The 72089-nt window shown below is 39.8% G+C and overlaps 2 protein-coding genes across 6 annotated transcripts; both read left to right on the top strand.

Moving 5' to 3' along the window:
* The first annotated feature begins 30951 nt into the window (after nucleotides 1-30951).
* LOC131245837 (uncharacterized) lies at nucleotides 30952-59579 on the top strand. Of its 5 annotated transcripts, none has more exons than XM_058245557.1 (17): nucleotides 30966-31201; nucleotides 34077-34191; nucleotides 35055-35143; nucleotides 35805-35964; nucleotides 36073-36211; nucleotides 45970-46063; nucleotides 47384-47536; nucleotides 49114-49214; nucleotides 50815-50928; nucleotides 52074-52300; nucleotides 55706-55764; nucleotides 55852-56034; nucleotides 56146-56269; nucleotides 56724-56782; nucleotides 58270-58415; nucleotides 58539-58706; nucleotides 59192-59579. In XM_058245557.1, the coding sequence occupies exons 1-17, from the start codon at nucleotides 31135-31137 to the stop codon at nucleotides 59498-59500; spliced, it is 2307 nt and encodes a 768-aa protein (XP_058101540.1). In that variant the 5' UTR covers nucleotides 30966-31134; the 3' UTR covers nucleotides 59501-59579. The 5 variants fall into 5 exon arrangements, with proteins under 5 accessions (XP_058101544.1, XP_058101540.1, XP_058101541.1 ...); XM_058245558.1 differs by having other exon boundaries at nucleotides 30967-31201; nucleotides 35044-35143; XM_058245561.1 differs by lacking the exon at nucleotides 59192-59579 and having other exon boundaries at nucleotides 30952-31201; nucleotides 58509-58638.
* A 2386-nt stretch (nucleotides 59580-61965) lies between these two features.
* Nucleotides 61966-65080, top strand: LOC131245836 (pentatricopeptide repeat-containing protein At3g51320). Its single transcript, XM_058245556.1, has 2 exons — nucleotides 61966-63288; nucleotides 63914-65080. The coding sequence occupies exons 1-2, from the start codon at nucleotides 62196-62198 to the stop codon at nucleotides 64543-64545; spliced, it is 1725 nt and encodes a 574-aa protein (XP_058101539.1). The 5' UTR covers nucleotides 61966-62195; the 3' UTR covers nucleotides 64546-65080.
* The last annotated feature ends 7009 nt before the right edge of the window (nucleotides 65081-72089 follow it).

Raw genomic sequence — 72089 nt, 5'->3', positions numbered from 1 at the left:
TCTAATAACTACACTCGGGTCTATGATCCATAGTAAGTTCTTTTTTTTAAAGTCATAGCTAAAATACAAGTATTAAGTTAATTTCTTCCTTAGTGTTCATTTTCTTAAAATACTTGCAAAAATAAGTAAGATTCTAATATTGTTACATTAGTCCATTAAATCGGTCAATCAAGTCCTTAATTTCTTAGATTTGAGCCGTAAATAGTCAATTTATCATGTTTCTAATCATTTATCAAAGGTATTAATATTTGTTAAGTTTGACTTAGGATCAAGATATACCTTAAAGACAATTGGATATTTAGATCCATCCAATCCGACCATTTATTTCCTTATTAACATGATTTTAGTCTAATGGTCTTGATTGATCTTTGATCAGATGATCCGATCCAACATTAGATCAAGTAGATTTTTAATTTTCTTAAATTTAATCCCTTATTTAGGTTATTAAACATTTGATCAACGGTTGAATTGGACTCGATCATCGATTTAACGGTTCATATCATTATTATAATCTTTTCCCTAATTTTAATAATCTGAATCTAGATTTATAAGGTTTTCAATCCATATTTACACTTAATGAATAAGATTTCTAAATGTACGATTAATTTTATGTGGGGCCCACTTTCACACTAATGTCTATAATGAATTTTTCACTTACAGGATTATAACACTATAAGATATGGGAAACGCAAATGATTTAATATGATAGACATGATCTTGTGGTGGGGCCCACTTAGATTTAATCTAAAACATCTAAGAGATATAGTATTAGTGCACTTACTTAATAAACAGTTTGGATCAGGAGATAAGCTATTAGAACTTCTCTTTTAATCTTTTTCTCTCTCCCTCTCTCTATGTGAGTGTTTACAAGAAGTGGTTTGGCATGCCTTATATAGAGGAGCCAAAGCCTTCTTAAATTAATGAACATACACATGCAACATGCGATAAACATATGTTAAGTGCATGTAACTCTCATATTAAGGGTGAGAGGTTTTATGGTATATGAGGGTGCAAATAATATATGCATACGTGTCATGGAGATGTGGGTCCCACAAGTACAGTCTTCTTAATCTAAGCACATGATTAAATTGTTTATATCTTATGGTATCTTGTAAAAATGATTTGTTGATCAAAATGACCATGGTTAATTGTAGAAAAATTACAAGTGTTCGTAGAGGCGGCAGTGCCCTAAAGATTGTACACATGCATTCATGTGAAATATAATATATAAATCGAGCGTATACATGTCACGGTCATGTAGGTCATACCAAAAGTTTCTATGTCCAATCATTATATCAAAAATAATTTTAATGTAAAAAATAATAAGTGTATAGTACTATGGGTCATGCTCAAATGTATGGTTATACTACATATGGATAATTTTTATGATTTTATATATATTAAAATAATTTAAAATTATAGTACTGAAGATCTATTAGAGCTATGAAATAAGAAGTTAGTATACTCTGCTAGAGTCTATAAAATATACTAAAATTAACAGTTCAAGAATTCTTAGTCTTAGATCTCAGCTTTTTATCCTTGTTTAAATCAAGATTTTTATATGGCATTGTTAATATTATGTTTAGGAATATATTAAATGGTTATCTATAGAAATCAAGTGGTCAAATGAACAATTCTTAAGATCTTGATAATACATCTATTATATGATAATTTTAACAGTTGATTTGAAAATTAATCAATTACTATTCAATTTGAGTGGCTTGGATCGATGATTCATGGTTTAGATTAGTGATCCAACAAACAGATTATCACATACCTTGGTTTAAATGGTTTAAATGACTCACTTGATGATCGGTTATGATTAAATCATCAAAAAGAAAAAAAAAATGTCCTCCCAAAAAAAAATAAAAAATAAAATTGCTAGTATATTATAAGGTGTGTGCCCTTACATTAATAATATAATGTGCAAAAATGAAGGAAGAATAACTGAATATCTACTCGGTTGGGAGTATGTCTTCCACGTATGCCAAATACATGGTACTACGGCAATCTAAGGGCACCGAAAATGGCCGTAAATGCCAAGCGGATTTCTTGTGAAAGCCTTTCGTAGGAAGTTCTTGTGCTAGTATGCAAGGTGGGGTCCACCATAATGTTTATGAGAAATCCAACTTGTCCATCCATTTTTCAAACTCACCGTAGGACATGCGACCAAAAATGAAGAGTATCCAAAACTCAACTGGCCATAGAAGATGAAACAACGGGGAAAGGAATCCCTACCGTTGAAACCTTCTTATGCTCCACCTTGATGTTTATATATATGCTATCCAAAACGTTTATAAGGTCATTTTCACTGGGATAAGGTAAAAACACCAAAAACGTAGACCAATACAAAATTTTTGTGTCCATATGAATATTTCAACGGTGGTCACTAAATTCCTACTGTTTCCTCTCGTGTGGCCTATTTGAGTTCTGGCTCCACCGTATTTTTGGCCGCATGTCCTAAAATAAGCTCGAAAAATGTATTGATGGGTTGAATTTCTCACAAACATCGCAGTGGGCCCCACCTAGAATCCTTGCCCAGGAACTTCCTGCGAAAGCCCTTTCCAGGAAATCCGCGTCCGTAACACCAGTTTAGGGATGGACCCCGACCATCCATCACCTGCCTTGCGTCCTGTGCAGATTGCTCTACCGTATTACAGTTTTTCCCGCTCCACCCTATAATATTCAAACCTCATGAAACGAAAACGCACGCGGGTAAAGAACTGCCAGCGTACATATTTTGATTTGCTCGGAAAAAAAAAAAAAAAAAACAAGGCGGTGATGTGAGGGTCCCACTGCCAATGTCAAGATATGAACCAATCAAAGTGGACCATTGATATCTCTTTCTTACATTCGCCAAGTGGCCAACCGAGAACATTAGAAATCGGTGATTGATACCGCTTACCCGCACCACCTCAACTTTTCAAACCTGAAACACGCGTGCCAACCGCCACAAAAGTCATGGTGGCCCACTGATCAGACACGCCACAGATGTACCTTGGATGTGGAACCCTGTCACGTTTTCTTAACCCATCCATTGTTTTATTAGAGCCATGGTTTTAAGACTGGTACGAGTCTGATAGGACTCTTTCCAAGGCCTTATAGACAGTTTTAGCCCATGAGGCACATGTGTGAGAAATCCAGTCCGTTCACCAAGTAGGACCCATCCCAAAAATCAGGCTACTCTCACTCATCAGGTGCACGACACTTGTATCGAAAAGTGGGTGATGTAAAAAAATAATAATAAATAAAAATCAACGGCCCACAGTCCATGTACAAGTGCGGCCCCACCTGATGAGCTCAAAATATAAAATTTAAAAGTACTGTTACAAAATAAATTAATGATTATTTAAAAGGGAAATAATACTATGAGGTCGACCTCATGTAACTGCCCATGAGAACGAGCTGTGTGGGCCCCACCATGATGTGTATCAACGCGGTGCATTTCATGGGTCCTATTTATTTCATGGGATATCCGAAACGTCAGCCGTATAGGGAAGTCAGGTGGGCCATACCATCTAAAAACATGTGAAGACATACCTAAAACATATAAAAGTACTTGGTGGGGTCCACCTGAGTTTTGGATGTGTCTGAAAATTTGTCTTACTCCTCATCCAATGGAATACACACAATGGATGGTCTGGATTTGTAAAAAACATCTCGGTGGTCCTAATAAATTATTATGAATGCTTTAATGGGAGGGCAACCCCTCTCAACTGTTGTATGTGGTGTGGCCCACCCAAGTAATGGATTTACTTTATTTTTAATCCCGTGGACCACCATGGAATGATAAATCTGACTGATGGGATAGATTTTCGATACACATAATGGTGAGGCACACAAAGCTCGACCTCATAGGAAGTTCCCATGGTGGTAGACCTCATGATACCATTTTCCTATTTAAAATTCAAATAAATTCTGTGCTATCATAGGCTTATGGCCAGAGCTTCACGATAAAATCACCGAAAATTTTAAACTGCCGAGATTTTAAAATTTTCGTGATATTTATGTAATATTATCATTTTTATAATATATCATCGTGAGATTTTGAGAATCTCGCCGATATTTGTTATAACAATCTAGACTCGAGTCTAGCCCATTTGCCACGTAGGTGCAGCGTGCCAGACCTCAAAAGAAGGCCGTTGGAAGGTCATTCAATTGATGGATGGAGATGGATGTGGGCGCGCGTCATTCAAGAGACTTGATTAGATTGATGGTGGGCCTGCTTTCTCGTTTCCATCACCTTTCTTCTTTTCTTGACTGTCCATCTAAGATTCAAGGTACCAAGACGATGTTGCATGTCATGAGCTTTAATTAGCCTATTTCGTTTTCTAATTATAATGAAAAATGGCTATAAATGGATAATGTTTATTTATTGGTAGGATTGCATGATAATATCATTCACATTTGGCTCTAATGATGATTTTATTGAAAAATAATATATAAAAATAATTTTATAAAGTGAAAAACATAATTATTATAATTTATTACTATATTAGACTTTCGATTTATGCACCATAATTTCTTTTTTTTAAACAAACACTGAAAATTATAAGGATGGTTGTCTTGAACTTGCACTTGAAATCTGTTTGGTTTTTCAATTACAATGATAATTTTATTATATTGTTTGTTTCACTTATAAATTATTTTTAAAATATTAATTATATAATGTGAAAATATAATTATTACAATTTACTTTACCTACTTCATTTACTAGTGTATTTGATTAATATTGTATAACTCATAATTTTTGTTTAAACAAACACCTAAAACTCATAAGGATAGCTCATTTACCTTGCAATTCGTTAAAAACATTCACGCTGTAGTGGGAGAGCCAATTAAGGGTGGCCTAACCTCACCAAGGCAGTGTGGCCCTTACCGTGGGGCCTACCTTGATGTATATATGCCATATTCATATCATCCATCCACTTATCTAAATTATTTTAAGGCATAAGGCCAGAAATAAAATTGATCCAAATTTGGGGTGGACCATACCATAGGAAATTCAAATGATTAATAATTGAAAATTTCTTGTGAGCCACAAAAGTTTTGGATTAAACCGATGTTTGTTTTTTCATTCATCCAGGCTTGTTTGACCTTATCAACAGGTTGGATGGCAAATAAGGCAAATAAACATCACGGAGACATTATGAGAAGCCTTTAGGAGGTTTTTTAAGGTGAGGTCTTCATTCACCATTATTTTATATAGTATGGTCCACCAGAGATTTGAGTCCTCTTCATTTTTTGGATCATGCCCTAAAATGATATGGTAAAACCGGTGAACGATATAAATGTAAAATACATATATTAAGGTGGGCCCCACGGTAAGGATCACATCTATAATACACTGCCATGTTGTGGTGGTACAGTACACATGGATGCTTGCAATCAATCCATATTATCCAAACCATGGACCCAGAAAGATCTATTGGGATCCTAATTTCTGATTAACCAACATTTATTTATTCAATTTGGACCAATTTGGACTTCCCCAGCTTTTTAATCTGATTATCCATTGGACAGCCATGACTTCGATCATCGGATTCATGCTATCATTTTTATTTCGAATCCCAACGTGGGCCCTACTAAGGTTTCCATGGTGGCTGTTCAATCTCTACAATTTTGCAAGGTGTGGCAAACTCGATCAGTTTTTGACATACCTCAATTTTTGGAATATGCCCTAACATAAGCTGGCAAAACTAATAGACAAAGAGGATGCCACATGAACATCATGGTCTGTTCGATGGAGCTTTTGCCTGTGGGGACTTCTTGTAGGTATGGTTACACATAATCCGCGTTTGTTTTTCTTCCTTGCCATATCATAGCATAATGCACAACCTCGCTCAAGCCTTGCACAGCCATAAAACAATAGGCCCAAGACCAAGCCTAATAAACTGGTTGACCCCAACCCCACTCGCCCGCCCTCACCCAAAAATTGATAAATCCTTATGTATCAACTTGGATATTCCTCATCTATTTATTGATTAGGTGGGTTACATGTGCATTCAAAAATAGAGATTTTAGAAGAATGTAACCAATGGTCTCCATCCAAGATAGATAGGTTGCCTAAGTGAGATTGGAAGAGTATATTTGTTGGATATAAATGTCAACATATAAAGTTGGGACTAGCTAGGTTGGGCCAGATAGGGCTAAAATGACTCGAGCCGGGCCCAAATTTCAATGAGCCATGCATGTGAGGCTAGGGGTGCAAATGGATCGAGTTAGAATTTTAGACTCTAACCCAACCCGTTAATCACACTGGTCGAGTTCGGATCCCATGTTAAGTATAGAAATTACAATTGAGTTTTCACACAAAAAATATTCCTTACCATTCAAATAATGATAGCTATCAATTTTAAAGATACAAATAAATAAATAACATGACCAGCATCTAAATTCAACAGGTAAAATCAGATGGTTATGGTAGTTTAGTTAGTGTGATCTTTATTATATTCTTTATATTGCATAGTCCATATTATTATATGTAGTTGATGAGTAACCATCTTTTAGAAAAGGTTGGTTTACTATTGTTGGAAATTATCATTAGATGTATTTCTGTATAATGTGGAAACCAAAAATTGTAAAATAATCTGAAATCAAAGCATGTCGAAACGTTGTCCTTAAAGCGTTATTTGCCCCTACTCAAATGGATTGAGTATTCAAAGATTCAAACAATTTCAGGATGCTAGCATTCTGCATACAAACAGGCAGGCCCACCAAATGGAACTTAATTACACACTTTCGGCAGTATTATAGTATAAAGGAAAAATCCCAAGAGAAGAAGAAAAGAAGAGAAAAGGTAGTTTCGACTTCGCACAAGTCGATTCAAATCTTCACCACTAGTTCGGTTGAACCATCCTACAAAGACACCTGTCCTGCTTCTTCAAGCTAAGGTTTAAGCCTTGCTACGTTGGAAACACTAGAATATATGAGTGGAGAGGGGTTGGCTATCTCAGTGTATGGGTTTGTTGGAGTGAGTTGAGATGGTTTGAAACCCATCCAGGTCCTCCTTTTATAGGCTATGGTGGCTAGGGGTTATGGTCCGGAGACTTAAATTCCATTAAGTCATTTGGTTGTTGGAAAACTAGCCGCTTTATGGCCGTTTTTTTATGTTGTGCATGAGCCATTAAGTTGCTGCATGCTGTGAGACAACAGCTAGCCGTTTTCTAGTTGTTGGGTTAGCTATGCGTCCAGCTAGCTCAAGGTCGCGAAGGAGCGACACGATGCGGACGTGCGGTGCAAAGTGCGCCACTAGGCCTCTACGCCACACCCTCACATGCCCACGCCGCACCGAGCCCGACCGGCGCGCGAGCGCCACGCTGGTATTCAGCTCTATGTCTTCGGAACACGCAAGGTCCATAGGCCACGGACTAGGTAGGTAAATATTATAATACTCCACATCCTTCATATAAACCATAGTCTTTTCTCTTCTCTTTACTATGTGGGACTATTCCCAAAAAACTCACAAAAAAGTGTTTTTCAAAACAACTTTTATATACTATATATTATTTTATTATTAAAATATATTTTATTAAAATCAATATTTTTGCAACAACTGAATTGAGAGAAACAGAAGGGATGGAAAAGCAGCTTTTTCATAAGGTGGGTCAATTTTAGTATAATTCATGTTAGACCCATTTAGAAACTAGGTCTAAATCGGTCAGTTAATTTTGAGAAGATGAAGGCTTAACCAATTCAGCAATTGGGGTCAAACATTTGACGGACCCAAATCCACTAAGAGATTTAAAATTTGGACCCATGCCCATTAGTTTTTGATTAGGTCCAATGATACACTGAGTCGACCTGACCGATTTGCATACAGGCATGGCTTCAATGGATCCCCGGATCCACAAAGGTGGGTGAGACCCCTAACAGTGGGGCCCACCATGAGGCATGTGACTACATCCACGCTGTCCATCCATATTGAAAACTCATTTTAGGTTATGATCCAAAAAATGAAGCATATTCAAATCTCAGATGGGGCCATAGTACTGGAAACAGTAGTAATTGGCTATTAAAAACTTCTTGCGGGCCATAAAAGCTTTGGATCAAGATGATATTTATTTGGTCTCTTCATCTAGGTCTTTGTGACCTTATAAACAGGTTGGATGGCTAATAAACATTCCGGTGGACTCCATGAAGTTTTTAATGGTAGGGATTCAATCACGAATATTTCATATGCCATGGTCCACTTAAGATTTGGATTTCTTCATTTTTGGGTCCATGCCTTATAATGAGCTGTCAAAATGTTTGGATGGTGTGGATTTAAGGCACATTTATCACAATGAACCCCATAGTCAGGGCTCCCACCTACCTCGGTGGATTAAGGGATCCACTTAAGCTGCGCCTGTTGCATCCTAATGCAAGTCCCAAGACTAGCCCACAGGCTGAACTGGTAGGTCCAAGCTTGGCCCATAGCCAGGCATGAAGGTTTTTCACATAATATGCAATTGGAGTCAAATACATTTTCACACAAAAAAAAAAAAAATCACATAATATCTCGAACGATCTCTGTATAAATCATGTCCAATTTCTAAATTAATCCAAATATAAATAATGGTTTGGATCTTACTGCACAAACGGTCACGATGAGAACAATTCATCGGTCAATGCTAATCCCCCAAGGTAGGACGTCTCTCCCAATCTATCCCGGATAAAAAAGGTCAGAAAGCTATTGTCTTCACCTCTATTAGAGGTGAGGAAGGCGCACACCGTCCACACAAGTGAACCACAGACAAGCACAAATGTAGAAGGTAGAAGGAGATGAGAGATGAACTTCCTTTACTCTCTCTCTCTCTCTCTCTCTCTCTGTTTGAGTCTCTCTTAATCACACCTACCCTCCTCTCTAGGACACACACATGTACACACAGACATGTACACATGCACGCATACAGATGAATTAGAGTTTTATGGGCATATTCAAGTATGGTACTCCACCACTTTACATACTTTAGTGTACTTTATTATAAAGGAAGTATGTTAAGTACCTTATTCATGCATGCGCACATGATCTAGTCCCTTCATTGTCATGGTCATCCATCGTGAAGCTATATCACATGCTACTTAAATAGTGGAGTATCAGAATTAGTCTATCAAATCATCATTAAGTACAATTGAATACATTTTAACAATAAAACATCGGTGGTCAAAAATCTTTTAAAACACATTAAAAACCATTTAGTGTTGGGTCAAGTGATGAAACCACTTGATGATTTCCGGTATAATTAGATTTAAGCATATACATGTTCCTAACTAAAACTTAATAGATCCGTTGTTGACCCGTGTTAGAATCAATGAATCTTAATAAAAGTACCTAACTATGTCTACTTTTAGGGTCCCTAAATAAGCCTCGTAAGAAGAGCTAAAGCCAACTAATCAACATCATAACCCTTAAATGTCCTCAAGTTTAAGGATCGATCATCTTTTATACAAAGTCAAATCCTCGGTCACATCGATCATATAGTCGAGACTAATGAGCCCCTATACCATTAACTTGATTTGGATCATACTCATGTAAGTGTCCAAATGTCCAAGCCTATCTCTTATATCCATGGCACTTATACACTCCTATATGAGATAAGGAAAAAGTCACACTAACACCAAGTTGGTTTTAATGGTGGAGACAGTCCACCTTACCCTAGTCATACCCTTCACACATAATATTGTAACCTCATAATATGATGTCCACAGTGTCGTACGTACATATGACGGTCATAATGTATCAAGGTATTAATGTAGACTATAACTTTTCCCCGTCAATGACCATGCATCCAATCTCAAGTACTCAAAGACATCTAGAGGAACTAATCATCTACTCGATCCATTTTTTTAACCCACCGCCCACACCTCTCACATGCACACTTGAATTCATGACTTCAGTTTAAACTATTACTTAGCCTTGTATTAAAATCAAAATCATGTTCAATCTATATCCATATGTATTGAAGGTGATGTCATTAATTAATTAAGGCACCATGACATATCCACCAAGGGTAATTGGTCATCATGATTGTCCCTATCACATCCACATAACCAATGAATTTGAAGTACATATTGATTTTCCATGTACCAGTCCAATAGACCGGCTGTTGGGCTCCATTGCCATCGTTGTCACCTTTTATATCAAAGCTTTATGAAAGCCCACAATAATTTCTGTCTCACATACACTTCATTCATCCATTTCGCAGGATAAGCCTGAAAAGAATCAGATCCATAATTCAAGTGGGCCATACCAACCTGTGTATATTATCTGGCCCACTTTAGAGGGCACATGCCTCAAAATCAACAAATGTGGAGAAAAAAATCCTAACCTCTCAACACGTGTCAAGCAAAGAGTGGTTAAGAAAGAAATACGGTTCACATTCAATTAAAAATATCAAAATTTCTATGACTAGGATCTTCAAATCACAGGGATTTTTTGGTGGGCCATCTACCGTGAGGTCCATCACATCATTGGCTTGGATCACTAACATATGGGCCGCAGTTGCATAATGCCTCATGGAATAGGAGCATGCCTAATGCCAAGGGAACTAACAGGCTTCGAACCCTCCAGGGGGAACGCGGATTGTCGTAGCCCAGGGAACGGGAAGTTCTTGCAGTTGGAAGCTGTGTGGGGCCACATAGCTGCCCTTTACAAATCCACTCCGGCCATCAGTCTTGCAAGATAATAATGGGACAGGAATCTAAAATCAGGAAGATCCAAAGCTCATGTGGGCTATACATATAAAATAGTAGGAATTAAATGCCTACTATTGGAAACTTTGTGGAGATACAGGAGCTTTGTATCAGATGATATTTGTGCCTATAGTTTATCCGAGTGGAAATAACCCTATGAACGGTTTGGATAGCATATAAACATCACGGTCGGCTCCAGGAAGGTGGATATTTCCATTCCTACTGTTTCATCTGGTTATGTTCTTATAGTCTTGCAAAACTGATGGACATAGTGGATTTACCGGGGGCATCTCTGTGGGCCCCACACAACTTCTGGAATGCATGGTGTGCACCAGACTACCAGCCTTAGTGGTGTGTTGACGCCACCAAGCTATGTGGGTTCACTATAATGCATGTGTTATATGGACACTATATGGATACTATCTATCCATTTTATTTTATTTTTTGACAAAAATGAAGTATATCTAAAGCTCAAGTGGAGGACAGGACTTAAAGCATCATTGGGACAATGACACCCACTGTTGAAACCTTCACAAGGTTCCCCATGATATTTATTTTACATCCAACTTCATAGTGTAACCTTACACTGACTGAGATGAAGTGAAAAAAGCAAGTATCAGCTTGATCCAAAACTTCTATAACCTCTAAGAAGTTCTCAATGGTTGGTGATCAATCCCCAATGCTTTTTGTAGTGTGGTCGACTTGAGATTTGGATCTACTTCATTCTCGAACTCACGGTATAAAATGAACTCACAAAATAGATAAGATATAACACATATATGAGGTTGGGACCAACAAAGCTTGGTAACATAAAAAGACCACCAAGGTCGGTGGCATGTGTGGCATACCATGCGATTTGCTTCCTGCTCCAGTAAAAAGGAAGTGGATTACATCGTGCGCCTCACCATTGACATCACCAAGTTTTGTGAGCCCCACCATGATGAATGTACTATATCCACACCATTCATTCATTTTGTAAGAGCATTTTAAGACATGGTCCAAAAAATGAGGTAAATCTAAATTTCAAGTGGACCACACAACATAAAGCAATGGGAACAATGATGTCCATAGTTGAAACCTTCTTGGGGCCTATCATAATGTTTATTTACCATCCAAATTGTTAATAAGGTCACATAGACCTTTAGCTTAATCCAAAACTTGTGCGCTCCCAAGAAGTCTTCAATGATAGATGCTCAATCTCCCTTGCCTTCTATAGTATGGTCCACTCTAGATTTATTATTATTATTTTTTTTGTTTTATTTTTTGGCCCATACCCTAAAATGATCTCATAAAATGAATGGACGGTGTGGATATAACACATACATCATAATGGGGCCATAGAACTTAGTGATGTCAACAATCCATCAGTGGTGTGCACACCACGCAATCCACTTCCCATTAAAAAGAAAAAGAATTGTCAAAAACCAAAGTGCTAAGTTACCAAAAGAGCCAAAATGAAAAGAAAAAAACCAAAGCGCTAAGTTACCGAAAGAGCCATGATGAAAAGAAAAATTGCCAAGATGGGAGCGGATTATGATTAATATTATTATTTGTTGGCTTGTTAGTTCATACTTCACTGTTAGCCACCCCCACTGGGGAAATCCATACCAAGACCTCCTTGTTGAATCGAGGTATCTTTCGGTCAGCCTACCACTTTGTGCTATCATTGTAATGCATGAGCCAAAAAAATAACGCCGATCCAAATCTCAAGTGGACCATACCTCATGAAACTGTGCTGATTGAATGTTCTGCCATTAAAACTTCATAGGGCCCACTATAATGTTTACATAATGTTTGTTTGTCATCCAATCTGTTGATAAGGTCACATAAACTTGGATGAAGGCCAAATACAAATACTATCTTGATCCAAAAATTTTGTGGCCCATTAATAGACAATCACCACTATTTTCTATGGTGTGGTCCACCAAAGAGTTGGATCTGCTTCCTTTTTGAACCTATGCACTAAAATGATCAGGAAAAAGAGATGGACAGCGTGGATATAGAATACATGCATCAAGGTGGGCCCCATGGTGAGGGCCACACCGTCTTGGGTGAGACTGTAGCGTGTGAAGTCATCCCACGGTTGCCAGTGTCCTAGAGATATAAGACTGGCCCACTCATCAGGGAAACAATACGAGCGCATACGTTAGTTATCAATTTTCTGATAATTCATTTCTTCCTACACAAGTGTCCCAACGGCAAGCATGGTTGATAATGGGCACAAATTCAGGCCCGATTAATAAATGGGCCATTAACAGCCATGACAGTTGGGCCCGTTAATAAATGGTTCGATCAGGCCGACCTGGAAATGGGCCCATCATCACCCTTAGTTTGAAGAGCGTAAAGAAATACAGTACAAGATACTGAGATAGCAAGGGCTGTCAATGGTTCAGATCATCCTGTGGGCAGGAGATATGAAATAAGGCTGTTATTTTGAAAATAATGGTTGTTGAGTTTGGATCTTCCGCTTGCCACAAGTAGGGATTTACTACTTGTTGCAATGTGGTTGGGTCACATCATTTAATGTGTCATGGTTTTCCTGCAAAAGGCTTTCGTAGTAAGTTCCTGGAATGCTAGGTAGGGCCTATCATGATGTTTGTGAGAAATCCACCCCATCCATCCATTTTATGAGCTCATTTTAGGACATGTCACTAAAAATGAGTTGGATCCAAAACTCAAGTGGGCTGCATGAGTGGAAATAGTGGGGATTCAGTGACCACCATTGAAATATTTTTATAGCCACAAAAGCTTCATATGAGACTAAGTTTTTCATGTTTTGGGAATGACCTCTTAAATGGTTTGGATGGCATATAAACATCAAGGTGGAGCCCAGGAAGGTTTGAACAGTATCAAATTAGTTTTCTCTCTAGTGTGGCCTACTTGAGTTTTTGACCCGCCTCATTTTAGGTCACATACCCTAAAATGAGATCTCAAAATGGATGAACAGGGTGAATTTCTTCCAAACAACGCAATGGGCCCCACCTACATCTTAGCGCAGGAACTTCATGCGAAAGGCTTTTGGATAGAATATGATGTGGACCAATCATATTGCAATGAGCAGTTATCCTTGCTTGTGGCAAGTAAAGGATACCTATTCTTCCCCATAATATCCATTTTGCGGCGGAGATGTGGCTCTCGTCTAAGGACGATGCTGTTTAAAACATGGTGTTGGAAGTAGTGGTATCAATGAGCTTGGCATCCAAATCTGGGCCCTTAAACTAGGCCTCAGGACTGGGCTTGTGATTGAAATCTAGTATTAATTTTGGGCCGGGCTGGGCCAATGGTGAATTATCAGGCCCTAGAGGGACAGCCCTACAATTGGCCTGAGGGCCGAGCTGGAGATTGGAATCTAGGCCAGGTGTTTGGGCTGGTCCAGTTGGCCTGTTCCAATCATCAAGTGGGCCACTGATAAAAGAGTGGATGGTTTAAAGACACTCGCTAACCGGTGATGATCTGATGGTCCACCTGGCCTGGCCCAATAGGGTCAGGCCCAGGCATGAATCTAGTCCTGAAGCTCGAATAGGGAAGGGCCAAGGCCAATAATGAAATAGCCCAGCCGGGGTCACTGGTCGGACCAACCATTATGTGGATCACCATTATAATGGTTCAAGACCCTTGTTAATGGTTACCTAGTGACTTGTACATGTGGTTTCAATATGATCATTGGATCTGGGTCATGTTTCAATGATATCTTTTGGGCTTATTTCCTTATGGCCGGCCATCCCTGAATTGGCTTGCCCATTTGGGCCATGGCCATTTCAGCCCATCATGGCCCGGGCAGATCTTAAGGGATTACGGCAGGGCTAGGGCATATATGTGTAGTTTAAAATTCTTGGGCTGAACCATTTCCTATGTTTTATTATTCAGCACTTTTACTTAAAGGTGAGCTTTGTGGGGTCAGGGCCACAACCTGGGCCCACCCAGACCAGTGCTGGGGAAATAGGCACGGCGTAGGGCCAAACCTCAGCTACCCCTAGCCCAACCCAGCCCATTGCCACCCCTAGTCAGCTGGCCTTAGCCTAACCCATTGCCACCCCTGGTTACAATATCTTGTTACCATTTCTAAAACAACCACACCAGAAAAGCTAACCTAGCAGGGGAGATGTGTGGTCTCTGTGCATCTTTTGTTCACATTTGCAGCTCTTTCGTGGATGTTAAAGTCCTTTGATATACATTGAAAGATTGATCAAGCTTTTGAGCATGTAGTTATTTCACAAGACATTAGAGCGGAAGGTCAAATGTTTGAATCTACTTTTGTAATATGTTCTCCTATGGGATGCTTGAAGATGAGAGTGGCACATGTTGCAAATGTAGCATTGACGCAGGGAAGGACATTAGGTTGATCACCGTCTTCCTCAAGAGGATAACTATTCCGAATCCACGGAACTTCTCTAGACTCCTCACAGAGACTTCTCGAATCCACGAGGAAAGAAAGCAGAAAATAGAAATAAATTCTAATAAATTCGAAATTGATTGATGAATAATTAAAAACGAGTTCACAACCCTTTAAATAAGGGTACCAAGCAATGGGAAAGAAATCATAATCAAACTACAACTCAAACTCCTAGAATCCGCGACTTACTATAAATAGTAAACTTACTATTTATAGACGGTCGTGATGTCTACTAGTGCGCAAGGTTTTCAGCCAAAAATAGTAAGTGTCCTATTTGGCTTCACCAAACCGTTCTCCTAATTATTTTAACCTCTTTTCACGTTGGGCGCAACTCCTAAAGCCTGACAGATGAAGAGTTATAATCAAACTAAAACTTACTATTTATAGTAAAAACGGAATTAAAATAGGGAAACGACCATCGATCAAGGGGTTTTTCACAATTCCGGGTTGCGCAACCCGACATAGCAGGGTTGGTTGGCTAAAGTAGCTCGTTCTACCCCAAAATCATATATTTTACGTCAGATAACTCATTTCGGATTGTGAGATACGCCCGATCTAAGGTCCGATGGTCCGGATCACTTCTGTCGTCGACCGGGCCTTTTCTGATCCATCTTGGCCATGAAACTGTCCGCGACCCGCTCTACATCAAGCATATTGAGGTGCGTGTCACACACTTGATAAAATGTTTGGTTGTAATGTTTTGGAGCTCTATGGACTCTTTGCCAAGCTTCCTCAAATTCACGAGGTATAAAATTAAAAGTAATTTCTAATAAATTCAAAATAAATTGATTAATGATTAAAAAATGAAATTACAATCCTCTAAATAATGAGCTCAATCTTAGGATGAAATTTTAGACTCAAACTCTCTAAAAATGTGACTTACTATTTATAGACGGTAACCATTCTTACTAGACTTCATGGTTTTCGGCCAAAAATAGTAAGTGTCCAATTTAGCCTAACCACGTTGTTCTCCTGACTTTTCTAAGCCCTTTTCATGTTTCACAGCTCCTACAACTCAAAGGATCAAAAGTTATGCACAACTAAAACTTATTATTTATAGTAAAAACAAAAATAAAAGAGACTTTTGACCATAGATCTTATGGAATCTCACAAATCCAGCATGGCCAACTTGGTTGGTTGGATAAAGTAGCTTCTCTTACCCCAAAATCATATATAATATATTGAAAAACTCTTCCCAGCTTACAAGATACAACTGTTTTAAGGTTCCAACGGTCCTAATCATTTTCACCTTTGATCAGGCCTTCTCTGGTCCATCTTTGCCATGAAAGTGTCTGCAACCCGCTCTACATCACATGGGGTACATGGACACTTGAAGAAGAACCGTTATACATGCGGGGGCTCTTAGAAGATTGAAGGTCGCACATGTGAATACCTCCTAGGGTACTTAGGAAAAGATGGATCATTTCCCCTCCATTATTTAGAAATGTAATTTCATCCATCTTCATAAGGAAATTAAAAATAGGCCTTTTTAGAAAATGGGAGAAATGAAAATGCCGCTTTCAAAAAACTCACAAAAAATATATATTGAAAATAGATTATTTTTTAGAAATATCATTTTAAAAAAATAACTCACAGAAAAAATATAATGAAATTAGTTTTTTTTTTTTTTTAGAAATGTCATTTTTTTTCATTTTATATTTTAACCAATCCAAACAACCTTAGGTGTCACACCCCGAAATTCTATACCTGAGTTGGTTAGGCCCAAACCTAATTTTCGGATTTGTGAATTGTACTTAAACAAAATATATAACACAACCTACATGGTTTCCATACATTTTCAAGGTAATCGAAGTTAAACTAAAAGAGAAAATTAAATAATAAACCATTCTCATTAATTGGAAGTTAACTAAACCATCATCAAATCTTTATTACACTAGAATAAAAACAAACTAAATAATAAATCATAATTTAAAATACATATTAATCCTAAAATAAAAATAAAACTAAAGCATTGTCTTTGTTGCTCGCATTATTCCATCTTTGTACTTACAAAATAATATACGGAGGTGTGAGCACGACAACTTGTAAGGTTAAATCATTCCCAATGTTGGAAATACTATGTTGGCATCAAGTATAATTTGATGAAATAAATAAAGTCAACAAGACTTATCGTAAGTAAGTATTTTACAAGAAATAATATATCAAAAGGTAGAGTCGTAGTGGATGGTGTCACGGGCTAGTAGGGGTTTCACACCAAGGACCACAACTAACATTAGTCTCATACATAACGTGCGAAGTGATTACAGGATGATAGACTCCCAATCCCAAATAATCCAATACCTATTGGGAATCATAGCCCACGAATGTGTACACAAAAATTGTATTTACGCATCCACAACCCAAACATAAGAGAACTTTAACCTTTTAATAATAGCAACTGAATTTTTGATAATGAAGTCAAATAAAACAAAATGACTAGTGATCCATTTTTTAACTTTGCTAGGGTAGAGTACCCATGTATAGATTCACTTAATCTCGCATAAAGAAAATGGAACTTGTATCCTGAAACACGAGGCAAGGATTGAATATTCACATATGACATACATCCTGAAACACGGCCAGGAATCGAATGTCTACAATTACTAAATTTTAAAATGCGGCACAAAATAAACATCCTTTTTGGGAATGACCTGGATAGAGCACCTGCAACAACTTGATCCTTTATAGGGCAGAACACCCATAACACAAGTCAATTAAATACATTTTATAATATAAAATAGAAATAAAATAAAATTCATGCTATGATGCGATGCTCAGATAAATTCAATATATACAATGAGAATCAAATATATTCAAATAATTCCAATTTACATCATGATACTCAATTAAATTCAATGTACATATTGATTATCAACTAAACTTAATGTAACATAGTGTTTTCATTCGGAAAGATCACCTACCTGATTTACGAGTAGAAATATGAAGAGGATTTTATTTCTTAATAAGGTTATAATATGAATCACGCAATACTAGTTAAACCTGATTTGATTAATAGATCTTGAATTTAGTTGTGACACGGCTCCAGTTGGTGGGATTCTCTTGGGAATCGGATACAAGGTGGTACATGTTAGTTTTAATAGTTATTTAAATCTATAGATTTGGGTAATCTAAAATATATGTTAACCAGCTAAATCTTGGTGTAACAGTTACATAGTGCATAGATGTTATTGCTATTGCTTGAGTGTAACTTGATCTAACAGTCATCAAGGAAAACTTACTTGGGATAATACAGATGACCTTGACTGAAACGATATTCTGATCTCCTCCATCCAACAATGGTGCTGAACTGTCGGTCCTTTTATACGACTCAACGAGTCACCTGACTCGCGAGTAGTCATCCCACGATATCTCTCTCTCCATCTTTCTCTGCTCCATCATTCTCTCAGCTCTTATTCTCTCTGCTTCTCTATCTTCTTTGATCTCCTTTCTTCCTGGCATTTGAAAATAAATGTTGTAACTCAAACTTGGATGGCAGGAAGTCCATGAGCCATCAGCTAGACCTCGTCCTCATGCAGTTTCTTCTCTTTAGTTGAACTCACTCTCTCTCAATTTGTGTTCTTCTTGGCTTCTGAACGTGTGGTAAAGCTTTTGAGGGTTTCCAGAGTTGGTGTTGCACAATAACTTATTGACGTAGAGTTTTTATTTACGACAACGGGTTATATACATTGGGGAAAGTCCGAGTTGTTGATCTATAAGTTGAATGGATTCCGATCCTATAATGATAATTTGAAGGCCCAACAAATGAAATGTGTGGATTTAAATGGATCGATGTTTACAGTGGCTCACGCGATGGGTTTTCCTTGGCTTCAGGTGAGTAGGCAACAATGGCATATTGTTGTATGGTGGATATTTCTTTGTTTGGTCAGTTGTGGATGATCAGGATGGGCTAGATGGAGCTTAAGGCAACAAAAAATCGATGATTTTGATCATCTTTCCTGCCGGTTCTTGGATTGAAAGGTCATGGTAGTTGCACTCTGAAATACAAAATATCAAAGTCCCAGACTTTCTTTTGATTGGTTGTTGGGTAGAATTCATGTTGGAGAAGAGTAGGTCATTGGATGGAGAGATTTAATGGTTAAGATCATAAGGACAAGCTTCATGCCAGTTGCAAAGCGGCATGGCCGCAAGTGCGGAAGAGGAGTTCCGCTTCGGGCGGACTCTATAACTGATGTGGGGTGCAGTGTGTTGTGGATGCTAGGTGGGGTCTAGTGTAAGTTTAGAAGGAATCCATACCATTCATCAATTTCATCGATTCAAGATGGGCTATGAGCTCGAGAATGGAGTAGATCATAAATTCTGGTGGGTCGTACAAGAGGTATTTAGGAAAAATATTTCAATGATTAGCGTTCTATAAGATTCCTGACCTAATGGATGGTCCCGATCATGAGGATGGGTTCCATCTAGATGGATGGTGTGAGTCGTAGATGGGTGTAGGTGATAACCATTATGGGAAGAAAGGAGAAGAAAGAGAAAAATCAGGGGGCTGGGGCTCTCGTGGTGACGTGCTAACGCACGTCATTAACCTCTCTCTCTCTCTCTCTCTCTTTACACATTGGGCCCCACAAAGGTGCCCTATTTTTTAGTTCTTAACATCTCTCCACCCTTCATCCACGAAAGGCTACAATGCTTTTCTGCTATGTGCCAGGTGATTCTGTCAACTATCTTGTCATGAAGTCTAGTCCACACCAGATAACGAATAGATTGTTGATTCGCGACCGTCTTGCCAGTTTTAACCAAGATCACGAACATGTTGTCACCTATCGATCATCTCACCATGGAGTCCGGTTCCGACCAAGTAACAAATAGATTATCGAAGATTCGCCCTCCATTGGCTATCTCGTTATGGCACCTGGTTTCGATTGAGTGACAAACAAACGACCATCCAGCATATAACGACCATCCCAATACGAAGTTAAGTCCGATTGAGTAATGAATGGATGTCGTCCCTCTAGCCAATCATGAGTACCGTCATTGTAAAAATCATTAACAGAATAACATTTACAAATTATATCTTCTTTATCTATTTTATTGTTGAACTTCGGTAGCGAACCGAGCTGGAAAAAAAAAGTCTTTTAAGTCATAGACTCATGGCTATTATTATAAGGTAAAAAAAAACTCATTCGAAAAGCTTTGCCTCCAACCCTTCGACAAAATACTTGAACGGATCACAATTTAGGTGACTGAGAGAGCTTTAGATCACCTGTCCATTCTCTAATTCTTCCATGTGAACATTGGAGACTGCAACAATTTAATCAAATCCCTAAGTTACAAAGACTTTGGCACGTCTGCACATCTTACTCACACATGAAAATCAAGTTCAACCCTCGTTACACACGTGTGACCTATTTTATTGAATCGAGCGAAAACAACTGTTGTAACAAAATCTGAGATGAACATTTACTCCCAACATGATACACGTGTGAGATCCAAGCCATTTAATGGGTAGGTCGACAGACTAGAGGTGTACATAAGTCGATCTAAGTCAAGCTTGTCCCAGCTCAGCTTGACTCGGCCAGTAAGATTCCTCAGCTTGAACTCGACTCGACTCGGTCCGCGAGCCTAGGTTAGTAGCTCGGCTTGGCTCGGTCAGCAACTTGGGCCAGTTCGAGTTCAAATCTTCGAGCCGAGTTCGAGTTCAATATATTGAGTTTGATTTGAGTTTGAATTCGATTTCAAATTCGAGTTTGAAGTTAAACAAAACAATAAAATATATAAAATGCATAAATTACAATTATAAAGCTTTGGTAATTACATCGTTCACAAATTACAACTAATAACCTTCATAGGAGGAGTGCCTTCTTGTTCCTGACACATAATTATAAGCTCCTGCATCATCATTCGATCCAGTGTATAATTTTTCATATACATATTGGTTCACCTCTTCTGAGTCAAAAGTGAAGAGATGTTTCCTTCGTACTCTTTTATAGTTTGAACTAAAATTTTAAAGCTTTATTTACGTGAAAATTTGTACATAGTACCCAACGCCTTATAAAATTCACCGAGACAGGTGAAGATCTTGAATTTGTTACTCTTCTTCTTTTTGTTGCTCGTGTTCAATCCTGTTTCAATATCATATTGTCTTGGAGGATATCGTTGATGTCTAAAAACCTCTTCCATACTACGTTTTAAGGCGAGCTGGAGTTATTATTCTTCTAAAGCTTTTTATCTGACTTCCTCCTCTGCATCTTCTATAGAAGTTATCCATGTACTAGATCCATAAGGTTTGGATGGAGTGAAAGCTTTCCTATTTGAATCTAAGAGGGCCTGAAAAAGAATTTGGACATCTTTTGGGATATTAGGACACGGTTTTGTATCACCACCTTGACACAACAAGTGTAACCGAAACCAATTATTCCTGTTCACAAACTTTGCTCCACACAAACCACATATAATTTTTGTTCTTCCAGACCTTGGTGGCGATTTGACTGGGGAAGCATAGTTCTAAATGTTGGTCAATAGGTCAGATGACGACATATCTACACTCATTTTTTTATATAAAAAAATCAGAATGTTGATGAATAATTTGAATTTAATATAAGAACAAAATAAAAGCAATATGAATATATAAAAAAAGTAAAAGCAAATAAACAATAATGAGTAAATAAATATCATGGTATCACAAAATCACATTCACCACTTTCAAGTTTCAAGTTAAGTAATATTCTCCCCCCCTCCCCCCCAAGAAAATAGTGGGGACAGTGACACCCACTGTTAAAACCTTCTAAGGGCCCACCACCACTATGATGTTTTTTTTTTAGATCCAACCATTCACAAGTTAATACATATATAAACAAAGGAAAAACACATATATCAGCTTGATTGAAAATATAGGCGATCCCCAAGAAATTTTTAATGGTGCATTCACCCCACTATTTTCTATAATGGGGTCCAATTGGGCTATCGATATTTCTCGTTCTTTAGCTCGTGCCCTAAAATGATATCTCCAAATGGATGGATGGTGTGGATACAACATATATATCATGGTGGGGCCCATAAAACTTTATGACGCCACTTTGGTAGCAAATCTCACTACTACATTGTTAGTAACTAATCCACGTCCCCTCCTCTATCTCACTGAGCATTAAATGATAGAATCCTATCAAAGAATATCCCTATATAGCATTAAATATTAGAGCCTTACCAAAAGAAACTTGTTGCGCAGCACGCCAACAACGCTAGTGAACTGAGATCTAATCTCCGGTTTCACCCACAAAACGATAAATAGGAAGAAAAATAATCTAGAAGTAGAATCCAAGCATACCAACAAACCACAGATAGAATATACGTGAAAAAACCCCAACAAGGGTAAAAAACCACGGGTGTAAGTTTCCACTATGAAGAAAAATGAGATTACAATCAATATACTAACCTTAGATATATAGAAAACCCTTAGCCTTGCTTTAGAAAACCATTTTTCATACCCTATAATAACCCTAGGACCCCTATTTATAATTTAGGCAACTCCCTTCCACACCTTGGTAAAAACTGCCTCAAATTTACATAGTCCGCACCAAATTCGGACTAGGATCTGCGTAGCCTCGACTAGTCGAGCAAGGGCCTCAACCTGTCAAGCGGCCCACTCGACTAGTCAAGCAGCGTGGTGAAAGGCCTCTATTTTTCAACGGGCGCAATTAGTGTGCTGGCTCTACACCTCAACAATCTCTTACTTGGAGACACATCACCATAAACTTTCATCTTTTATATCCGGAGTGCACCATCTCCCCGTCTTTAAGCCTGAAGACCAATCAAAGCTTATCAGAGCTTCAGCTTGTCTCATGTGACCGCCTTGGTCAGCATATCCACAGGATTCTCACTTATATGGATCTTCTCTAGAGCAATCAATCCATCTTCCAGTAATAAACGTATGAAGTGATATCTGATGTCAATATGCTTGGTCCTTGAATAAAAGACTGAATTCTTAGCCAAGTGTATTGCACTCTGACTGTCACTGTAAAATTTGCAATCTGCTTGCTTCTTTCCCAACTCTTCCATGAAACCTTGCATCCACACCATTTCTTTGCACGCTTCTATAGCTACAACATATTTTGCTTCCGTTGTACTGATAGATACTATCTTTTGTAATTGAGAGATTCAACTAACTGTAGCACTACCCAGAGTAAAGACATACCCTGTAGTGCTTCTTCTGTTGTCGATATCTCCCGCCAAATCTGAATCTATGTAGCCTTGTAGCTTTATTTCTGATCCTTCATAACACAGTCTTACATCCATAGTACCTACCAGGTATCTAAGGACCCACTTCACAACTTCTTAATGTTCCTTCCCGGGATTGTTGATGAACCTGCTAACAACTCCCACTGCTTGAGCAATATCTGGCCTCGTGCTCACTATAACATACATGAGACTCTCAATAGCTAACGTATATAAGACTTTAGCCATGTAGTCTCGTTCCTCCTGCGTCTTCGTACCTTGCTCCTTAGAAAGCTTGAAGTGGTTGGCTAATAGAGCGCTAACCGGCTTAGCACCTCCCGCACTGAATCGATCAAGTACCTTGGCTATGTACTCTGCCTGTGACAAAACTAGTTTCTTGTTTTCTCTGTCATGCTTTATCCTTATGCCTAGAATTTGTTTTGCAGCTCCTAAATCCTTCATGGCAAATTCTCTAAATAGTTATCTTTTGATATCTAAGATGTCCTTTATGCCATAAGCATATTATTAACATACAGAAGAAGGATGATGTACGACATATCAAACTTCTTTAAATAGTAACAGTGGTCTGCATGACATCTCCTAAAACCATTTCCCGACTTGAAACTGTCGAACTTCTTATACCACTGCCTTGGGGCTTGCTTCAGGCCGTATAGACTCTTCTTCAGTCATATACCTTGTTCTCCTTTCCTGGTGCCACGTATCCTGTCGGCTGATGCATGTATATCTCTTCTTCAAGGTCCCTATGAAGAAAGGCTATCTTAACATCCAGCTGCTCTAGATGTAAGTCCTATGTAGCTATTATACTCAAGACCATGCGAATCATAAACATTTTCACCACTTGTGAAAATATTTCAGTGAAGTTGATACCTGTCTTTTATTGGAACCCTTTCACAACCAATCTGGCCTTGTACCATTTTGAACCATTGTGCTTCTCCTTTAGTCTATAAACTCACTTATTATAAAGAGCTTTCTTACCCTTAGGTAGAGTGACTAGCTCTCACGTGTGATTGGACTCAAGAGAGTCCATCTCATCATCCATGGCCTGCTCCCACTTAACCCGTATATCTAACTGTAATGCCTCTTCAAAACACTCTGGTTCACCATTATCTATCAGCAGTAGATAATGTAAGGAGGGTGAGTATCGGACCTTGGGTCTCTTCTCCCGAGTAGACCTCCTCACAACCGGTGTCTGCGACTTTACCTCATTATGCTCCTATGCATGCTCATCCTGTGGCACTGTAACACCCGTGTCCGGTAACTCTTCCAACTCTACGAATTCTTTCTCATCGGCCTTATTTTGCTGCACACTGTCCTTGTGCATCACTTTTTCATTGAAGACTACATCTTTGCTTCTGATGATTTTTCGATTCTCTATATCCCAAAAATGGTAGTCGAAATCATGCTATCCGTAGCCTATAAATGTGCACTTTCTTGACTTCGCATCCAGCTTGTTTTTGTGCTCTGCATCAATATGAACATATGAAGTGCAACCGAACACTTTGAGATGTGCAAGGTTCAGTTCTTTTCCAGTCTACGTTTCTTCTGGTAGCCCACTATCCAGTGGTGCTGAGAGACTTCTATTGATGAGATATGCGGTAGTATTTACAGCATTTGTCCAAAACGTCTTAGGCAATCCTGCATGTAACCTCATGCTCCTGGCGCACTCAAGGATAGTCCTGTTAATGCGATCAGCCACACCGTTCTGCTGTGGTGTCCCTGGAATCATTTTCCGATGATTGATTCCATTTACTGTACAATACTCCTCAAACTTTTTATCATAGTATTCTCCTTTATTATCTAATCTGAGACATTTTACTGTTTTACCTGTCTCGTTTTCTGCCATTACTTTTCACTTCTTAAATACATCAAACACATCAGATTTGTGCTTTAAGAAATAGACCCACAGTTTTCTACTAGCATCATCAATAAAAGAAACAAAATAACGTGAACCACTAAGAGATGATAACTGTGCCGGTCCTCACACATCAGTGTGTACAATCTTCAATAGATGCGTCTTTAAAGCGTGTCATGTTTTCTTGAAGCTTATCCTCTTATGCTTGCCATATATGCAGTCCTCGCAGAATTTCAAGTCAATAGACTTTAGCCCCAGTAGCTTCTCTTTTGACAATAATACTTTTATCCATTTCTCACTCATATATCCCAACCTCCGATGTCATAACTGCCCATTCACTCGATTTGATGCGACTGCGAGTGAACTATACGATCTTAAAGTCACGTACAAAATACCTTCCTTCTTGCCTCGAGATATTATTAAGGCACCTTTTGTGATTTTTCAGGAATCACCGATGAATGTCATCACATATCCTGTATCGGCCAACTGCCCTACTGAGATTAAATTCTGTTTCAAACTCGGTACATGTCTGACATCCTTCAATTTCAAAACCATTCCGTCTTTCTGACTTATATGAATGTCTCCTTTCCAACAATACTACACGGGTCATCATCATCCAGGTAAACTCTCCTGAAGTCACTTGAAATATAATCACGCAAAACTTCCTTACACGAGGTGGCATGAAACGAAGCACCCGAGTTTATGACCCAAGACTCATTCATCACATCAAGAGACAAGATCAACGCCTCTTTATCACTCTCCTCAGATAGATTCACTGAATCCTTCCCGCCTTGAGAGCTTCCTTCTTATTTCTTAAGCTCCCTACAATCATGTTTCAGGTGCCCCTTCTTCCTACAATGCCAACACTCATCTTTGTCTTTAGGTCCTTTGAACTTCTTTCTCGACTAAGAACGTCCGTATTTATTACCTCCTTTGTTCAGTGATCTTCTTCTTCTTTCAACGTTTAGAGCATTCCCTGAATCTCTTGAAACTCTTGATGTCTTTCTTCTAGATTATTCGCTGAGAATTAGACCAGTTACATCATCGAATTTCAGCTTTGTCGACTCTTAAGAATTGCTCACGGCAATCACAAAACCATCCCAACTATTTAACAAACTGGACAAGATCAATAACGCCTTAACCTCGTCCTCAAAAGTGATGTCAACGGATTCCAATTGGCTCGTGACTGTATTAAACTCGTTTAGATGTTCAGTCATGCTCCCACCATCTGACATATTCATGTCGAATAGTCGTTTCATAAGATGAACCTTGTTGGACGCTGAGGGTTTCTCATACATCGTAGCTAGAGCTTGCATTAATTCTTTTGTGGTCTTCACCTTGGATATATTGAAGGTGACGCTTCCTAAAGCCTTCCGATCCAATAAAGACCATTCATCATCTGTCATCTTTTCTAATTTCTTTTCTTTTCCTTCTAGAGGAATATAGATGTCATTCTGATACAGATAATCCTCCATCTGCATCTTCCAGAAGGCAAAGTTTTAACCATCAAACTTCTCAATTATAGTCTTCCCTTCTTCCGTTATCACTCTCACTTAAACTAAACCAATAGCTTTGATACCAATTGTTATGCAGCACGCCAACAACGCTAGTGAGCCGAGATCCAATCTTCGGTCTCACTCACAAAACGATAAACAGGAAGAAAAATAATCTACAAGTAGAATCCAAACATACCAACAAACCACAAGATAAAATATACGTGAAAAAATCCCAACAAGGGTAAAAAACCATGGGTGCAAACTTCCACTATGAAGAAAAATGAGATTACAATCAATATACTAACCTTGGACGTATAGAAAACCCTTAGCCTTGCTTTAAAAAACCTTTTTACATACCCTAAAATAACCCTAGGATTCCTATTTATAGTTTAGGCAACTCCCTTTTGCACCTTGGCGAAAACTGCCTCAAATTTACACAGTCCGCACCAAATCCAAACTACGATCTGTGTAGCCTCGACTAGTCGAGCAAGGGCCTCAACTGGTCGAGCACCTCACTTGACCGGTCGAGCACCCCACTCAACTGGTCGAGAACCGCGGAATTCTAAAACATTATCTTGCTAGACTTTGAGTCAAGCGGCCAGTTGGCTGATACCGGTTATGTGACGACATTCACCAGTGATTCCTGGAATATCATAAAAGGTGCTTTGGTGATATCCCGAGGCAAGAAAGAAGGTACTTTGTATGTGACTTTAGGATCGTATAGTTCACTCGCAGTCGTATTAACTGAAGTGAATGGGTAATTATGATATCAGAGGTTGAGACATATGAGTGAGAAAATGATAAAAGTGCTATTGTCAAAATGGAAGTTATCAGGACTGAAGTCTATTGACTTAGAATTCTACGAGGACTACATGTATGGCAAGTAGAAGAGGGTAAGTTTCAAGAAGACATGACGCGCTTCAAAGATGCATCTGTTGGAGTTTGTACACACTGATATGTGGGGATTGGCACAGGTATCATCTCTTGGTGGCTCACGTTATTTTATTTCTTTTATTGATGATGCTGGTAGAAAACTGTGGGTTTATTTCTTAAAGTACAAATCTGATGTATTTGATGTATTTAAGAAGTGGAAAGTTATGGTAGAAAATGAGACAGGTAAAACAGTAAAATGTCTCAGATCTGATAATGGGGGAGAGTACTGTGATAAGAAATTTGAGGAGTGTTATGCAGCAAATGGAATCAAACATTAGAAAACGGTTCCAAGGACAGCGCAGCAGAATGGTATGGCTAAGCGCATTAACAGGACCATCCTTGAGCGCGCCAGGAGCATGAGGCCGCATGCAGAGTTGCCTAAAACGTTTTGGGCAGATGCTGTGAATACCGCCACATATCTCATCAATAGAAGTCCCTTAACACCATTGGATGGTGGGCTACCAGAAGAAACGTGGAGTGAGAAAGAAGTGAATCTTGCACATCTCAGAGTGTTTGGTTGCACTTCATATGTTCACATTGATGCAGAGCACAGAAATGAACTAGATGCGAAGTGCAAGAGCTGCACGTTTATAGGTTACGGGCAGTATGATTTTGGCTACAAGTTTTAAGATACAGAAAACAGAAAAATCATCAGAAGTAAGGACGTAGTCTTCAATGAAAAAGTGATGTATGAGGACAGTGTGCAGGAAAATAAGGCCAATGAAAAAGAATTTGTAGAGTTTGAAGAGTTACTGGACACGGGTGTTATAGCGTTACAAGATGATCATGCACAAGAGCATTATGAGGCAAAGCCACACACACCGGTTGTGAGGAGGTCCACTTGAGAGAGGCGACCCACGGTCCGATACTCACTCTGCTTACATTATTTATTACTGACAGATAATGGTGAATTAGAGTGTTTTAAAGAGCCATTATAGTCAGATACACAGGTTAAGTGGGAGCAGGCCATAGATGATGAGATGGACTCTCTTGAGTTTAATCGTACATGGGAGCTAGTCACTCTACCCAAGGGTAAGAAAACTCTTCATAACAAGTGAGTTTACAGACTGAAGGAGGATGATAGTTCGAAACGGTACAAGGCCAAATTGGTTATAAAAGGGTTTCAACAAAAGGCAGGTATCAATTTCACTAAAATATTCTCACCGACAGTGAATATGTCTACGATTCGCATGATCTTGAGTATAGTGGCTACAGAAGACTTACATCTAGAATAGCTAGATGTTAAGACAATCTTTTTTCATGGAGACCTTGAAGAAGAGATATATATGTATCAGCCGACAGGAGACGTGGCACCAGGAAAGGAGAACAATGTGTGTGACTGAAAAAGAGTCTATATGGCCTGAAGCAGGCCCCAAGGCAGTAGTATAAGAAGTTCGACAGCAGAAGATATCGACAGCAGAAGGAGATATCGACAGCAGAAGAAGCACTACAGGTTATGGAGGATCGAAAATCAAGCTACAAGGCTACGTGGATTCAGATTTGGCAGGAGATATCGACAGCAGAAGAAGCACTACAGGTTATGTTTTTTTTCTGGGTAGTGCTATAGTCAGTTGGGTCTCTTAGTTACAAAAGATAGTATTTATCAGTATGACGGAAGCAGAATATGTTTCAGCTACAGAAGTGTGCAAGGAGATGGTGTGGATGCAAGGATTTAAGGAAGAGTCAGGTAAGAAGTAAGTGGATTGCAAGCTGTACAGTGACAGTCAGAGTGCAATACACTTGGCGAAGAATTCAGCCTTTCATTCAAGGACTAAGTATATTGCCATCAGATATCACTTCATACATTCGTTACTAGAAGATAGATTGATTGCTCTGAAGAAGATTCATACAAATGAGAATCCTGTGGATATGCTGACCAAGGCGGTCACATGGGAGAAGCCGAAGTTCTATTCAGTTTTGATTGGTCTTCAGGCTTGAAGACGGGGAGGTGATGCACTCTGAATGTAGAAGACGAAGGTTTATGGCGATGTGTCTCCAAGTGAGAGATTGTTGAGATTTGGAGCCACATTTGGGGACTGCTTGATCAGTCAAGTGCCCTGCTCAACCAGTCGAGTGGCCCACTCGACCAGTCGAGGACTGGCTCGACTCAAAGTCTAGCGAGCATCAGGTTTTGGGTTCCGAGGTGCTCGACCGGTTGTGGCCCATGCTCGACCGGTCGAGGGTCCGCTTGACCAGTCGAGCAGCCTACTCGACCAGTCGTGGTTACGCAAATTCATTTCCGGATTTGATGCGGACTGTGGATTTTTGAGTCGGTTTTCGCAGAGGTGCGAAAGAGAAGTTGCCTAAACTATAAATAGGTGTCCCTAGGGCTTTTCTAGGGTATGAAAAATAATTCTAAGGTGTGGGCAAATGATTTTCTCTGTACTTCCAAGGGAGAGGTTAGTATATTGACTTGTAATCTTCGTTTTTCTTCATAGTGAAAGTTTGCATCCGTAGTTTTTTACCCTTGTTGGGGTTTTTTCACGTATATCTTGTCTTGTGGTTTGTTTGAAATGCTTTGATTCTGTTTATAGTATATATTTCTTCTTGTTTATCGTTTGTAGGTGAGATTGGAGATTGAATCTCGGTTCACTGCGTTGTTGGCGTGCTGCGCAATAGTGCTCGCCACAGCGGTCGGTCGTTCGGCAAGGCAATGAGAGGGAAATGAATGGATAAATAGAAATATAAGAGAGAGAGAGAGAGATGAGAAGGCGAGTACCTGAAAGTGATCGTACGCCCTAGGCTGGAAAGAGAGGATAAAGTGCAGTCGCTTGGTCGGTCGAATGCTGGAGAACGAAGAGAGAGGAAAGAGGCCGAGAGGGCAATGGTCAGTCGGGTGGGGTCCGACGGATGCTGGACACTAGAGAGAGAGAGAGAGAGAGAGAGAGAGAGAGAGAGGGTCAGACACTGGACGACTGGAGGCTAGAATATGATTTAGGGATTTATGATTTTTTTTTTTTTTTGGTAACGACTGAGTATTTATATATAAAATATATTATATTATATATACCCGAGCCGAACCGAGTTAGGTTCGAGCTAATCTCGAGTCGAGTTGAGTTGAGCTTGGACATGCTCGAACTCAGCTTGGAATTTTTTAGAACGTAAAAAATCAACTTGACTCGATTGGAAATCAGTTTCAAACCGAGTCGATTTGAGTTTTTTCGAGTCCAGTCGAGCAAGCTAACTGAGCTCACTCGGTTCCTATACAGCTCGACGATGGACTCCCAGATGGTAAAATCACACGGTTGATTCATCCAAGTAGCCAACTTGAACAGAGAGAGAGAGAGAGAGAGGGGCGCTTTGATACTCTGTCAGAGAGTGACGCATAATACGCAGGCACAAAGAAATTGCACATGTGGCGTAATAAAAATACGCTCATTTGATCGTAAATTGCACATGTGGCATAATAAAAATACGCTCATTTGATCGTCTGACTATGGGATTGGTCACCTGCGTATCATCAACTACACTCCGGCAGAGTAGCGAAGTATTCTAGGTTTTTTTTTTTCCCGGCTATCACACCCGCAAAAACCCAAAACCTCAGGCCTCAGCCCCTGCTCTCTCTCTCTCTCTCTCTCTCTCTCTCTCTCTCTCTCATGGCTCTCAGATTCCGCCGCCTCAGAGAAATCTCACGGCTTTTACCTCGATTTTTCTTCATCTCAGGTAATCCAATCTTAGTTTTTCTACGTCGCCATTTCATCTCCAACCAAAATCATACTCCATTTCAATCCCTACACTCTGTTCTTGAATCCTTCCCCCTTGTATTCTGATCATTCACGTGAAATTCCATTTCCTATCCGCGAATTCATTCTAACGATGAATCGTAATTTCTGTTGCTGTTTTATGTAATGATTTTGCATATACTGCATTTCAAATGATAATTCATTGAAAAATATCACGTGAGATTGAAGGTGACATCTGAATACATGGTTAGTTACTGTACTGCTGCTTGCGTTAAAAGGGGCTTTGTGAAGGAAAGGATTAGTTGAGTAGAGTCATGTTTGCATACACCTCAATGGACATTATGTTACTGTCTGTCTTGGGCACACATGCCAACATGTCACGGGTGTACGGTATCTGGGCTGTGCAAATGGTGGAACCCACGATGAAGATCACCTGGTCCGAAAATCATGCTGACCCACTCATCAGGTGGGCCACATGGGTATGCTGAACCGTGTCATCCATTGTTTCTTAGTTTGACCAGTTGGGCCCACCTGATGAGTGGATCGTTCTGATTTTGCAGCTGGTCATCTTCATGGTTGGGCTTACCTTGCGGGCGGCTCAGATATTGCAAACATGTGATATATTGGCATGTGTGCCTGAGGTGGATGGGCACACACCGTCCATTGAGGTGCATGTAAACACTTCAAAGTTACAAACAAGAAAAGGAAAAGTTTTATTAGAGATGGGACAAGCCCATTGTTATAGTGTGAGGATACACGTGATTAGTGCCATATGAAAATATTGGATCTTGGGATTGTCTGGAAAAGGGTGCAAATTCTAACTGAACCCTGTTCAAACAATGCTCGCATTTATATTGGAAATGGAGCTTTGTTAGGAAGTTGGGAACCGCTTTCTATATTGAGAAGAATGGAGAATGTCAGGCAAACTAGCATCCAAATGGCAAGCGAGCTCATTTCGTCAATTTGAAGAAATGATCTCGCTTACTTTTTGGGCAATGGTGATGCTTCTCAATGCAAACATAGAAATGATTTCTCTTAGTTTTTGGGTAATGGCCATTCTTCTCAATGCAAATATAATTACTTCCAAAGCACCCTTGAATTCCATTCTTCATGACAATGGGTTGTTGATGAGGTATGTCTGCCTGTGTCTAAAATAGTGTGCTGATGAGTGGATCATTCCAATACATAGAGAGAATTTAATTCTGAAATGATCTTTGTTATTTTTATGAATTTCATGGGTCTTGACCTGTTGTAATGTTAAACCTAGGTTGTATCTACTAAATCCAAGTGTGGTTGTATTCAGAATGTTCGTTGCATAAATGTAGTAGCTTATTAGATCCTCTGTTCCCTAAACCAGCTGATCTTTTCAACTAGTATATGTAGTTTTGGGTCCATGCAATTATTCTACTATTCTATACTACAAACATGGTAGGGTATGGAGGTAGTGTTTTAAGTAGCGTGTAGCGTATAGCCCTCTATTGCGTGTAGTGTATAGCGTAAGTTACACGATACCGATGCAAACCCGAAAGGAAAAGCAAATAAATCAATAAGAAAAGAAAGAGATTATGGGAAAGATCCAACAATTCTCTAGCCGAATGGTAGAGATCACAAATGCAAGACTATGAGCAAGCTCAACAGTCCTCTAGTCTAGAACTAGAGATCACTTTCCCTTCCTTCAACAGCCACCGTAGAGATAAGAAGAAAATTTTATAAAGAAAATATTGATCAACTTGTCTTATTCCATGGGCCATAGGCCCCATTTATAATCAAACCTTACAATCTATAATAAAAGTTATAGAATCTAAAAATCTATGAAAATAAGAAAACATCTAAATAACAAAACATTCTAATTAAGAAAATTCCCAAAATAAGAAGATACTTATATAAGAAAATATTTAAAATTATTCTGTCTAAAAATAAAGATATGAAAGAAAGAGAAGATTTCCTAATCTAAAGATTTGAAAAAAATAGGAAGTGATGATGGCTAAAAAAGAAGAAGAAGGTGGTCTTCTTCTTGTACACACGTGTGAAGTGTGCTCGCATGAGATGCCTGCCTTTTCTTCAAATCTTGATCAATCGGCAGGTGTGGCCATTTGGTTGCATCAGATACTTCATATTTTTTAAATTAAAATAATAGAAAATATAATAAAATTTACAAAATGCATAATTCCTTTGAGTTTTTTTTTTTACCGCAAATCCGGATTGTCAACCACATTTCCATGCAAAATTTCTGTCTTTTTTTGCCTTTAGACAAGTGTGACCTTATATATATATATATAATTTTAAAAAATTGAAACATTACAAATTCACAATATGAATGGTTCAGATTGATCTAAGTGCTCTATCCATGATATGGACCACAATTTAGATGGACTAGATTGATCTAATGTAGTGCCACGTGTGATGGGGATGAGCCACCACCATTTAAAGATAGGTGTTGAATTAGCACAGAAGAAAAACTCAAAAAAAGAGAGGAGACTTCAGGTAGCATACGCTACTTGCGCTACATTGTACGCTATGCTACATGCCCTGTATCTTACGCTTCTAGGGAGCTATGCTGCTTGCAAGCACTGCGTTGCGTTTTAGCTATGCTACACTATGTAGCGTATGCTACGCTATGAGCGCTACTGAAAACACTGTTTGGAGATAAGTTATGTGCATGTGGGGTGTGTTATGCAAGTTGTATGGGTAGAGATAAGTAAGTCTGGGTGATAAGCTAAACCTAAAATCACCTTACCAACTTTCTAATTGTTTAGCACAACGGTTTTTTCCATCTTCATTTTCCCAAATGCAGTCTTGCCTTGCGTATGGTGTCTTAGAAATGCTAATTTGTTACGTGTTGTTTAACTGCTCAGGTATTCCTAATCAACAGTTTAGAGGAATGTTTCATTCTTCATTTGCAAACCCTTTATCTTCCATATGGGTAAAAGCAAATGCAAGCATCATAGAAAGGGGGTGTCATGTTCACAGGTAAACAAAGAATTGAGATATTCTTCCTACAAAAGATCAATATTCTGATTTCATATTCAACTATTTCTTTGAGAAGTGTTTATTTTTTCTCCAAGACGTATGTTTATGCTGATAATCTTTTGCTGACATGTGGATCAATTTCTTATACCATTGTTGACTGTGTTCTTTTTCATGTTTTGTTGCCCTTGTACTTTTCAATGGTATTTATCTTTCTTTAGGGGCTGTTTTGGGTGAGGAATTTTGGAAATCCACAGATTTAATATTTTCCTGTTTGTTTTTGGTTGGGGATTTGCAAAATTTGTGGATTTCCCAAATCCAATACCCCCATAAATCCATGGATTTCGGTCACACCCAAATCTCCGAAAAAACTAAAAGACTTCTCAAATCCACAAAATGAGAGATTCCTCCAAGAGCAAGAAAAGCTATGCCTTTGCAATAAATGCTTCACCGTTGCAGTAATTGCTCCCTGAATCTATGGATTTGTAACTTGATTACCAAACAAGGGACTTTAGGATTTGATAAATCCAAATCGAATGCAAATCCATGAATTCGACAAGATTTACTATATCCATATTCTCATTTCCCTAATCCCAAACATGCCTAGAATGGAATGTGATTATTCTCTGTCCTGTCAAAAAAAAATAAAAAATGCAGTGAACTGTATGATCAAACAGGCACTATTATTGCAGTGATTGAATGATTTACTTCTTGTTTTTGCTCCCAGTTTGTGAAGTTCTGATACTTCATTGATGAGAATGGTAGTTAGACCACCAGTTTGAAAAAAAGAAAAGAAGGAATTGTAGGTAGTGTAAGATGTAACAGTTGATGACACTTCTAACTTACCAATAACAGTTATTTTTTAGGTGCTCGACAGTCACAGAAGCTACACATGAGTCTTTTCCTGAAGTAGATTTTTTGACATTCATCGAGTCCACTCTTGATGAGGTTGAAGGTAGTCTCCTTGAATGTAACTTTTTAATATGTTATTAGTTATTACCAGTTAGGTAAGATTCCTTAATGGCTGTTAATTAGGCTGATTGGTGACTATATGTCCCTGGTTAGCTCTTTCTTAGAGATTAGTGGGCAGTTATTATCAAGTTATAAACTGAGGGAAAGGTTCCACTGCTTAATGCTAATATAAAAGTTAGTCGCCTGGCACTCGATTTCAATACACAACTAAAATGCTGCACATGAATGAGATCCAGTGTTCATCAGTTGGTCTTTGGTGGACCACGTGTGAAAAATCACAAGAGATGCAGATAAGCAGAACCCCCCCACCCCAAGCATCCCTTGCCCTGTTTGCTAGGACCCAACAGATGAATGGCTGGGATCTCATACATGTGTGTCATGCATATAGGGATAAGAGTGCTTGATGACTAGAAAATAATTGTGTCATTTATCCTAAACTGATGACATTATTTTTACATATCATGGTTGAGGATTTTATTGATGATATCCATAGCCGCTAACTCAAACAGAAACTAAGCAGTAGGGGTGAACTTGTTTTCAGCAGTATTGGTATTAACCACCTATTTGTACCCAGTTAGCTTCATAGTTCCCTTCCACAATGTGTGAAGCATCTTATTATGTTTTTGTTTCCGATGAAATTACAGGTCCTCATCACCGTTGGCTGAATAGAACTGTGGAAAGTCAGGGTTCCTTCAGCAGGGATGGGATTTTCCTGGTTGTTGTGGGTGGGTTCCTTGAGGATCCTATAATGTTTGGCTGTGATCGTATAATAATGTTTGAAAGAGTAAAATTGCTTCAGCAGAGGTAGTTGTGTAGAACCTTACGTCTGTCTTTCTAGAAACTTTTGACATGGAAAAATTGTAAAAATCAAGGGTAAATTTGTCTAAGATAGTTAATGTTTGCTCATTGCAGGTATCCAAGTCTTCATGTTTTTGGTTTTCAGTCTAGTAGTTCAGTGTCTTGTGTTGCCGCTCAAACTCGTGTAATCCAGACGGTCATGAAGGAGTATATTACGTTTCCTATCTTGTTTTCTAATAAGGATTTTATTGAGGTGAGTTACTGTTCCTTTTTCAATCATCATGTTTTACAAAATATTTTTGATGTCAATAATTGAAGAATCTCTCTAGAAAGAAGGTTACCTTGCACGGGTGTAATTGGCTTAGGCAGATTTTAACTTTCCCATTATGTAACTGTTAGAAGAAGGAAATAACTTGGTAAGAAAAGAAACTAAGAGACTTAGATGTCTAGCTCTCTCCTTATAAATTAAGTGAATGAGAAACTTACAAAAACTATCCTTAGAGAAAATGGTAAAAGAGAACTAATAAAAGGAAAATAAGAGGCCCATGGCCCAACCTAGAGGCCCAAGGGAATGGGCTCATGGCTATATTATGTCAACACCCGCCCTCAAGCTGAGGCATGGATATCAATCATGTCCAGCTTGCCTTGAATATGTGACGAGGACATCACGTCATGTACACTCTTCTGTACGTATCAGAGGAGGAGGCGGGCCGCACCAATTTTTCTGTGGCTAGGCGAGTACCCATGATCGTGCTGAAGACCCCATGTGCATGTGTGAGCATCTGGAAGACCCCAAACTGGAAAGATGCACATGGGCTGCTTTATGGAGTGATCTAGATCGTTGGATTGGAGGAACGTGACGATTGGGCTGTTGGATCGCATTGATCACATGATTGGCCCATTGATCGTGAATTGTCCACATCAATTTTTTAGATTTTATCATCTTTTAGGATTTAGTTGTGATTATTTTATGTTTGGGCACCTTTATGAGTGATTTAGTAGATTCTCTTTAGATTAAGGCAATTTTTATTAAAATTTCATAAGACAAGGTGTTTTTTGTAATAAGTGAAACTTGGTGAAGCTATAAAAAGAGGGTGGGCGTGTGACTCTTTCCTTCATTAGGTTTTGTGAAAAAAAAGAAAGAAAGAGGTTTTTGCTTTTTTCTTATTCTTCTTTCATCTTTATGAGATTTGAAGATACTTCCATGTGATTTGGAAGGGAGATTGGTGCGAGGCTAATCTTCATCAACGGAGGTGTGAGGTCTCCATTTATCCTCACATCTTTATCTCTCTTCCATCCGTTAAGGTATTTACTTCAAGTTCTTTGACTCTTCCATCCTAAGTCTTCATCCTCTCCTAAACCGATGTTTTCCTTACCTCTATACCATCCAAACCCTAACCGACCTAAACCCATCCATCCCACGCCACACGTGTGACCGTACGGCCACACGTGTGAATCCTTGCCCTTTTTGGTCTTCCATCACCCTTAAATCAAAACCCTCTTATCTTTTCCCCAAATCCCCTTAACCAATTCACCCAATTTATTCCTATATTTCTCAATCTCTTAACCCTAATTTCGCCCTAGGGTGTATTAGGGCTTCTACTTTGAGATGGATTATACCCAATGCTAATTAGATGTCCCTACATCCATTAGATCTTAGTTTCCTTTTATTTAATGATCTTGTATGACGATGTTGGTAACTTAGGCTAAGATTATGCATGGTGTTCTTTTGGTTTTTATGGTATCTGTGATGATTATGGTAAGGTTTGTTTTTTTTTGTTTTTTTTGTTTTTGTTTTTTTTTTTGTTAATTATCTTAATTTTGCTACTTGATCTCTCATGATAGTTGGTTCATGCATCGGTCCTGCATCAATATGTCCTCCCACTTCAAAGGAAAGAGCCTTAGTGAAGATATCAACAAGTTGTTCAGTAGAAGGAACAAATAGAGTAGAAATCATGCAACTGGCAACCTCAGTTTGTGCCTCTATGAAAAAATGGGATTGAAGCGATATGAATGGTAGCCTAATTGTCACAATACATGAGTATAGGAGTATTCGCCAGAAATCCTAATTCAATGACAAAACTTTTTAGCCACAATTTATTTCACATGCAGTATTTGCCATAGTGTGGTACTCGGCCTTTGCACCGGATTGTGCAATAATGGTTTGCTTCTTGGTTTTCCACATAACGAGATTTCCTCTGAAAAAAGTACAATATCTTGTCGTAGAACGGCAATCATCAGGAGAACATTCCCAGTCTGTATCAGAATAACCTTTAATATTCAGATTAGTATAACAATTAAATAGGATACCATGACCTGGAGAAGACTTGATGTAGTGAAGAATGCGACGAACAACTTCAGGATAATTGGAGTGAGGAGCATGCATAAATTGATTCACCAGACTGACTGCATGAGATAGGTCAGGATGAGTAATGGTCAAATATATCAACTGACCAACCGAGCATTGGTACATGCGAGGATCATCAAGAAGTTCTCCACCATCAACCCAAAGTTTCTTATCAAGCTCTAAGGAGGAATTTAGGGGTTTGACATCAAGATTAATAGTAGAAGCCAAAAGATCAAGAGCATATTTCCACCGAGAGAAAATAATACCCTTATTCGATTGAGAGACTTCAATGCCAAGAAAATATATTAATAGATCCAAATCTTTGATGTTAAAACTTTGCTAAGATAGATCCTCAATTCAAAGATCCCACTAGCATCATCACATGTAACAATCATTTTAGGGCATGAGCCCAAAAATGAGGCAATTCCAAAGCTCAACTGGACCACACTATAGAAAATAGTGGGGATTAAACACCTGTCATTGAAAACTTCTTGGGGGCCACAAAAGTTTTGGATCAAGCTAATATTTGTATTTTCCCTTCATATAGGTCCATGTGTCGTTCTGAACAGGTTAGTTGGCCAATAAACATTATGGTTTAGCCTAGGAAGGTTACAACGGTGGGTGTTATTATCCCCCAGTGCTTTCTCTGGTGTGGTCCACATGAGCTTTGAATTTGCCTTATTTTTGGGCTCATGCCCTAAAATGATCTGTTGAAAAAAGGATGGTTAGTGTATATATCACATAGGGCCCACGGACCTTTGACATGCATGCATGTGGTATATGTTAGACCCTCTGGTATATGTTAGACCCTCTACATGATTGATTGGCGTGCATGCATGCACTGTGCATCATACATTCCATCAGACAAAGAAGGTGCCCGACATTCAATATTTGAACCCGAGGCCAGATTGCAACAGATTTGTGAATGTAGTGGATTACCTCTTTCATAGAGAAGTCTTGCACATATACAAATATTGCATGCATCATCACTTGAGCTGGGTAGTTATTGGATGCAATCTCTATTTCATCCCGTGGCTGATTTTTCTAGTGCCCTGGGTGGATACTCTGGTTGCCTTACACCTAAACCCAAGCTTGACATGGATAGTTTGGGGTATAGCTGCTAAACCAGGTTTGTACTGAATCCAACAGCAGGAGCACCCTCCGGAAGGGAATAGTAAAAGATCCACTGTGGCCATTACACAAGTTCGAAAGGGGGCATCAGGTAAGGGCCACCTCCATAACCTTGCATGTCCAAAGGTCGACAACTGCGTGTATTGCCTGCATGAGCCGGTGCATTGTATGGACATTTTTAATGAAAGCAGTAGCCTATTGGGCATCTACGGTAGGATGACTGTCGGAGGGTGTAGTTGTCTTCCCATGAAAGGCTATTCTCTGGTTAATGTCGAACACTGACCTTAGGATAATGACTTCGAAGATCTGATTGAGGCAGAAGAAGATCCTGCTCAAGTTTCAGGTTAACCATTGTAGCTGAAGATTGGTATGTACAATGGCACGAATCAATGGTTTTGGGAGTTCGGAGGTGATATACAGTTATACACAAAGGGTGGTGGATGGGTATGGGGGAGTTTGGCAACTCGCCGGTCCTGAAGGAGAAGGTTTTGAGAGGAGGGCTATTGGGGCATCCAATGTTTTTTTTATTTTTTTTAATTTTTTATTTTAAAATAAAAATTTATAGAGGAGTCTATGATGGAGCACAACTACTACAGTGCACATGCATTGCACTCCACAAAAGCATGGTCATGTTGACTTTAGTGAGGGGATGGTTGTAATACCCATCCTGGATTTTCTGTCAGAAACTAGTTTATGAGGACTTCTCTCCTATTTACAACAGGCAGCCGAAATGCCACCACTGCAGGCTTTTATCCAAACGACGTCGTAGTGCAATGATGACAGGTTTTACATTACTTTCCGACCGTAATCACAGATCCAAACACGCCCTAAAAGAAAACAAATCTGGAAAAAAAACTAGGGTTACCACAAGGAGATTCTTGTAAATATGGAATAAATATGCCCAAAAAACTGTCTAAATGATAATTAACCAGCAAACTCTTATTACTGTTTTAATCTAACCAAAAGGAACACGTCAGTCTTGTATTTCCAGGAAAATCCTATTGTTGTTTTTAATAAAACACACCAGCCTTAAATTGTTAAAGACTTGATCAATCAGAATTTCCTGCAAAAACTTGAGCAAGATCTCCAAGACACCATAGCCATAGGATGACCCCTCACAAATCACATACAATCAGTGATAAAAAGGTTAAGACTCAAACCAAGAGAGAATGTATGAAAGGAAAAAGAAGAGGAGCAGAAGAGCAGGGGAAGCGATCAAGAGATTAGAAACCTTGGGGACCTTGCTCTGATACTATGTCAGAGGAAACAAAGAACTTGGGAAGAAAAGATACTGAGACTTGGATGTCTAGCTCTCTCTCTCTCTCTCTCTCTCTCTCTCTATATATATATATATATATATATATATATATATATATGTATTAAGTGAATGGCTAAATTACATAAACCACCCTTAGAGAATAGGGTAAAAAAGAACAAAAATAAAAGAGAACTAATAAAAGGGAAATATGAGGCCCATGGCCCAAGTGAAGCCCAAGTGAAGGGAATGGCCTATGGCACAGAGGGATATGGCCCAATTATGTCAACAGTTATTAAAGCCTTGGGATGTGCATCGATGTTAAGCACAAAATGAGGCGTAGATGTGGAGAATTCTTGAAAACCTGATGTGGAGACATGATCAACATAGCCGGTATAAAGGGGACTGATCCCACCCACCCTGCATGTTCACAAAATTATTCACCAAACTCTCATGATGAAGGGGCTTATGGACTCCTTTTGATTCACTCTGTGAGAGTCAAGCAGCCCTTTGCTTCTTTTGATTGACTTTTAGGGATTATTAGTTGTACCTATATCCATGCCAATGGAACTCAAGGGAAAAATCTGTAAGACTGCTATGCTACAAGGGTAGCGTTGTGCACTTGGGCAACAACATGAGCAGAGAACGAGTGTTGCAGAGATGAGGATTTGGAGATGGATGTGGAAAGGCTAGGAATGATAGAATTATCGTTGATTCTATAAAAGCAGGGAAGGATTGAATCAAGAATGAGATTATCGGAAGTAGCCTAGGACTAGCCCCAATAAGAGATCAAATGCTTGAGAGCAATGTTTTAAATATCGCCGATGTCGGCTGATATATCTTGTATCCCACTTGTGCGATACGAAACACTTGGGTAGTGCCGATATATCACACATGTTCGATCCGATGAGCATTTTCAATTTCCAATCCCCCCTTTTTTTTGTTGAAATTATGTTAAATCAGTGTCAAATGATTACAAATCCATTGGTTTTTCATGTTTTGCTTGAAAAATCATGAAATTAGAGCTTTGACTTCGATATCCGTTGGTTCTTCATGTTCTCTATGTTTTTTTTTTTCCAAAATTTTCATTCAACCAGCTGTCAATTGAGACTAATTTTGAAGTATTTAGGAGTATTTGATGAAATGATCATCACATACACTCTAATTTCAAAATTTGTGTAGGTGGTCTGATTTGGGGAAAATTCGAAATTTCCCTAATTCCTCCCAAATTGCTTGCCTTGTTGCACTCCAAACATGAAATCAAGCATGAGGGGCTGATCTACTGATTTGTTAAGCCCTTGTCAATTTTCAGAAAAAAAAAATATTTTTTTTTTTCGAAATTTCCCTTCAACCAGCTTTCAATTGAGACTAAGTTCGAAGTATTTAGAGTGTTTGATGAAATGATCATCACATACACTCTTAAATGTTATGCATTCAATTTGAATATAGTTGCATTAGTTTAGTCAGACAACGCATAGCTTAGGACCCTATACAAATGAAACCTATTACGTGCACTTCTTTTTTGAGACGTTATGATTTAAAGTGTGTTAAGGTCTTTTTTTTTTTTTAACAATCCCTAAAGTTTCATTGAAAAATTCAATCATTTCCCCACTGTTTGCCCATGTTTCGCAAAAATTGTGATAAATTACCCGATACAAATGATATATCTCGTGCGATAACCGATACATATCCGTATCTTAAGGACGCGATACGTAACGTGATACCAATATTTCGAACATTGCTAGTGTTCGTAATATCGATACTATCGACCAATATATCCGGCCGATAATATTGTTATCGCATGCAAGTGATACGAAACCCCCAAAAAGCACTCAGAAATTTAAAAAAAGGATTGTTTGTATCGTGCGATATATCGCAAGATATCGCACAATTTTTGTCGATATTGTCACGATTTGGATATCATGCATTATTTACATATTGTATGACAGACATTTCGATGATAAAAATGCCGGAGATGGGTTTCAGTACTTGTAGAGAAGATTGCGTAATCGGAGCCCTTTTTCTTCAAGAAATCCACGAGATTTGGGGTTTCGGAAGGACTGGAACCTCGTTTCTTCGAAAATGCCATCGAAAATGGCGAAATTTTAGGGATTTTGGGTTCCAGAAGTAGCGAAACCCTCTTTCTTCAAAAATGGCTTAGGCCATTCTTTGTGAGAGAGAAATCCGATCCTTCTTTAATAGGGAGTTCTGTCTGGTATTTTTAAACGGTAGATTCGATACTCTTTAATAGGGCTTTTGGGCCCATCGTGAATGCATCTAGTTTATCCATGCCGTTCATCCGTTTTTTCAGTTCGTTTAAAGGGTTGAGCCCAAAACTGAAGCATATCAAAACCTTAAATGGACCATATCATAGGAAACAGTGGGAATAATGATTTCCACCATTGAAACCTTTGTAGGGGCCCACAATGATGTTTATTTGTCATCCGACTGTTCACAAGAACAAAATAACATTGATGAAGGGAAAACACAAATATAAGCTTGATCCAAAACTTCTGTGGTCGGGAATTTTTCAACGGTGGACATTCAATTCACTCTGTTCTCTGTGGTGTGGTCCATTTGAGCTTTGGATATGCTTTATTTTTGGTCTTAACCGCTAAAATTATATTGTAAAATGGATGGAAGGAGTGGATAAAATATATAAATCACGGTGGACCCCATAGAGTTTACTTAGTACACGAGTTTTACAGGAAGCGGATTTGATGCGGTGCTGATGCGAAGCCTTTCGTAGGAATTTCCACGTTGGAAACGTACATGGGGCCCAACTTGTTGTTCATGAGAAATCCATACCATCCATCCGTTTTATGAGATCATTTTACTGTATTAGACCAAAAGTGAGTAGGATCCAAGACTCAAGTGGTCCATACTAAAGGAAAATGTGGTTAGGGAAATTCCTACTGTTGAAACCTCCCTGGGGACGACACTGATGTTTACACGCCATCCATACCGTTCATAATGTCATTCCTATTGGGATGAACTGAAAACACAAATATTAGCATTTTCAAAACTTCTGTGGCCCCATGAATATTTCAACTGTGGATGGCCAATCCTAACGTTTTCGGCCCACTTGAGTATTGGATTCGGCTCTTTTTTGGTATCATGTCCTAAAATGAACTAACAAAATGGATGGAAAGAGTGGATTTCTCACAAACATCACAGTGGGCCCCACCTAGGTTCCCAAGGAGGAACTTCATGCAAAAGGCTTTGGTAGCAAATGCGCAATTATGGCCGTGGGCGTGGATCCACAGAGGTGGATGGGACTTTGATTGTGGGGGCTCACAGTGATATATGTGTCTTAAATCTACACCATCCAATACTTTTGAAAGATCATTTTAAGCTATATGACCCAAAAATCTTAGGATCTTTACTCTTGCTCCAGTGGTAGACTCTCAGGAGTTTCAACACCCGGTCAAGGGTTCGAGTATCCATGGGTGGTGAAATCCCACCATGGCGTGAGTGTGTGGGGGTATGTGTGCGTGTGTAGGAAAAAAAAGAAGAAGCTATGACCCAAAAAATGAAGCAAATCCAAATCTTATGTGGGCCATACTACAGGAAACATTAGTGATTGAATCCCTACCATTAAAAAGTTAATGGGGGCCATCGGAATGTTTATTTGTCATCTAACATGTTGATAATATCACAAATATCTGGATGAAGAGACCGGAAAAATACAAGATCGATCTAACACTTTTGTGGCCCACGTGAAGTTTTTAATGGTCGATTACTACTGTTTCATGTATTATGGTCCACCTAGGATTTGGATCTGCATCATATTTTGAATAATTGCCTAAAATGAGCTTCCAATAGGTTTGGATGGTGTGGATGTAGCCACATACATCACAGTGGCCCTCACAATCAGGGGTCTCACCCACCTCGGTGGAATGATTCAACAAGGATTGCATACTAACAATGTCAGCAGCGAGGTGACTATTAACACTACTCTGTGGGCCCTGCACCATGTGTGTGTTTTATCCTAGCTGTCCACCTATTTTTCCAGATCATTATAGAGGATGAGCCTAAAAATAAGGGAGATGCAAATATCGAGTGGACCACACCACAAGAAAACAATGGTCATTGAATGCCCACCATTAAAAACTCTGTATGGCTTACTGTAATGTTTATTTGGCATACAACCTGTTGATTACGTCACACACACTTGAATGAAGAGAAAACACAAATATCAGCACAATATTGTCGATTTGTGGAGCAACAGTACTATTCCCAGTCCCGTCGGGATGTAGACGATGATTACGAGCCACCGCGCAACTCTATGTGGGTCTAGGCCACAACCAGTCCCCATCATTAATATGTATATTTTTCAATTTTTACTTCTTCTTTTGATTTTCAATGAATTGTTGTGTTTTCATACGTCTTTGATACATTTATAAATGTCATGAATTCAATTTAAATATAGTTGCATTAGTTCAGTTAAACATCGCATACCTTAGGACCCTATACAAAGGAAATTTATTATGTGCGCTTTTTTTAAAAAGATGTTATGATTTAAAAGTGTGTATTAAGGTCTTTTTTTAACAATCCCTGAAGTTTCATTGAAAAATTCAACCATCTCCCCAATGTTTCCCCATGTTTCCCAAGAAGTACGATAAATTATGCGATACAGATGATATATCTCGCGCGATAACTGATACGTATTTGTATCTCAAGGGTGCGATACATAGCGTGATACCGATATTTCGAACACTAGTCCCAACTAGTGCTAACCCCCGACCCAACTGATACATGCATACCCTAAAGGGCAAGCTGGCAAGGGAGGGTCATGGGAGGGCAGTTACCACACATACTGAGAGCACAAGGCACACATACACATGCAGTTACCTTGTATTAGGTAATAAACATGGGCGCTCAAGTTCGCACCTATACATGCACATGCACCACCATCAGATGAAGGGTTGAAAGATCATGCTCAAGTAGTCGGCTGCAAAGAATAGCAGAGGCCCAGTAAATACATGTTTACTGAAGACTGCACACATTGCAACACGATTATGTCTAACTCTGCATTTTAGCCTAACTACTGTGTGCTAGACCAGAAGGGGGCAAACGGTATCTATCATATTAAAGTTATTACATGAGTAGTAAACTTAACTTGATCACAATTGCATGACATCTTTGTGCTTTCTTCTGAATATTCTTCTTGTCATTTACAACTCACTTTAATGTTTGCAGTTGCTTATTGTCGAAGCCGTTCTTTATGGCCATTTGCTTACTTATCTTGTTCATTCATGGGGCTTGGATTATTCAGATGAAAAATGGGGCATGCTGCTTGTTATTTAAAGGTTTTAGGAGTCCTTTGCTTTATCACAAAAAGGATTTGGACCTTGGAATGATTATCAAAGGTATGCTTTTTCCCTGGTTAAAGTGATACATGTTGATTTTTATTTTTATTTTTTCTTTATGAGCTCGTTAAGCTCTCTTGTAGTGGCAGAGTTTCATTATAGTAAGCAAAGGCATTATATATAATGTTTAACCCCAAAAGTGCTTGGTAATTAATCTTATGTTCGTAAATTTTTTGTTGGGTACTTTTATTCTTAATTTTAAGACTTAACCATTTAAGTTAGCTCAGGAGGCTAAAGGCAACTAGGAGATAGTTCAAAAACCTGAAAACTCGACTTGACTCGATGTCCAGCAGGGTCAGTCAACTCGAAGACTCTACTGGGTCTTTACTTGATTCGACTTGATATTTAATAATGAAATTTAATTATTTACTTAATAATAATAATTAAAATCGTTGATTAAAGTATAAATAGTATAAAATGGCTAAACTGCACATCAGTAAGTGAGTTGATTCACTGTTTAAAGACCTTTAGATTCCTAACAGTCGCCGTGAGTTCACATCTCACGGTCCTCCTTTTAACTTTTCATTGAAGAAACAGTTATCCTAAGCAAGTGACTTGGACCAAGTCACTCTTTTCTTTTTTTTGAAAGGTAATGAAAACTTTATTAGAAACTGCCAAGGAAGCAGAAAAGAATACTACAAAAACAACAAAAAGGAAGAAATTAAAGACCCAAAAGGGCAACAATGACAAAAGGATCCAAGTCCTTCAAACTGAAGCCCAATCCTTAACCCAAATCAAAGCTTTAAGGATCGATCTGCCATATCCAATTAGTTCTCGAAGCACCTTCTGTTTCTCTCCCCCCAAATAACCCACAATGTCGCCATGGCTGCCAAATGCCAAACCTCCTCACACTCTTTTCCAATGCCTCCACCATCCCAAGAGGTCAACTTGGCTGTCTCTTAGATTTCCTTTGTAGACTCAATATCATGTGGTTTACATACGAACGAATTGAGCAAATTCTTGATTCCAAGCCATCCTTCTGTCACATGACATCATCAGTGGGATCGCCAAATCTTAGGGTACTTATTACTGCTGATCTATATTGTCTCCATGTGGATTACAACTTCACTTATAGCAGATTTATACTGTGCAATTAATTGCCAAATTATTGCTTTGCTCTCTCTCTCTCTCTCTCTCCCTCCCACCCTCTGTTGTCTCCATGTGGAATACCACTTCTCTTATAGCAGATTTATACTGTGCAATTAATTGGCCAATTATTGCTTTGATCTGCTCCATGTGATCTGTTTCTAAGAGAGATATGTTTACTTATCATTCTTTCTTATCTATTGATTCATTAACTCGTCTTCAAAAAATATGCAGTGATAGAAGAATTCAATGTGTTACAGAATGCAAATGTTGTTATGGTACACAACTTGAAAAGCACTGGAGTGGGGAAAAGCACTGGAGTGGAGCCAGATGTCATTAAAGATCTGCATATTTACTCTTTCAGAAATTTACTTCTATATTTTCCTGGTATTGTTTTCTGCATATGTACTCTTTCAGAAATTTACTTCTATATTTTCCTGGTATTGTTTTCCCATCTTCTTTTTATTAAAACCTTGCATTTGGTAATTTTCCTTCATTATGCTTTTTTTCTTTCCTTTTCTTTTTCTTTTTCTTTTTTAACTTTGAGAGGTGTATTACAGTTGTTGTCATCTATCTCTAAAGCAATTTTCTGCCTCTTAAGTACCTTTCTGTCGAAATACTGTGGTATGATTGAATTAGATCAAAAGTAACATGTTAACATGTTTCTGCTTAGCTGGTTTGAATTGGGAATGTTCTCAAATTGAATTCTATCAAAAGTAACATGTCTTTGTGACAGCTTTGGTGTAGATGATAGCCATTAGCAGCAAATTTTCTGTTTCTATGCATCTTTCAAGTATTTTGGTATGATTGGTTTCTTGTCAGTTGGTTTGAATTAGCAATATTCTCAAATAGAATTAGATCAAGGTAACATGTGGTTGTGGCAGCTTCGGTGTAGATGACTGCCATTACTAGTTAACTAATTCATATGAGGATTTGATTCTTAAATGAAATGGTCCAATTGATGAAGCCATGTGAATGTCTATGTGGGTAGGTGTTCTTTTTCTTCTATTGTGTCTTCCCCAACTATTAGAGGTAATATTCCCAGTTTGGGACATGGCCCTGCTAAAGCCCAACCTGGTCCAGCACTTACTGCCCAACGCCCGAGCCTAGCCCAAGCCTGTCATGGGCCTAGCAGCCCTAGCACAATAGGCCCAACTGCCCAAGCTCAAGCCCAAAAAAATGGCTGGGCCCTTTTACCAGGCCTGAAAATTGATAAAATTCCCCACTTGAATGTTCCTAATCTATTCCTTGATCAAGTGGGCTGCACATGCACAAAGAAATAGACATTTAGAGGGACAAAAGTCAACGGTCTACATTCAACATGCCTAACTGACATTGGAATGGCATATTTGTCTAGTATATGCTCTGAATGTGTGCGCGCATAGACGTGCTTTGATAAATGTATCGAGTATATGCTTTGATAAATTTCTGTGCATGCGTGCGACCAGGCTCCTGTGCATTCTGATAAATGCTGGTGGCCATGTCACTCAAATATACCTGTTGTTTATGGTTTTCAAGCATGACAACAAGCATCTTCTTGTGTGTGTGGTCTGATAAGTGTCTTGAGCATATGCTCTGCTCTGATAAATGTCGGCAGCCTTGTCATTGTCTCACTGAAGTTCACCTATTGTTTATGATTTTCAAGCATGATAACATGCACTATCTCCTTTCAGTTCTTGAGAAACTGGAATCTTTCAGCTGCTGTTTGTTCCATAACCTCAAGTCTCTAAATTACAGCTCCAAACCACAAGTTTTACCTTATTGTCTTTTTTTGGAACTGGCATGATTTTTTACCGTTTACCTAATAGTATTTTGTGTACTATTGTGTAAAGTCCATCCGATGACATTCTGAAGTTGCAATATCTGTTGGAACATAGGCCTGTGCATTGTGAACTATTACTAGTAAACCTGTCTGTTTGGATAAATCAATTAAAATTTAAAGATACATTTTCTCCTGATTTCAGGTTGCATTTCTGCTGATGAAGATGGAGGTCGCTTATTCCTTTCTGACACCAATCATCACCGGATCATCATAACCGATTGCAAGGGGAAAATGTTAGACTGTGTATGTATGCAAGTTCTTTTTTAATCTGTCAATTTCTGATTTTTGACAAGCCTGAAATAGAGTTATAGATTTGAGGATATTTTCGTTCATAGCATATATATGAACATCGGTATTATCTCGGATGATATGGCCATATCGTATCCATATCGGCATGAGACGATGTGCAATATGGGGTTGTATTGGCCCGAAACAAAAAAATTGACTTGTATCAGCCCGTATTGGCACTGATACGGGGCGGAAATGACCGATACGCTCATAAAAGGCCAATTTTGATTCTTTTTTCAAAATTTCACTCGTCTCATTTTTTTTTTTTTTCATTTAAACAATGGAAAAAGCTCAAAAACTCATTTTAAGCTAGATCTAAACCTATTTTGGGATCAAAACAAATGATTGAATGAGATTCGACAAATTGAAGCGAAGTGGACCATTATAGGAAATATTGAAAAGAACGGTAAACCTTCACTTTCTTTTTTATATTTTCATCTTCCTTTTGTTGTATTTCAATGTAACAGGCTCTAGTTCACCAAATCATCCTTGATTTGTGTTCAATTAGGGCTTATTTAGTTGACCTTCAGCAAGTCAAACCTACATACAACATTCTCATCAAAGAATGGTCTGATACACCATTATATGCATGTCTAAATTACAAAAAAAAAAAGAAAAAAAAAGAAGAGATTCTTGAATATCTTATTATTCTCTCTTTCTCCTGATATATATGAATCTTTGGCTTAAATAAAAATTGACCAATACAGGCTGATATTGTCTAATACGTACCGATATTGATATGCGGCACCTGTTTCGTTTCTTTTTTCGGCCAGGCCGATTAACCCCACCCCCCCAAATACCGATAATCAGAACCGTGGTTCATAGAGATAGTGCTGGGCAACTTCTTCATTTCAATGAATGTACTGCCTATTGCTTCTGGAATGACCGTTGACCATCTTTCAGAAAATGGCGTTGAGATCGTCATGGAAACTGTGTTTAATCATATCAAGATCTCTGTTTAAATGATGATGAGACCTTGTTAGTTTTCAGAGAAGGCACAGCTACAAACATTGCAGTGTATTTTGAGTCTTCGACCATTTTCAGTTGACGATCACTGTGATAGTAATGGTAGAAGGTTGATCCCTGGTTAACCCCATTAATCAAAACAGTACTGGATGTTGATCAAGCATTTGCATGAATTTTTTTTATTTTTATTTTTTTTAAAATTTTATTTATTTATTTATTTTTTAAACACACGCACACACACCCTCACACACTCACGCCATTATGGTATTTCAGTACCTATGGATACTCGAACCCTTGACCGGGTGTTAAAACTCCTGAGAGTCTACCACCCGTGCAAGAGTAAGGATCCAAGCATTTGCATGAATTATTTTTGCTGTAGTCCTGCATTTTAGCTGATAATAAAAATGATAACCAAATGCTGATTACATTTGCTGTATCCTTGTGGCACTTATAGCTTTACATGCTTGTTCATGGCTCATTCTCTTCCTCCCTATCTTCCCTTTCCCCTCTCAGTTCTGACTTTGTTGACCAAGGCATGCATTCTTGCATTGAGATTACTCGGTTGGAACTGATTGATTCCATTTATTAGATTGGTTCCTCCCCAGGTTCTGAGGATGGGGAATTTGAGTCTGCCAAATTATTGCGGCCTGCAGCTTCTTTTTATCATGCTGATGAGGATTGCTTATATTTTGTGGACTCAGAGGTAGGTAATCTATCAATCGCTTCCAGTTGTTGATACATAGGTGTATGAGTTGCATACCGTTTTGCCCTACTAACTCCTGCACTGCATGTAGAACTTGATCACTCAAGAATATATTTGTTGTGCTCTTCATTTTTAAACAAGAGAATGTAGTGCACTAGCATTGAAAAGTGTAAAAACCCTTATAAAACCATTGTTTAATATTGGGAAATGGAGTTGGCCTCCCAAAGAGTGACAAGAGGGCAGAGGGCAACGCACAGAAAGTAGTACAAAAGCTCTCGTGAAAAGGGAATTGTTGCAAAAGTTTTATAAAGAATGAGAAATGTGAAAGCAATTGGCTGAAAGGGTATTAAAATGAAAAGTGAAAGTGACCATAAGTGAAAGCATTTATGGCACGATGTCTACGTATTCAAAATTGGTTTCACAGCTTTGCCTGGTACATGCCACTTGGTTCCTAACCTGGGTAAAGGAGGAGGATTGATGTTTGGTGAGCACCCAGTCATCTAACGTTTGCCAAGCAAAATGATTGGCAAAGCAAACCCCAAATAGTGGGGACAAAGCTATGATGATGACAAGATGATGATTCAGAATTCATATCATGCCAATGATTGTTCCCAAGCTTCATTGAAAGCTAAATTGAAGGGGCATTCTGTTTAATTCAAAGTTTCTTTATCTTTGACCCAATTCCTAATTGCCATCAATTATTTATTTTTTATGCTCAACATATAGATCAGTCTTTAGTAGTTTCCAATAAATGCCATTTGCAAGTTTGAACTCAATAGTCACTTTATAGAAGTGTGAAAAAATTTGCAAGTGTTTAGTGCCTAAAAGAACCAAAGTGCTCTTATATAATGAACAGCAAGGTTTGATGGTCCCAATTCACTGTACCATTCAAATTGTGGACTGCACAATGCACAGTTGAAAAAGAATGGCCGTAATGTGACTTTCTTTAGATTTTCATCTGTTTTAGGCACCCATGGACCATGTGACTCAATCGAATCTAAAATTTCATGACCAATCTTGGCACTCTTCAGTGACCTCTTTTAGAAACCTTGTTTTCATATATAGAATTAATTGTTATTTCATCTTAATGGTTCATTTGTTGAATCTAATCAGTTTGTTGTTCTTTTTGGTTCCTTTTTCGGAAGAATCATGCAATCAAGAGAGCTAATATGGAAACAAGAGTGCTGGAAACAGTGTACCCATTACGTAGTTCAGATAAAAGAGTTGGTAGTTTATGGACTTGGATCCTAGATAAGCTGGGAATGGGAAGAGAAGCTGATCCATTGCCAATGGAATTTGACGGGGACTCGGTTGCTTTTCCTTGGCATTTGATGAAATCAGAGGGAAATGATCTATTTATTATTAATCGCAGGTACTGCATGCTTTTTAAGTTCTTGATCAAGTGCAAGTAAATATCTCTTCATTTGCTTTTTCCCCAACTATTACTTGACATCTATTGGTGGTGAGGCAAATGGTAAATACACACCGCTGCTGAAGTGCACATGGTATTGCTATCCCGGGCTATATGAGACATTTTCATTGGAGATCTAGCTCATGGAATTTTAGCGTTTCAGGGCACTGAAATGATGGCTATTATACCAATAGGAAAAAAAAAAGATGGCTATTGTCTCCCCCAAACAAGACACTTTCAGTGGAGTTTTTATTTCTTCTTGGGTGGCACTACTTTTCACTGCAATAAATCAATTGGTCATTTTCTTGTTATTCATTTCATGCAAATTAGTAGTGTTGGAAATTGCGTGGATTGTTTACCATGGTGTGTGTGGAAGCTTGGCGGAGCTTAGAATTATGACTAAAGGCCTAGAGGGGAGGTGAATATGATCACTTTAAAATTCTTTGCCTAATTAATACAATCTAGCAATTAAGACTAATAAGTCAAATTAACACTAAGGCTTACAAGCCAAAGTGGGTCCAATCACATAGACTACAACGGATATAACAATTAAGTAACTAGTCTATAAGAGATAATGAGCTTGTGTGTGCTTTGCAAGTTAAGTGTCTAGCATACAATTCAATTCAAACATTCATATAGTATAACTAAACAATCACATAAATATAAATAGAATTGTGCTCAATTGATAATCATAAACACAAGCATGCATAGTGGTTCAATTTTCTTATTCCATTTCCCGTGGATGCACTTTCCTCCAGTGTATTGGTATTAAATATATAGTTTTCATTAGGTTCACTCCTAACCTTTACAACCCTACACAAGGACCTAACGCACGTACATTCCTGTGTTGGAGGAACACGTTTCCACCCATGTCAGTGGCTCCCGCAAGAGACTTAAGTTGGTTTTCTATCGGCTAACCAACAACCACTAGCGGTCCTAATCCAAGGCCTTACATACACACTTGTTGGAGGCTCCCCAAGGAGACTAACGGGTACACACCCGTGTCCGATGAATTTGGCCCTACACAAGAGCGTAGGTCCTACACAAGAGCCTATTCGAGTTTGGGTCACAAACTCTACACTCAATCCTATACAAGGAAAGAATGTGAATGAACTTTACGATTGACAACTTGTCAGATTAAGTCCCATGCGTAGCGCATTATTGAGATGTCTCTTCAATGCTCTCTTGTGTTGAATCGGCTTCTCAATTGCTCCCACGTTCGTTGATGCTGTTGGTTTAGCTCCATGAACAAACATCTTACATTCGATGTACCAATGAGGTTACCAAAGTGGTGGGGTGATGGTGGAATCTCGTACAACTAAAGGAATAATTGTTTTCCAATGGGGGGGATTCACCTAGATGGGTGTTCTAGGGAATTTAGATAAGGATTTGACTATAGGTTCATGTTTAATCTTTAGAACAATTGAGAGATCAAGTTCATCTTCATAACCGAGGTTGGAATCCTCATTAGAGTGATAAAGCTCAAGAAGAAGACTTGATTCTATTTGGTTTAGAGGCTTAGAATGAGGGATATGAGTGGAGAATCACTTAGGCTTCTATTGCACCAAAAATCCATCATGAAGCATAATGCGAGAATGCCCTTTATATAGATTTTTGGTTTGCAACGGCTATAAAACGGGCAAATAACGGTATCCTTGGTCGATCGAACTCTATCGATTTATGCAAGAAAAATCGCTAGATAGTTTTGGCCACGATCAATCAATCGAGCTCTACTTTCGATCAATCGACTTGATCAATCAAAGTAAATTGAGCTTTGCTCGAAAGTTTGCTGTTTTGGGCAAATTGGTTTACAACAACTCTACACCTCTTTTAGCTTATCTTATCATATTCCAATTTGGCTCCTAAGGCTATGGAATGATCAATAAAATGTTTACCTATAAATGTTAGGATCATCTAGAGGCTAGGTTGTTTTGGATCTAAGGTTAGGGTCACCAAGGTACCTCAATTTACTTGTTTTTCGCTTCCTTGATGCTTCTTGTCCTCTTATGTCTTCGGTCTTCGGCTTCCAAGGGCTCAACTGACTCATTGACACATAGACGCACGTGATTGACAAATAGGTGCACAAATCAGTGCACTAACAGTGTTAAATTTTCCACTTATTTTGCCAATTTAATTAATTTCGATGGGCCTTCTCTCTTCCCATCAGAGCAACTTGTTTCAATCACTCCTTTAGGCTTCATTTGGATTCACAGCTGAATTGAATTACAAATTCATGTTTAATCAAAAGGAAAATTACAAAAATTTGGTGATGCTTTCTAGTATTCAAAATCAGGAAGTAGCCTCAAAGGTACATTTATTTCAAGTCCCACTTGAAAGCAATGGAATTGCAATTCATAGCCTGTATCTCCAATATGAATGCCACCGAAGGAAATTGCTATATGGTTGTTTCCACTTTATTAGACTAGTAATTGTTATTCAATTTGTTAGGCATCCTAGGGAAATCTTAATTGTCACCAATTTTTTTTTTCACATGTAGCAATCGCAACTAACCCTCCACAGCCTGGATAAAAGGAGGTTTGATGACTGGTTGGCAGCTGTTTGTTGAACCTCTTTTCAAGCCATTGGTGAAACAGGACTCATAAAGCCAACCCCGAATACCTGGGGCTAGGCCTGATGATTGTGTTGATGATTTTGCTGTTATGATTGAAAGTTGGTTCTCTACCATTTGTTTTAAAGTACCATCCAAATGCTACGTATTGCCCAATATATACCAGCATTGCCCATGAACCATACAGCTCCACTGGCCCGAGACAGGGGTGATATGAGCTGTATCATGGGTGAATGGTACAATGCTGGATGCACCGATTTAAAACCTTGAATCTCTATCTACTTCGAAATTCAAATTTAGTTGTACTTATACATATTGAGGAGGAATATGCAGCTCTTTCCTTGCATGCGAGGAACCTGGTTCTGCAGAAGCTTATAGCAACCAGACTTCTGTGTGATGAGGGGTTGGTTTTCAGATCCCGTCATGCCAATATTTTCCCAGCCATGCCACAGTCATATTATGGCAATTATAAATGGTACTCATCTCTGCAAATTATGCTTCTTTGAGATCAGAGTGAAATTGTCAGAAAATGCTTTTGCGATTCTGGAATCAGTGGCTTGTCTGTTGTATTTTCTTGCCTTTTTGTAGCTTCTTCCCATGAATGTATACTATTTGGAGAAAGCAATCTGCTTTGGTGAAACCCATAAATGTACTGGAGTTAGTAAATACAGGGTATAATTTTTGTAGGAGCTCCATGTATTCTATTTCTAGCATGCTTTACCGTTGTTAATTTAAATGCATTCAGTATTGTGACCATTGTCTAAAAGGCCGCTCTTGCTTATTGCGTTAATCTACAGTTTTGAAACTTTATGGATTATGGATGCAGCTACAGGGGAGATCAAAGAAGTACTTAAAGGTATGTGTTTAACTGGTTTATCTTTTTTATCTATATTATGCTCTATCAAATATTCATCCCTAACATTGACTTGTTAATTTTCTCAAGGATTTCCAAAGATTATGGAGATCTGTGGGCAGATGATCATGAGGAAAGTATCCTTGTTGAAGGAGATTTTAGGTGATTGGTTGCAGCAGAATGTAGATCCTAGCTATTCATTAGGACTTTCATATGCTGGGTTGATGTCGTCCTTTGCGACTATTCAGAGTGATATAGTATTTTGCGATACAGGTACCGAGTCTTCAGTGGGTTAGTAATTTCAGTCCCTTTATTATTGACTATTGTCCTGTTTGCATTTGTTACTGTTTTAGTGATGCTAGTTTCATGTACATGCTCAAAAAGCTGGTCAGAGAGTTTTGAAGTTTCATAAAGGATCTAGAGATGTCTCAAGTCTACAGTTTTCAAACTTTGGGATTCTTGGGCTACCATATTGGTTAGCTTACCCTCTGGAGAGGGTTTCTGTTCGGTGAGGGGATTTTTTGTTGTCCAGTATGTGTGTTTCAATGCATAAATAATTATTGTTAGTTAGCATTCAGCTGTTAAATTATGCAATTTATTTAGGGCATGTTTGGATATGTGGAATCCATGTGGAAATGGAAAATTGTGTTCCACTGAAAAGACAGTTGGGCTGTTTGGATACGTGGATTCACAAAGTACTCATTGCACTTATCCCCAGTTTGGATTCTCTAGCACAAGAAACTAGGTAACTATTGTCTAATGAATTTGAGGATAACACTTTCTATCCAAACAGAATCTTGGATGTGAAATTCCTTTTCAACCATGTTCATGGAAATAATCATTAGATGATTGTTGTTTTTGTCCATATTTTTCCGTTGGATTCCATGTATCCAAACGCTATCCTTTTTGCATCCATGTCTCAAATTCTTACTAATATTGAATCATCATTACTGATGTGACAGTGAAGATTTATATGGGAGACCAAGAAATGATCATCTTCAGTATTTTGATGTGCTACCAGGTATACTGTTCTTTGCTATTTAAGGTCATATCATCAGAATTTCCCTTGCCAAAGTATTACAGTCTCGCTAGGTTGTGTGCTCATCATTTACTCAAGATTGCTATCCTTCAAATTACATTTCTGAATTTGAGTTCAATGATTGAAGTGGTAGTGAAAATTTGGAAACAGAGAATGAATTACTTAGAATGGGCTCGATCAAGAAATTTAAACATCATACTGAGCAACATTTGCACAATAAAGAATAGTGATGAGGACATACTTGGAAAGAAAAGCAAGCAAAATGGGAAATTATGAAACCGCTACCTTATGCTCAAATCCTACCCATGTTTGAAACTTTTCCCCAACCTCAATTACATTCAACCTTGAGTTATTTTTCTGTGACATGGACCTGAACTATACATTTCCCATCCGGCTTGTAGTGCGCGGAGCATCTGAACTGTTTATCAGATGTGCTCAACTGCATAAGATAGCCCAGCTCAAAAGTAAGGCTGGTCAATTCATCATGTGGGCCACACACGTATGAAAACAATGGATGCTTAAAAAAAAAAACCTGCCCACTGTCCGCATTCATTGTACGCAGTGGCCTGCCTTTTCAGTGAACCAGCCTGATTTTTGGGTGAGGTTGTCTACAAAGTGAGGCTTACTTGATGAACTGCTTATATGGCCCACATGTCCCAGGATGGCAAGTGTCACCATGTTTGCTAGTTAGAGAGGGCTTAGAAAACTCTCTAATTTCACCCGTCTCGGTTTCAGCTGTTTAATTCTCATGGGTTTGTTGACAACGAGGTCACCATTGCTTGAAATGTTGCCATTGGGAAGGGGACACAAGATTAGTGTCTGAGGAGATGTTGATGCAGGACAATTAACTACTTGCTCTAAAAGCTCGAATTGATAGAGCATGGCGAATCAATCCCTTTATCTCATAGCCCAGGCCCCACATCCCATGGGTCAGGACCTTGGCGGAACCCTCCTCGTGGGCCCCACTTCACATGGGTGGGCCTCCCCTCACACGAGTGATCCCACTCGAGCACGGTGTGAAAATGCCCATGCGTTAGATGTGCTTGAGGACACAATTGTACAAGAAGTCAATAGTCTTGGAGTCAATGTTGCAGAGGCAGGCGGATCACTATACTTAAACTGAGTTCCTACCAAATGAGAATAATAATAGTAAGAATACTAATAAATAATCAGATTTTCAGGATTCATGAGAAAAGTTGTGGCGAAATTTTCAAGTTGGCTGCCAAACTGAATCAACCTTCCCTTATTCAGGATTGGAACCGGCAATGAGAGCGAAAGCTACCACAGGCGTGATTAAATAAGTAAAAACCAATGATAATAGAGGAAGAGTAGTTCAGTAGTACTGGAGCAAGAACAATTCTTTGGAAAATGAGCAAGATAGTTATTTGTAAACTGAGCATAAGTATTCCAGGCTTCAATTCCATATTCATGATTTTCTTTTTTCTTTTTTCTATCTCTGTATAATGCAGGAAGGTGCGACATACGAGTGAATATTGACATTCCAGAGGGTACTGAGCTTGCAGCACCATTACAAGAAGGTTGTATCTGGTGCCAAGCAAGAGGATCTGCTGTTGAAGTCTCAGGATCAGAAAGTGGGGCTGCATCTTCTGACAAGGTACCAACTAACTACAATGAAAGCCGCCACCAACCCCACCCCCCAAAAAAAAAAAAAAAAAAAAAACTCATACTAATTTTGTTTCACTCGTAGTGTAAAAGGTTAATTCATCACTGATTGCAGGTGGGCGTTGCTCAACAGTGGTATGATGAGTTAGATAACCTTGCCTTCTCAAAACCTGAGGTGGTATCGAATTTCCAGGATGAGGAGGAAACTGCAGATAGAAGCTCTGAAGAAGATAACATGGTGCATATCAATTGTGCTGTTAATATCAGTCCTGGAACCAGTGAGGTTTGTTGGTTAATATTCTCCTTGAAATCATAGCATTCCAGTGCATACAAATAGTTGCAACCATGAGATAATGGTTCAATTATGACTGAAGAAAAAGGCGTAGAACTGTGCTGAATAGAAAAAAAAGACAGAAAAAAAAAAAGACGTACACATCTTGAGCAAATCTCAAACGCGATTTTGACCTATTGCACATTTAGGTCATGCACACACGTGTTATGCCGACCGATACCGACATTTAGAACCATTTATGGTGGACTCTTTAGAAAAGAACATGTCATGCACACTTGTGTGTTATGGCATTTTTTAAAACCTCAATTGCAAGTAGCTGTATTATCTGCTGTTAACACACACCCACACCAAAAAAGGCCATCATATACCAAAAAAGGCCAGTATACAAGCTTTTCTTTACATAACACCTACAGGTGTTATGGCATATTTTAAGACCTCGGTTGCAAGTAGCTGTATTATCTGCTGTTATCATACAGGTTGTTGTTAATGCGGTGCTCTACTTGAAGCTCAATGATATGCATGGTTCTCACCGCGATCAGGAGGACATGAGAACTGCAGAGATGGTACTCGACATCTCCAACCATGACAGAAGCCTGAAATGGGGTGGTGATGCATGTGCCCAGTTGCTGTTAGAATCGCACCATGATCTGAGAGACTTGGTCTTCGCGAAACCTTTGCATCTGAGGATCAGGTTTGAGTGTGGGGACCACCCAACGTCCGATAATTCCACCAAAGAAATCGTCTTCACAGACTCTTCCATCGTGGTCAATGTAACTCTTACTTAGCCTGTAATTTTATGGTGTTTGTTGTAGCAAATTATAGTTTTGGTTCCTATTTATCAAATAATTAGCACCATTCATTTCATCCTTTAGGTTTGTTTGGTTGCACCAAATCAGACTGATTAATCATGAAATATCATGACATTTGGTGCAACTCTCTCTCTCTCTCTCTCTCTCTCTCTCTCTCTCTCTCTCTTTCAATGGGTGTAGTTGCTGATCTTGTTATAAGAGGCATTTGGTTTTCTTTTTGGCTAAAAGCTGGAACTAAAGCTGGTGGCACCCAGTTGCAACATTGCATCGTCCCACCGTCAACAGATCATGGTCCATCCTGTCCCACCAGATAAATGGTCTGGATAAATGGACTAATGCACAACATCTCCAAGTTCTGTGGGAGCTTAGGAATGGTCCACCAAGTTGATTACCATAACATCAGCTCATCATGAAGGTTTGATCTGTAGATATTGGGTTTTCTTAGCTTCAGCATAATGCATTTTAGCATGCTTAAACATGACGTGAGCCTGCTAGCCGGTCCATGTCATTTCGTATGTAAGTAACATTAGGGTTGTCAATGGGGCAGGCTCTGGCCTGGCAAAATTGAAAATTTGAATATGCCGAGCCGCCGGAACCGTTCAAAATCTGGGCCAAAGCCAACCTCAGGCCTGGCCCGAACAGTAACCTCAGGTCCGAGCCATTGACAACCCTAGTAACATCTTGGACTATCACAAAAGATTACTTGCCGGATTATATAAAAGGTTTTTTCAATCTATCCGGATTTTTTAATCGATCTTGAGTGGGCCATCGATCGCAATTTGCATAGATTGGATGTGTCTAACTGACCAATTCCACATTGGATAGGAAAGTCCAACCGATGATTGAAGTGCAAGGTGGATACGAAATGAAAGATTGATCAAATGTTAAGAAATCCAGATCTGTCCAAATTTTTTGTTATGATCAATTCAATAGGTGATCCATTGAATGGATGGCTCATATCATAGAGTGTATTCACAGATCAAGCTCATTATCTGGCAGATATTTTGGTCCGCTATAGACTGTACAATCGTACAGATGTTTAGCCAGAGCAATGATGAATTTTAAACCTCAACCTCTTTTTCTATATCGTTTAGGGGTAATACTTGTGATTAGGGCTTTTAAGGGCCAGGCGTACTCAAGTTGTGTGGGGCCCAGTGTGATGTGTGAGTGGACATCAAACCCATCCATTAGATGCGTCCCTCATGTTAGGCTTAGATCTCAAAATCAAGCTTGATCCGTAACCTAGGTGGGCCACACGAAAGGGAACAATGGGGAGGGTGGCACTTATCGTAGAAACTTTCAGATGGAATGTGGGGTCCACTTTGTTGTGTCTATGTCATCCGACCCAGTCATCAGGTGCGCCCCACCAGATTAAGGAACACCCAAACTCGGCCATTTGAAAACTAGGGTGGATGATTAGAACACTTGCAAAAGAAACGTGGGTCGACTTGGAATGATGGTACATTCATCCTATGGTGTGTCCCGTTATGATTCAAATCCACAGCAGATTGTATAGGGTGGCTAGGGTCGGGATGGCACACGTGTCAGTTCCGGGCCATTTATCAGGTAGGAATATATGCCTCTCTCATGTCAACCATCATTTTCCACGTGGCTGAGATCCGATTGTTTATCTGAGGACCCACCGTTCACACACTGGAACCCAAAAGCGAGTCTGGTCACCGGGAGTTCTTCCTGTCGCGGGGCACCTGATGACCGGACAGGTACGGTTTTCATGCAACGGCAAATCTATGGTGTGGCCCACCCGATGATCTGTCCTGACGTCACACCCAAAACTGACATCGGCACTTGTGCCGAGAGCAGGATACGGAGGCTCTAGCTATAACAGTGGATGCGAATTCCCTACCACACAACTAGGAAGCCAGTGCAAGAAAAAGCTATGTGAGGACGACCATGATGTGTTTGCGACATCCACACCGTCCATCATTTTCCCAGCTCATGTTAGGAGTGAAACTTGATTAAGGCAGATCCAAAGCTCAAGTGGGCCACACCAAAGGGAAGAGTGGGGACGGGGACGCCTACCATAGAAACCTTCTTGGTGCCCACTGTAGTTTGGATCGGGCTGATATTTTCTTTTACCCTTCATCCTGGTGAGACTCACATTTTGAACGGTTCGGATGGAATATAAACTTCACCCTTATCCCCAGGAAGTTTTCGATGGTGGGCATCTCCAACCCCGTTTTCCCTGTGGTGTGCCCCACTTGAATTTTGGGTCAGCCTGATTTTCGGCCTCACATCCTAACATGATATAAGTAAAATGATGTACGTAGCGGATTTTACACACACATCACGGTAGGCCCCACAGAGCTTTTTATTGTACGGTATTCCAACATCCACTGTTTTGAGCGAATTCCGACTTTTTTTCTTTCCTGGCCCATCAGCCACACTCAGCACTCTCCTGCGCCAACGGATGGACTGGATCATCCAATCGTTGTAATTAGAGCGCTGTAGCCCATGAAATTATGTAATGAACTAATGGACGGTCCGGATCGACTGTCCACGTATTCCAACGCAAATAGGAGTATTGGAATACACTTCCAGTCTTTGCCGCCACCCCTGTAATTTCTGTGAGTTCGAACAAAGTAGTGTAATGCCCGTTGATGGCGAGAATCCAATCAAATTCAAAAAGCCTTCCAAACGCACTCTCAAATGAATGGCAAGAACCTCCCTCCGTGAATTCCTCCTCCGCTTCAATCTTATTTCCCCTTCAAATCCCACCACCTCCAGACTCTTTTCTTCCGCTACCCATCCAAACACCATTTCCCTCTACCACCCATCTCTCCTTCCTCTCCATTCCTGCCAATCCATGAAACAGCTCCTCCAAATCCAATCCCATCTCATCTCCACTGGCCTTTTCCAGGATCCGTTTACCGCCAGCCGTATCTTGAAATTTTCCGCTGATTCCGGCGATATCACTTACACTGTCTTGATATTTCGCCAGATCAATTCCCCCGACTCTTTCTGCGTGAACACCGTTATCAAGGCGTATTCACAGTCGTCCGATCCTGGCAATGCTGTGGAGTTCTATTTCGAGATGCTACGGAGAGGGTTCTTACCGAATAGCTACACGTTCCCACCATTGGTGAGTTCATGCGCGAAGAAGGGGTGTGCGGATGATGGCGAGAAGTGCCACGGGCAGGCGGTGAAGAATGGGGTCGATGCGGTTGTCCATGTGAGGAATGCTTTGGTGCATATGTATGCGAGCTGCGGGCTCGTGGGATGCGCTCGGCAGGTGTTTGATGCAATGCCTGTGAGGGATTTGGTTTCTTGGAACTCGATTGTTGATGGGTATGCAAAGATGGGCGACTTGGTTAGTGCCCGCAGTTTGTTTGATGTAATGCCGGAGAGAAATGTGGTTTCTTGGAATGTCATGCTTGCAGGGTATTTGAGAGGGGGGAATCCGGGTTGTGGGCTGAAGCTGTTTCGGGAGATGGGAAGGGCGGGAATGAGATCGAGCCCTACGACAGTGGTGAGTGCGGTTACAGCATGTGGTCGGTCAGCTAGGCTTAAGGAAGGGAGAAGTGTTCATGGGTTTTGGGTGAGGAACTTCGTAGAGCCTAGTTTGATATTTGACACGGCTTTGGTTGACATGTACTGTAAATGCCAGAGGACTGAAGATGCAAGGAGAATGTTTGATGGGATGGAAGAGAGGAATTTGATTTGTTGGAATGCCATGATTTTGGGGCATTGCATTCAAGGGATTCCAGAAGATGGGCTCGCCTTGTTTGAGGAAATGGTGCAGCAAGGTGTGTTATGTTCTCATTATCATCACCTCAATTAATCATGGGAGAATTTCCATAGATTTGTGTTTTCATCAGTCGTTAGTGGATCACTGGCCTGACTGTCAAGTTATTTTTAAGGAACATTAATACCCTACTAGAGTATCACCATCCTCACATTTGCTCGTTGCCACTCCATGTGGCATACTCTTAGATCAGTCTGAACCCTCCAAATTGTGGACCCCACTTAAGGTGGGGCACACCCACAAATCAGATCAATTGGATAAATTTCAACTTCCACTTGATGGACATTAGTGTATTAAATTTGTATTGCTTACCTTTTTCTGTTTTGGTATCCATTTTATGGCCGCCAGTGGACAGTTATGATCATCCATCCCATGTGTTTTTTGGGCAATGATCAGTCATTAACTGTCCTGACTACGACTATTTAATGGCTTGGATGTGAGATACATGTATTCCATGCAGACAGTTGGGTTGTGCATGTGTTATAGAGTGTCATCATCTGGTGGTGTATCAGATAACTCCTTGTCAACATGTTACACAGTTCACACTCTTAAGTCTGTTTCCTATTATTTTGAATTATTCTTTGTTTTCACTCTTTGATTTATTATTATTATTATTATTATTGTAGGTTCTGAAGATAAAGACAGCGACAATGACGTGCGTCGAGGAGGAAATGGCCTTTTACCAGATGAAGTTACCTTTGTTGGGGTCTTATGTGCATGTGCTCGTGCTGGATTGTTGTTTGAAGGGAAGAAATACTTGGATCAAATGACCCGTGTATATGGCATTATACCCAAGTTCGCTCACTTTTGGTGCATGGCTAACCTCTATGGTAGGTTTGGGCTTCTTCAAGAGGCAGAGGAGGTCTTAAGGAACATGCCTGAGGGGTCAGAATCAATGGTGTGGAGTAGCTTACTTGGGTCATGTCGGTTCCGTGGGGATGTTGAATTGGGAGAGCAGATAGCGAAGCGCCTAATTGAGTTGGAACCATACAACGGCTCTCGCTATGCTTTGCTATGGAATGTGTTTGCAGTTGCGGGTCGATGGGAGGATGTTGCTAAGGTGAAGGGAATGATGAAGGAAAGAGGGGTGAGAGTAACACCCGGGAGTAGTCTTATAGACTTGAATGAAATCGTCCATGAATTTAAAGTAGGAGATAGATCACAACCAGAGATGGAGAAGATATATATGATGATGGATGGATTGGCAGAGAGGCCAAAGGTGGGAATAGAATCGCCTGACCCCATGGAATTTGGCTAGCAACCAGAACACAGCGCCTGCGTAACCTTGTGTTGATTTGGATAATTGCAGTGGGTAGGCATGGAAGTTTTTGGTTTCCTCATTGTAGCTTACCCCACAAAAGGATTTCGAAATGCGAATTCAAAAGTTTTGCTTACCTTCACGAGCAAGAACGTTCCAAACCAATAAAAAGATTATTTTCTCATTTGGGCTCATGCCAGACGTGCATTTTCTGGTCTGAGATGTGATTAGATTATAGAGACATCAATCGGAACGGTCCAAATTCATATGCTGCCTCTTTGGATGGACAGTGGCTGGAATCGTAATGAACAATCTCTCCAGTATTCGCTCAATTGACGCTCCGTGGAGTGATGTTGACCATCGTTTGGATATGAAGAATCCAAAATTGTGGACATGGAAAACCCCTACTAAATCCTCATGGAGTGGATGGTTTAAAGTTCCGTTTTCAATGGAAATGTTAAAAAGTTCAACAGTCAAACAGCTAGAGTTGTCTCTCATTATTTTAATTGATATTTAGCAAGCATTTTATTTTAAATGGTTTATTTGGTTTTCTTTTATATATATATATATATATATATATATATATATATATATATATCGAATAAGGCAGACGGTTTGGATGAAGGTGCTCTTAGCGCGAGCTTGAAAGAGCGAGTTTCCTTCTCTCGCACGCCTCTTCACCCTATTCTCTAACTCTCTCAAGGATGCGGTAGTTGCCTTTTCACGTGAAATTCTTCCGCTGGGATGTAAGTGGCTCTCACCAAGATGTTAGTCATAAATCCATGCCGTCTATACATTTTTAAAAATAATTTTATGGTATGAACCCAAAACTTAGATCAAAATTTCAAGTGGGCCACACAGCGTTGATTGAACTTTCACCATTAAAAACTTCCTGGGGCTACCAAATTTTTGGATCAAGTTGATATTTATTTATTTTTTCCATCATCTACGTCTGTATGACCTCATCTATAGGTTGGATGTCAAATAAATATCACGGTGGGCCCTAAAAAATATTTAACGGTGAGAATCATTATCACCGTTGCTTCCTGTGGTGTGGTCCACTTGAGATTTGGATCTGCCTCAATTTTGGGATAATGCCCTAAAATGATAAGGAAAAATGGATGGATGGGGTAGATTTCTCAAAAACATTATGATGTGCCCCACCTAAGTTTCGAGCGCGTAAAAGGCTTTCGCAGGAAATCCGTGTTTGAAAAAATCATGCTGCAGATTTGCTGCAAAAGCCTTTCATAGGAAGTTCCTACGTTGGAAACCTAAGTGAGACCCACCGTGATGTTTTTGAGAAATCCGTTTTATAAGATCATTTCAGGACATCCGTATAAAAATGAGCCAAATCTAATACTCAAGTGGGCCGAAAACGTGAAGATTGAACTTACACAATTGAAATATTCGTAGGTCACAAAAGTTTTAAATCAGGGTAAAATTTGTGTTCTCAAATAATCCCAGTAGGAATGACGTTATGAATGGTATAGATGGCATGTAAACATTATTGTCAACCCCAAGGAGGTTTCAACGGTAGGAATTTCCTTGTCCCCTTTTCCTTCACTACTATCACGCCCCAAACCGGAAATCGGATTCACAGGAATCCCGATTGCTGAATCCGGTGCCGACAACCTCCGTAGTACCCCATTCTCGGCTCCTAGCATCTATATGCCAGATTTCGATCCTGGGATCCTACAAGGAGGATTTATATATATATATATATATACATTTAACTCATAATAAGCATAACCACAAGATTACTCAATTCATAAAGGCAACATCATCATAATATATCTACTAATATAATCATTTGAGTACAATGCTGAAAGGGAAATATATAAATTGAAAATCAAGCTCCAGAAGACCACTGTACGCTCCAAGCTCAACACTGCTGCAACCTAGCATCACCTGCACGCATCTATCATGCATAAGCTTATATAAAGTTTAGAGGGTGGTATAAGTGTGTGCACAAGGTAAGTGCTAAGTATTCAATACAATGTCATAATCATACAATACCGGAAATACCGGTGATCCATAAATCGTACAATGTTGGAATAAGCAGAAATACTGACAAGTTCATGAATTGTCAGAGTAAATAGAAATACTAACGTGATCAGGAATTATCAAAGTAAACAGAAATACTGACAAGATCAGGAATCATCAGAGTAAACAGAAGTACTGACAAAATCATAAATCACACGATAACAGAGTAAGCGAAAATACTGACAAGTCCATGAGTCATACAATATTAGAATACGCAATACAAATCAACTATGCAAATAAGGAGTTATAAAGAGCCAAATATCAGATGTAAAGAATGCAATGCAATATACATTCCTGATGAGTAGCACAAATAACATCAGCCGTACCATATGCCGTAGATGTAATGCAACATGCAGTGCGAATGGAATGACCACGCTGGAGTGTGAAGTCGGGAGGGTAGTACGAAGTATCGCAGGCTATGGGGTCCATCACAATAGACTTCTATCCAAACTAGTCCCATACTTAATTTGGATAGTCATACTCAATGTGGTAAACTCCTGATCTTAGGTTAGTCGCGCGCCCCAACTGAAATCCTGGCCATTGCGAAGGCACATGTAACAAATAGTTGCGCACCACCAGCCCGAGTGGATAGTGAATGAATGAATGAATGAGTATGCAACTCCTACTCAATAAGTCCACATATCAGTACAGTTCCTCTCTGGGATCATCACCGGGGTTTAGTACACTCCAAATGGCACTGCCCCTCTCCCAGCAGCACAGTCCAAGTGAGCGTAAGAAACCTCACTATTCGCCTGGCCAATAGTCTGCCAATACCTATCCGGCACGTTGATAGCGGACCCATTCACGAGCTGGTCAAACTCAGCCTAGTATTGCCCCATACCCTCGTGTGGGTAAAGCCACATCCCCTCCCAACCGACCACGACACAGTGGGAGATGCGGCCTCCTAGTATTTGGCACTCGGGCGCTAATGTATCCACTCTGTCTCGACGTTGAGGCACCCTCTGGTACCAAGAGGGTTTAAGGATTTTCACCCAGGGCCATCTATGACAGCCAGATGCTAGAACAAATTTCTGGTGTCCCGTCTGGCCATCCACGATATACCTGTGGAGGTTATGGCCCTTATGTCGCTAGGGCGTACAGTAATCATAATGCAAGATGTATAAGTCATACAATTCAGTCATACATTAATCCTGCGCATACCGTGCGCTCATGTGAGATAACCTCTGCCTATCAGGGAGTCTCATAACAACATGCTCAATGACATATGCAATGATCAACCACATCTCATAACAAACATGCGGATGATGCGTATGGGCATGTGTCATGATGTTATGCAGTCACATACTTATAATCTATATTAATAACTGGCATCAACAATCGGCCTCGGCAATGTGGACATTTAACCAACATTGCCCCTAAGGAATGACCCACATAGAGCCAAACATATAATGGGCTCACGATATCACATAAAGGCCTAATATACAATGGGCCTTACTCAAGGGCCACATATACACAATAGGTGGGCCCTGCTCACGGGCCCTAAATATATGACATGTGGGCCCTACACATGGGTCTCGAATACATCAAATGGGCTATACATCATGGGCCTAATACATATCACAATGGCTTTGCCCATAGGCCATGAATACATTACAATGGGCCTTGCCCATGGGCCTCAAATACATCACAATGGGCCTTGCCCATGGGCCATGAATACATTATATAGGTCTCGACAATCGGCGTCGGCAATCAAAATCGGTCTCGACAATCAAAATCGGCCTCGACAATTAGAATTGGAATCGACAATCGGAATCGGCCTTGATAATCAGAACCAGAATCAGTTTTAAGAATCGGCCTCAGTAATAGGAATCGACCGAATAAAGCTTAAGGGAAGGTCACAATGTGGACATTAAACCATCATTGTTTATCAATGTGGCCATTTAACCAACATCGCTCCTAAGGAGTGGCCCACATAAACATTGTTTCATACATTATAGTGAAATCACACCTTACATTGGTCCACACATTCATCGCATTGGGCCTCACCCATGGACCTCATGTACACCACAATGGGCCGCAATACATGGGCCCTATATACATCCCTATGGGCTGCATCACATGGTCAGAAATACATCATAGCGGGCCTTACCAAATGGACTGGAAATACATCATTACGGGCCTTACCAAATGGACTGGAAATACATCATAACGGGCCTCATCATATGGGTCGAAAGTATATCACAATGGGCCTCACTCGTGGGCCTTAAATACATAACAGGTGGGCCCAACACATGGGCCCCAAATACACAGCATGTGGGCTACATCAATGGGCCGCAGTAATGGCCTCGTACACATCAAGTGGGCTACATCAATGGGCCGCACTAATGGGCCAACATACATCAAATGGGCCAGACCAATGGGCCAATACATCAAGTGAGCCGCATCAATAGGCCTCATTTCATTACATCGGGCCTCGCCTCTAGGCTTTAAATACGTACATCACGTGGGGGTCACATGAATGGATGGTGTGAATATACAACATATACATCACGGTGGGTCGCATCATTGGGCCGCACCAATGGGCCTCATGTACGACAAGTGGGCCGCATCAATGGGCTGCCCCAATGGGCCTCATATATGACAAGTGGGCCACATCAATGGGCTACCCCAATGGGCCTTATACACATCAAGTGGGCTGCATCAATGGGCCGCACTAATAGGCCTCATAGATGGGTTATAAATATATCAAGGTGGACCTCTCGAATGGGCCACAAAATACTTCAAAGTGAGCCTGATGGATGGGCCACAAAATACATCAAGGTGGGCCTCATAGATGGGAGCTTGGATTACATCTAAAATCACTTCAATAATGACAGGTGCAACATGTGTATCACTGTACACATCGTTCTATGGGGCACATGGCCCACTAATGATGATCTACACTGTCCAAACATTGTCCATGTGAATCAACACCTTCCAGACATTGCCCAGCACCATCTAAACACTCTGGATGGTGTGGATACGAAACATACATTGATGTGGGGTCGGCAGCACCACCCAAACACTATCCGAACACCGTCCAAGCATGTCCAGCACCATCCAAACATTGTGGACGGTGTGGATATGAACATACATCAAGGTGGGGTCCACAACACTATCCAAACATTGAACAGCTTCGTCCAGATATGTGGATGGTGTGGATGAAATACATATAACATGGTGGGGTTCATAGCACTCCAACACCATCCAAACATTGGACGGTATGGATTAAAAAATATATATAAAGGCAGGCCCCCACATAACAAAACAGATGGACGGCTGGATATATATCAAGGTGGGCCCCCACCTGCCCACACATGTCATGCGTATGGGGCAGGTCCCACGTCCACAACAGATGGACGGGGTGGATATAAAATACATTCATTAAGGTGGGTTCCACCCGTTCAACATGTTGGACGGTCTGGATCAGACCCATACATTTGGTGGGTCCCATGGGCCTGCTGATGTCATAACATCAGCCATATAGCTGGTGTGAGTTACAGCAGCCAATCTGCTTTCATATGAGGTGGGTCCCACGTACATCAGGGCCCACCATAATATTATATTAAAAAATACATATATACAAAATAAAATATTGCATAAGTCCAGCGTCCAGGAGCACTGACGGACGGCCTGGATATTGTACAAACGTCAAGGGGGGTCCACACGCCACATCACATGCATCACGTGGTTTCCATGTGTGTGGGGCCTACGCTGTTAGACAGCATATATATAAAACACTTACATCACGTGTGAGGCTCTACAAATGGACGGTGCGCATCAGCACACATCATGGTGGGATTCCCACTACACCGTCTAGAGCCACTGCACCGTCCAGACATCTTTGGACGGTGGGGATTAAAAATACATGCATCAAGGTGGGTTGCCACCGTCCAACAGTTGGACGGTGGAGATGAGACCCATGCAATCATGGTAGGCCCACACATGTGGAAGGATGGTAGGCCCCACACATGTGGTTTCACACACGTGGATGGATGGTATGGATGTGAAACACATACCTCAGATGGGTCCCACAGACCTTGCTAACGTCACAGCAATGGGACCCATAGAGTTTGGTGGCGTTAATGCACCAGTGACTGGTGTGAGATACCCAGCCAACCCGTTTTCCACGATACGGGATTGGACGGTGAGGATGAAACATACACAGCACGGTGGATCCCACGTCCTATCTGCTGGACGGTAGCAGATACAACATATAAATCAAGGTGGGGCCACGTGGTGGCCCACCAGCATTGGTTCAAACAGATATTTGGATCTGCCTCTCCAGCAGCGCCTGCTGCTGGATGGTGAAGATGCAGCCCATATATCATGGGTCCCATGCCCCATGTACGGACGAACGGCGTAGATCATACACATACATCACTCTGGGGTCCACGTCCAGCACCGTCTGGATGGTGGACGGCTATGATAAAAATACATATATCATGGTGGGTCCACGTGGTGGCCCACCACTGTTTGAATCGAGCTGACATTTGTATTTTCTCCTCCATCCAGGTCTGTCCAAGCGGACAGGCAGGAGGCCTACTGTTGGACGTTGGTAAGGTGGGCCCCACAAATGGGACGGTGTGGATAAGATCATGGTGGGCCACACATCAAGAGAGAGAAAGAGAGAGAGAGAGAGAGAGAGAGAGAGAGAGAGAACGGATGGTGGAGATGGGAGGAACTCCGCCACTGTGAGCTCCTCCATGCAAGATACAATGCATACATCAATTGGGTCCCACCACAAGTGGGCTATCAAACTTAAAAATCGACGGATGAACACCCACCTTTGATCTCCCCTTCCTTCTTTCGCCAATGCATGATAGAGCTCCAAAGGTACGATTTCAACGATTGGGATTGGGTGGTAGGGAGTGGGCCACACTAGTTTCTCTCCCATGGAAGCCATGGACGGTTGCTTGGAGAGAATGAGGGAGAGAGAGAGATGAGAGAGAGAGAGAGGTTGTAAGAGAGAGATGGGTGAGTGATCTATGAGTGATGGATGAATGATGGGAGAGTTGACTTTAGGGATGGGGGTTGTACTTGGGGATGGGTGAGTGATATGTACTTGATTGATGGGATTGATGTGATGGATTCTCGGGATTGTAACACGCGGCGTTTTTCTCGAACTGAACGCGGACCCACATCTCCTGGCCCAGATATCACCTTGGCGTGCGAGACGCGACATCGGAATCGCGGTGACGGCGCGATCGCAATGATACAAGTCTCAAGTCGAGCTAACTCAAATCGACAGGATACAACTCAGGGTCGCGCGCAAATGTCGATAACAGATCGCGGGTCACCGGAATTTGATTGAGAGGACCGCAGAGGCCTACGGAACGGTACGGGATAGTATACGGGTCTTACAACTACGGCTCAATTAAGTACTTTTCCTACCCCTTTTCCTTCACTACGGCTCAATTAAGTACTGTATCCTGCTCACTTTTGGTCTCAAGTCTTAAAATAAGCTCAAAAAATGGATGGATAGGATAAATTTCTCACAA

The sequence above is a fragment of the Magnolia sinica genome, chromosome 5 (genome assembly GCF_029962835.1).
Source record: "Magnolia sinica isolate HGM2019 chromosome 5, MsV1, whole genome shotgun sequence".
NCBI lineage: Eukaryota > Viridiplantae > Streptophyta > Magnoliopsida > Magnoliales > Magnoliaceae > Magnolia > Magnolia sinica.
Note: the sequence above shows the minus strand (reverse complement) of the source record. Positions and strands in the feature narration are given on the sequence as shown.

Bases quoted from the DNA above. Each gene is read 5' to 3' on its own strand.
- LOC131245836 (XM_058245556.1), top strand. From the start codon at position 62,196: ATGGCAAGAACCTCCCTCCGTGAATTCCTCCTCCGCTTCAATCTTATT. The intron at 63,289-63,913 runs GTGTGTTATGTT...TTATTATTGTAG, and splicing joins TGAGGAAATGGTGCAGCAAG to GTTCTGAAGATAAAGACAGC.
- LOC131245837 (XM_058245557.1), top strand. From the start codon at position 31,135: ATGGCTCTCAGATTCCGCCGCCTCAGAGAAATCTCACGGCTTTTACCT. The intron at 34,192-35,054 runs GTAAACAAAGAA...GTTATTTTTTAG, and splicing joins AGGGGGTGTCATGTTCACAG to GTGCTCGACAGTCACAGAAG. The intron at 47,537-49,113 runs GTATTGTTTTCT...TCCTGATTTCAG, and splicing joins TTTACTTCTATATTTTCCTG to GTTGCATTTCTGCTGATGAA.